This window comes from Mesocricetus auratus, unplaced genomic scaffold (genome assembly GCF_017639785.1).
Source record: "Mesocricetus auratus isolate SY011 unplaced genomic scaffold, BCM_Maur_2.0 Super-Scaffold_6730, whole genome shotgun sequence".
Classification (NCBI taxonomy): Eukaryota; Metazoa; Chordata; class Mammalia; order Rodentia; family Cricetidae; genus Mesocricetus; species Mesocricetus auratus.
Genome location: NW_024429184.1, coordinates 65,850,788 through 65,909,382, shown reverse-complemented (window position 1 = coordinate 65,909,382; position 58,595 = coordinate 65,850,788). Strand labels below are relative to the sequence as shown.

At 41.6% G+C, this 58,595-nt stretch overlaps 2 protein-coding genes across 3 annotated transcripts; both read right to left on the bottom strand.

Moving 5' to 3' along the window:
* Positions 1–7,165: 7,165 nt before the first annotated feature.
* Positions 7,166–14,423, bottom strand: Tcf24 (transcription factor 24). The gene is made up of 2 exons (XM_005066749.4): positions 14,012–14,423; positions 7,166–10,212 (listed from the first exon to the last, which is right to left on the bottom strand). The coding sequence occupies exons 1-2, from the start codon at positions 14,393–14,395 to the stop codon at positions 10,099–10,101; spliced, it is 498 nt and encodes a 165-aa protein (XP_005066806.1). The 5' UTR covers positions 14,396–14,423; the 3' UTR covers positions 7,166–10,098.
* Positions 14,424–15,479: 1,056 nt separating this feature from the next.
* On the bottom strand, positions 15,480–55,777 carry Ppp1r42 (protein phosphatase 1 regulatory subunit 42). 2 transcript variants are annotated; one of them, XM_005066750.4, is made up of 9 exons: positions 55,648–55,777; positions 48,656–48,868; positions 46,999–47,165; positions 45,301–45,439; positions 41,998–42,114; positions 34,117–34,234; positions 28,247–28,378; positions 24,150–24,309; positions 15,480–15,786 (listed from the first exon to the last, which is right to left on the bottom strand). In XM_005066750.4, the coding sequence occupies exons 2-9, from the start codon at positions 48,782–48,784 to the stop codon at positions 15,675–15,677; spliced, it is 1,074 nt and encodes a 357-aa protein (XP_005066807.1). In that variant the 5' UTR covers positions 48,785–48,868; positions 55,648–55,777; the 3' UTR covers positions 15,480–15,674. The 2 variants fall into 2 exon arrangements, 1 of the variants encoding a protein (XP_005066807.1); XR_005875643.1 differs by having other exon boundaries at positions 15,752–15,786; positions 24,150–24,262.
* Positions 55,778–58,595: the final 2,818 nt, after the last annotated feature.

Genomic DNA, 58,595 nt, shown 5'->3' with positions numbered 1-58,595 from the left:
CTGTTGGGGGTGTTGGAGATTGATTGTCCTCTATGTGTGGCTCTTCCTCAGAAACAGCTTGTTCAGTCTCAGGAAACTGAAACTGAGGCCTGGTCTCTGAGAGAAGACTGAGCAGCCTGTTATGGCGTCTTCCTGGTCCTTTCACTATAAAAACTTCTTGAACTGGTGCTATCATGAAACATGTAATTTGGGGTAACTGGGTAATAGGTTTTCTGTATAGTTGGTTTCTGTGCTGACACAGTAAACCAGATCAAGCCAAATTGAACAAGTAAAAGAACAGGTTTGTTTTGAGCAAAGCAATTCCTGGGTGAGTTCTCCAGTCTCGAGAGGCAGGAGAAGGGGCAGAAGTCATGAGCCTGAACTAAGCAGGGAGCTTAAATACCCTGTAGTCTAGGGATGATGACATGTCCTCCATAAGCTGGGTTTGTGCCCAAGTGTGGTATACTTTAGGTGGGACCTTGGGCTTCTGGAAACTTCAGGGAGCTACCAGAGCTACCAAGAAACTGGGCTTGTTGTGTTTTCTTTGTTGGAGATTTGCTGAGTGGGTGGGGTTTGGAGAGAGAGAAATGGGGCTTTCTGGATCAAGTAGGAGTGAGGTGGAGATTTCCAGCCAGACATCTCTACTTTGTTGGGTATATGGGCACCTGTTCAAATCTGACTGCTTCCTGTTGACATGGGACTCCGTGGTGAGGAGGAGTAGGGAGTCAGCAGGCTGGTACTGAGAGGGAGGTGTGGGTGAAGAGGTCCAGAGATTTCCAGAAAACACCTGGATCTCTATCTCTGAGCCATGGCCTCTCACATTTGCAACCAGACAAGACTGTCTCTTATTCTTTGTGAGGTGTGAGCTGTGTTCTTTGCAATGATATCTTATACTTTATTATGTGTTGTTCGGGAATCCCCAGCCCTGCAGTGGAAAACCATTGCCAAACAAGTCGCTTCCAGTGTTTGTCTCTATTAATTACACAGTGAATAAAAAAAAGAAACTGACAGGTTTGCTTTCCTCTCAGCTGGCTTTCTTTGAAGTGACCATTATATAATATTTAAGTTCGTTGAGATTTTCATAAACTCTGTTTTAATCTGTTGTGCCCAAATTCTGAACCCCCAAAATTACCAAGCGACCCGATCCAATGCAAAAGCAAAGAGTCTTATCTAGTTAGCAAGTTAACTGTATTAACTGGGGTTCTCTGTCCACCCAACACAGTGGGTGGAACAAGAAGGGCCCAGAGGGACCGTCGGACAGGAATTGGGGTAGAGCAAGGGGAGTGTCTGGGGTCCACCACAGTCAGGACTGGTGCACTTCTGGGCTTGGGCCACCTGTCCTGTCCTGTGTTGATTGGTCAACTACAGTTGTGGTCAGGTTGCTATGGCCTATAGGTCTTCCCAGGGTGGCTGCTATGCTCTGCACTCCTCTGTTACTGTAAAGCACATCCAGAGCCCTCTAGCTAACTTCTTTTTTTTTTATCATTTTTATTTTAATTTTAAATAGCTTGTTTTACATGTCAATCCCAGTTCCCTCTCCCTCCCCTCTTCCCGCACTCCCCTTCCCCCCTCCCTCCCACCCCCTCTAGCTAACTTCTGATTGGTTCCTTGCCACCAAGGTATCTGGCTTCCTAGTGACTGGAAGGTTGAGCAAGGCTGGGATCTCAGCACATGTTGCTGAGCCAGAGGCCTACATCTTTCTGGGTCTTTTCTGCAGCCTGTCATGGCTACCAAAGCAGGGGGCTGGGTGAGGGTCTGGTCCCTTCAGATCCTATTCTCCGTCCCTCCCCCAACTCTTTCCAGACCCACTTACCCTTCCTTACCCACCCAATTCTGTGTTCTCACTCCCACCCCCAAACAAAGACTGTTTGCACTACCCAAATATCCTAAGACTGCGGCATTCCAGGAGAGCTGGCTGGTTAGCCAGAGCTTCACTCTCAGAGAAAACTGACTCTCCCCCCTCCCAACAGTCACCAGCTGCCCATAGTTCCTCAGCTGTGGGTGAGACTCTGTCTCAGCTATCTTTCCATTTTCCCTTTCTCTTTATCCCCAGAGAGTTTTAGCATCCCAAGCAAGGACATCCAAGGGAGCACAGGCTCCTGTATGGTCTGTCTTGTGGGTCTGTTCTGGGCTTGGCCTCTGACCATGTGGTCCTAAGTTGTACCAGCACTAACTGTTGAGAGCCCATGTCCTGTTTAAAAACTCCTTGTGATGATTTGAAAGAAAATGGCCCTGAAAGGGGGTGGCACTATTAGGAGGTGTGGCTTTGCTGGAGTAGGTGTGGCCTTGTTGTAGGAAGTGTGTCACTGTGGTGGTGGGCTTTGAGGTCTCCTTTGCTCAAGCTTCATCCAGTATCACTGTTCACTTTCTATTGCCTGCGCATTAAGATGTAGAACTCTCAGCTCCTTCTCCAGCACCGTGTCTGCCTGCATGCCGCCATGTCCTGCCATGATATTAATGGACTAAACCTCTGAAACTGTAAGCACCCCAATTAAATGTTTTCCTTTGTAATGGTTAAGGTGTCTCTTCACAGCAATAGAAATCCTAAGATACTGTTCTTCTCAGAGCCTCGACTCTGCTGCCTACTAAGTTTTGGAACTCTGACCTGCAACAGTTTGTGCCTTCTACACAAGCCCCTCGGGTATGTTCTTCAGTACCTGCAACCTGGGGCCATTCTTTGCCTTCCATCGAATCTAGGGTTTCTAGGGTCTGGTCAGGCCTGCTCTGGTTCCCAATTCCTCCCCACCTCTCCCCTACTCTACAAAAGGCAAGGCCAGCATAGACTAGCATTCTGCTGCTGTCTCTTTCTCGTCCAATGCTTTGACCTGTTCCCTTCCCTATCACTCTTTAGGTAAACTCCTTGTAGAGACCATCAGTCTTGTCCTTCTTTCCTTCCCTCCCTCCCTCCCTTCCTCCCTCTTTCCTTCTGTGTGTATTGCATATGGGCACATAAATACATGTGTGTATGAGGGCAGGCATGTATGGGGGCATCAAAAGACAACCTTGGGTGTCAGTCCTGATAAGGGTCTCTGTTATGGTTGGTTTAATGTCAGTTTGCCACACAATAGAATTACTTGGGTAGGGCACCCCATCCAAGAACTGTCTTGAGTACATTAATTGACAAGGGCAAACCCACCCTGACTATCGGTGGTAGTTTCTAATTGTTCATCACCATGTATGCCCATCAGCTTCCAGAGATCCCCCTGTCTCAGCTTCCCCTCATGTGATTGCAGGCATGGCTTACTGTGCCTGGTTCTTATGTGAGTCTGGAGATTCAATCTCAGAACCTCACACTTGAGTGGTGCTTTGTCCCCTGAGTCATCTCTCCTGTCCATCTTGGCTCTTATACACAGAAGACAACTTTAGGGACTTACTGAAGTTTAAATTGGAAGTCTATTTTATTGCACATTCTGAAGTTTGCATTTTCTTTCTTTCTCCTCCCTCTCTCCCTCCCTCCTTACCTTCCTTTCTTTTGACAAGTTTTCTCTATCTAGCTCTGGGTCCTACTTGTTTCTAGGTGGATGTTTCCTTCCCACAGCTGCTCCCAAATAATCACTCAGAGTGTTAATATTTATTACAAATGCCCAGTTAACTCAATCAGTAGAGCATGAGACTCTTAATCTCAGGGTCATGGGTTTTTTTCCCACGTTGGGCGCCAGATGAAGCCTTAATTATTATTCTTTATCAATAAAAAAATCAGGAGTCAGGTATCAGGGTAAGAATCTGAAAGATTAGAGAAGCAGAGGAGTGGCTACCAGTCCCCCCTGCCTCTTCCATTTGCTCCTCCAAAAAGGCTGAGATCTTCTCTCAGCCCTGCCTCACTACTTCCTATTTCCTGTCTGTTTGCAGTCTTCCAAACCTCCATGTTCAATTTTGGTCAGCTAGCAGCTAGCACCGCCCTCTGACTCCAAGAAAGTTTTAATTGTCAGAACATAATCAAAATATCATACAGCAATTGTTTTGTAGACCAGGTAGACTATGAACTCAGAGGTTCACCTGCTTCTGCCTCCTAAGTGCTAAGATCAAATGCATGGGCATGGGCATACACAAACACCCAGTTTGAAGTTTCCACTTTCAAGGTAGGCATGGCTTTGTTCTAGGAGGAATCTGCCCTTAGAGGCCTTCAATTCAGATAATTATGTATTTAAAAATAAGCACTCCCCCTCACAGCAAACTGCTGTCTGCCTCAAAGGTATCCAGTCACTTAGAGATGTTCTTCAACTCACCTATGAAGTGGGGTCTAGGGCCTTTTCTAGAATCAACTTTGTCTTTCCTCTCTTTCCCTTCCTCAGGGATCCTGAGTGATGGCTCCAGACACTGAAGGGTACTGCCCATTGCTGCAGGAGGAAGCAAGGACCCTATCTAAGCCAGTGTACATCCCTCATGGCTACAGATCTGGGGAGGTTAAGGGAAGAGGAAAGACTATTGTTTACCGAGGCAAGTGTGTGTTGTGTTAAGGTATGCCCACCCCATCCTCACTTACTCTAGACTCTGGGTGGATGATGGAGAGGACCATGTGTCATTGGATGATGCCACTTTCTGTGTCTCTCAGGCCAGGCATGCGCTCCTCACGTGTCCATCTACCCCCCCCCCACACACACACACAATGCAGTCACACCTGAAGCTTGACTGGCCTCCTCTCTCTAAAAGGAGGATCTGCAAGAGCTCCCCACCTTTCACCTTCCCTTGACACTCCTGCCCCCGTTGCTGTCTGTTGATTTTTCACTTAGCCGTATCTGGTGACACATGACTCCAGTACATGGGTTTGCATCAGCTAAGTTACAGATGTGCAGACTGGAAACAAATCTTTACCAGTTTTAAAACTTTAACTTCATTAATTTTTTGTTCCACGTGATTTATCTACTCATCTACATAGAGAACTGAGATGGCATGTAGCAGAATATACTTTAAAAATTAAATCAAGTGACTTCAGCATTTATTTGAAAATTAAAATGTTTGGGATAAACTTTCATGGAGTTCTCATTGTTTGCAATGGCCCCTGTTTCCAATGGCCATACACATGGAGGGAAGAGGGTATGGTTCAGAACACAGTGGTCCCCAGAGGGCAGATGTGTGTGTCAGTCACATCCCTACGTACAGGAAATGACTATTGACATAATCTCTAAGCATAATACTCAAGGTTATTCTCTAGTTTATAAAATGTTATGGCATAATTTATTATGAAACATTTGAGTGACTGACATACATTTCAGTGAACTGGTTTCTCTGATGAGTTGAAACTAAGACTTGTGTAAACACAGGAAGGGAAACCCTTCCGGGTTTATGTGGTTAGACAAGAATATTCCCAACTGTCCTGCCTTGCCATCTGTGTGGTGTACTCAGCCTGCAGGAAGCAAATCTACTGGATTTGTGAATTTCATAGGATTTTTGATTAAAATAGTCATGGGTAAGGCCACCAGCTACCACTATACAAGTACACAATCATTTCTCTGAGATATACAATTTTATAATATTTCTTTTGAGTTATTTTAAGAACCTTAGTTTCTTGGTATTTTTTAAGTTACAGGAACAAAGAAAAAAAATTAAAACTCCAAAGTGTGCAGCTTGGAGAAAAGATAGCAACCGTACACTACTGTAACTGTTGTCTGGAAGGCTTGTTGGAAAACCTCCAGCAAAGATTTTAAGAAAACATGCATTATTACCAGATTGGAGCAGAATCTACTGTTTCAAATAAAGTCTATGATCAATGTAATAGAAAAGAATATTTTTGTGAAGCCATGTCCCCAAACAGCCAATATATAGCTTTGGATCAGAAGCAATCTGATTTATACTTTTGCCTGCTGAGACGAGAAACAAGACATTTTTACACACAGCTAATAAACAGCTTGTCTCATGATGACAAACGTGACCCACCAATTGGAGAGTGATTCATGCATCACTGCAGAACCATTTTACCTGGGACCTTTGCCTCAGAAAGGCACCGTGAGACAGAGACCTAAGGAAAAAAAAAGACTAACATTTGTACTGAATCGTCTGCTCTGCTCCCTAAAAAAAATGAACATCTCATGCCTGGATACCTTCTCTTTAAATGAAAACAAATGATTCCTTTCATGAATATAAAATGAGGCCCTTTGAGAAAAAGAAATTGAATAATTTAAACTAAGACAATTTCAATTAAAATAATTAGCTGTGTATTTCAATCAGAAGTTATTTTTCTTTTGCAGTTTTTTTTTATTTCTTTTTTGTTTTGTTTTGTTTTGTTTTTCTTTTGAGTCAGGGCTTCCCTGTGTAACAGTTCTGGCTGTCCTGGAACTCACTATGGAGACCAGACTGGCCTTGATCGATCTCCTAGATTCTTCTACCTCTGTCTCTTTGAGTGGCTGGGATTAAAGATGTGTGCCATCATACCCGGCTCTTTTACAATTTCTTTTAAGTTTTTTTTTTAAAAGTATCCATGAACCAATAAGGAAATTAGTGTTGAAGTTAACACTAGCGCCAGATTACTATGTTTAGGTTTTGTTTTGTTTTAATCATTGTAAAACTGCACAGTCGTTCTTTATTAGCAAGCACTGTGGACAAGAGACTAGCCCCTTCCTTCTCTCCTTGACACTCAGCTCCACAACTGGACTTTTCTACTTCAGTCCTTTCGGGCAATTTGAAAACAAGTGTGCACTATCCCACACGGGCCCTGTGTTTGAGCACCAGGTTCTTTCTCAGCAGGAGGGGCTGTTTGGGAGGTTGTGGATTCAGGACTTAGATGGCCCCTGACGTGGGTCCTGAAGGTTATAACCTAGCTGCCTCCAGCCCATTCTTCCTGCTTCTTCTTCACAGCCTGGATGTGACAGACCGCCTCCTCTTCCAGCCATGACGAGATCAGTCACGTGCATTCCCTATAACCACCAACCAAAAGAAATAAATGCTCTCTCTCTGTTTGTTTACTTATTTTTATTTTATGTACATTGGTGTTTTGCCTGCAGGTATGTCTGTGTCAGAGTGTCAGATCGTGGAGTTGCAGACGGCTGTGAGCTGTCAAGTGGGTGCTGGGAATTGAACCCGGGTCCACGGGAAGAACAGCCATTGCTCATGTTTTGTCTCCTAAGGTGCTCCTGTCAGACAGTGGGTCACAGAGATGAGCAAGTTAGTGGACACATATACTTTTTAATGTAGCTTTATTAGTGAGTAGGTCACACACAACAAACTCAAATGTACATATTTTCATGGTCAGAGAAATGCAATAAAACTAGCTCTCTTGTTAGAAAAAAAAACTAGTTTTCTTTCTAAAATGGCATTTTCCAGCCCCCAAATTATCATCATAAAGAAATTTTAAATAGGAAATTCCAGTGGGAAGCTGCACGAAGTGAAAGAAATTTAACTGAGGATTTCTTGTGCAGATTATGGGGTAACACTGTGACCCAAAGATACTGGCCCTTGTCTTAGGTACTCTGTTGAGGACATCATAGAAATGACACAAACACTGAATAACTGTCTATCCTCCATGTACCATGTTCAAGTCATACAGAGACAAGTGAAAATTTAAAAGACCAATTTTCAAATTTTATCTTAATATACCCATTATTCTGCATCAAGAATTAAAACAGCCTGCCCTTTTGAACTTCAATTTGAAAATATTCAACTCTGAGATTTTCTAATCTTCCTAAAGCTGTTAGTATGTTTAGCAATCCGATAAAATGTTTTGGAAAACACTTCTTGAACACGAAAACATTTATAAGTAGGTAAACGGAAATGAGTTACAACATCAAAGGCAAGGTTCTGTTTAATAGGACAATTTAGAAAAGTAATAATTCAACAAAATCCTATCTTCTCCCCTTTAAATTCTATAAAAATTATGGGCAAACTAACAGACTGGCATAATTAGCAAAAAAACAATCATTTGATGAATTTCCCGCTACAAAATGTGGTGTTTACGGCTCTATTTAAGGTAACTTTAAAGAAAGCTTGACAGTTTCACCTCTGGCCTGACCTTGTCTAGCTAGTAGAACTCTGGCAGGCATGGCCAGCATTCCTACAACTCTCCAGCCTTTCTTCCAATAAAGCAGCAAGCACCAGCCTCACCAGGTGGCGAGCAGGGCAAGGGTTCTCTGCGTGCCCAGGGAAAGAGGCATCATGACAGGAGGCAGAACGGCCACAGTGGGCCAGCAGCACCGATTTTCTGCTGCAAAGACTGCTGGGGCTTGAGTGGCCAAGTCCTACTGCGGACCAGGGAGATCCCTGGCACGGATGAGACGGAGTAATACGAACTGGGGGGTGATAAGAGAAAGGTCAAACGATCCAGTTTAATCTAAGCCACTTCTGTTACGAAGACAACAAACCACGAGGTTCTATTCACTTCAAACAAAAAGAAAAAGCGCGGCCACATGTTGGATCATCTGCACAGCAGGCCTGACTGTCACGTGATCTTTAACTTCCCTGCTGCAGGCTACAGGAAAACTGAGGCGGAAATAATTGAGGTTTTTGACTGTTATGTAAATGCAGCCAAGTCTGCTAAGATGTCTCTTCCCTTGCCAATCTTAAATTGAGTTCAGCAACTTTAAAACAGGGTTCTCGAGAGATGAATGATCTTCACAGCTGGAAGCGGGTATCGTAAAGCAAGAAGAGATGGGGAGGACAAGTCGGCAAAGTTCATCTCTGCTATATTCCACTCTTGGGGTTCAGTGTGTTCCCCAAAACACGTTGCACTACTCATGGCTCATACAGGACTTCTCTGAGATTTTCCAACTTCCTAAAAGCTGTTAGCATATCTAACAACGTAATTAATGTTCTTCAAATCTATAATGTAAGTTACACTTCTTAGGTTTTAGAACATTTGTAATGACAAGCAATAAAGACCAATATCATCGAGGGCAGAGCTGTGCTAACTTTTTCACAAGGGTAGTTTTATCTTATTACATTTGTTTGTTTGGTGTATTGTGCAGTGTGCACGCCATCATGTGGAGGTCAGAGGACATTGAGAGTCTGTTCTCTCCACTGGCTGGGCAGTGTGACTGAAGTTAGGATGTCAGGCTTGGTGACAAGCTCCTCTACCTGCTAAGCCAGTAGCTGATTTTCTGACAGTCTCTTGCTGAACACAGAAATCCTAGGTATAGTCGGGTGCTTTCTGGGCCTGTGGTGCAGAGAGAAGAATCTGCTGCTTCCTATGGGGACAGACTCAAGCCTCAGTCTATCTGTGTCCTTAGTCTCTCTCAAGGTACAGATCACTGGCAGAACTCCCCAAGCAGTGCTGAAAATGCCACTTCCAGGAAGGCTACATCTGAGCCCGCCTAACTATCCAGGATGGGAAAGGAGATGGGGTAGCTATGTCAGGAAAAGGATGGTAAATCCCACACCCAGGGACACCTGAGTCCCTGTTCATACTGGTATTACTAGTGCCTTCCACAACTTGGATTGGAAGTCAGATCTTAATACTGACCAACTTTTTGAAAGGTAGTCACACCGTATTTCATAGAGAATACCATTTCTCACATTCCATATACATTTTCTATTTGGAAAAAATAAGTACAGACAGAAGTACTGTAACAATCTTTGTATATACACACACAGCCCAGATGAATAATGATCTTATATCTCTTAACTGAAATGGCCAACTCAAAGCACACACTGGCTTTCACAAAAATACTAGTATAAACACATTTGATTTATTTTTTGAAACAAGGTCTCACTGTGTAACCTGGTCTCAAACTCTATGTAGAGAAGGCTGAGCTTGAACTCACGGAGATCCGCCTCAGTGTCTTGTAGTGCTGGAATTATAGACACACAGCATCACATATTTTATTTCTTAAAACTAGAAAGGCTGTATTCATATCAGCTTTTAAGTTTGTAATAGACTACAGAAAATGAGGAAGGAAATGTGTGCATTCTTTTGGTTCATATAACTATATGCCTTTGTATGTCTTTCGTTTCTTCTAATAGTTTCTCTTTACTATGTAGCAATGACACAATGGCTAAATTAGCTATATATTTGTATACAGGGCTGATTATTCCATTCCACATTTATTCAGACAGATACATTTTGACATTCAACTACAGGTTTCAATGTAAACTTCAGAAACAGTTTGTTACGTCCAATATAATAAATACACAATTATTTCACAGTCTTTAAAAACAGCAGCCACCACTCTGCCAGGCCCTCCAGGAGACAGCCTATGGCTGTGAGGCAGTAGGAGTGTTGCTATGATTTGCCTTTTCTCCAGAGACAGGGTGCTTCAGGAATTGACCCGTGGCGCCAATGTACAGTCTTGATCGCATGGGCCACTTCTGAAAAAAGAGTAAGTAAGAATCTGAAAGTTAGTCTCTATGCCATACAACATAGGTGTGTAATGTCTAGACTTTAAAACACATTAATGTTAGTGAGGTACTGTTTAGTGTCTAAGGATTCTAATTACAAAGTCCATGGGACAAGATGAAGACTCCTTAGCAGAGCGAACGATACAAGTGAAGATGGCTTTGATTATAACTGTAAAAATAGCCAGGTGGTGGTGGCACGTACCTTTATTCCCAGCACTTGGGAGGCAGAGGCAGGCAGATCTTTTGAGTTTGAGGCCAGCCTGGTCTACAGAGTGAATTTCAGGACAGCAGACTATACAGAGAAACCCTATCTCAAAAAACAAAACAAAACAAAACCCAACAACAACAAACAAGACCACAACAAAACCAATGTAATGTGTATTTGACAAGAACTGCAAGAAGTTAAAGAGAATGAATATTACTGAGATGTAGAAAGTCTACCACTATGTTTTAATTCCAAGTTAAAGCTAAAATTAAATTAAATTTAAAACATTAGTCTTAAAGAAGCTGTGCTCAGTTATAGACAAAGCAGACATTCAAGGACAGTAACATAGTATGGAAAGGACTAGGGCAGCAAGAGCAGGCAACTTCACAAAGCAGTCCATAGTCTTTAGTTTAGGTTTTCTGTCTCAGGGTGAGTGACTATAGATGGCAATAATGTACTTTTTAATTTTTGATACACCTGAAGAAATGATTTTGAATATTTATAGCACAAATGGGCAATGTCTACAGAGAGAGATTATTCTGATTGAACATCATATAATACACACAGCATTGTATCCCACAAATATGTAAAATTTTCACATCATTAGTGAATACAGTCCTGAATGTGTTCTCTCTACTGAGGTATACTCATTTTATTTTCAACTTGTTATAAATCACATGTATTATAAATTCCTAGGTTTGCATACAAAGTAATAAACATCATTATGGCATCTTCATATGCACACATATGTCATTATACTTTCTTCTCTATTCTAAAGTATATTTGAAATTATGCAGTTTTGCTTAAAGTTAGAAAAATCGAGCCATTAACCAGAACTGAGCCTGAAACTGAAGATCTTTTAAAAATGCGTTCTTATTTTAATTAAATGACCACAAACAACAGGACCTCACCGTTTTTCTTTTTGTTTTTTGTTTTTTTTAATTCTTGCTTATCATTACTATGGACAATGATTCTCAGGGGACCCAGCAATTAGCAGAGTCGGCTGTGCTTTTCTCTGAGTTAAAGGCCTGAAATACACTCCCATTCTCCTGGAGAATTGTCCCTCTGGGCCCCTAGTGCTGATTGAAACTGCCAATTTTCCAAGTGGATAAAAGTGGGTTTAGGCCATGCTGCAAAAGTCCAGGTCTTTCTTTTTTGATTTATTTACTTTTATTTTAAATGTATTGGTGTTGTGCCTGCAGGCACATCTGTGTGAGAATGTATTATTTTATATGTATTGGTGTTTTGCCTGCAGGTACATCTGTGTCAAAGTGTCAGATCTTGGAGTTACAAACACAGTTGAGTTGCATGTGGGTGCTGGGATTTGAACCTGGTTCAAAGCAGTCCGTGCTCTTAACCCCTGAGCCATCTCTCTAACCCCGGAACTCTAGTTTAGCACACAGAACCCAGGGCCTGGCAAACTCTAACCACGAGCTCCACCCCTGACTATACCTTCCTCTGTTATCTGCGATACTCTAAGGTCCCCAGTCATTTTAACATGCTCCTAATATTGGTAAAAAGGATTGATTATTCAAAGCGGCAGACTGGAATATTTGTTAAAATGTCTTTAGTAATTTGTGTAGTACTTAGCATTACAGGAATCAGTAATTTTACAACACTTACCAAGGGCTATCTATGATAGTTTATAATGAGATTTTACTTACCCAGAAAGTAAAAATGATCAGAATATTTTTATTCCCTTTGTATTAAGGATAGACTAAATATTTAAGCATTTCAACAGTGTCCATAAAATAGAGGCAGGCAATTTCAATTAAGTGTGCACAATTTCTGTCTTCTGAAACTCTACAGCTCATAGTTTATACTGTTTTTCTTAATACATGTAATATTCTTCTTTATAGTACTATACTACAATTTATATTTTTGCTTTTAGTTCTACTGTGTTCATTTAGGGCAGGGATTAAGTCTGTCTTACAGCTGTATTCCCTGTCCTAGAGCAGAGATTTCTTCACAGTATTAAATCAAATGTTTGACTTAAAAAACACACCAGTTCCTTGTTAGCTATCATCAATTTCATTTTTATGAGCTAGTCTTTGGCCCTCTATAATTATCTCTAGGTTTAGAAATCTAGATATTATGATCATGGTCTTTTAAAGTCAGACAACAAATTAGATTGATTTTTCTTAAAACAGTTATGACTACAAAAACATTTGTCATGTGAGTCAGGTACAATGTTGCTAGTTCGCTCTGCCCCTTTGTAATACTGGTGTCTCTAGCATTTCTCATTCAAGAAATCTGTGTGTGACACTGAGGTGAAATACTTGACCTCATTCTAAATTTTATGAACTGTGAGGGAGACATTTAATCTTAATGTTTAAATAAGCTTTCTTGGAATATATGGCAAATATCAAGTCAAAGAAGTATCTACTAGTGGGATATTTGAATAGCATTCATCTAATGCTACTGTAATACAAAATTCTTAATTGTAATGAGTGACTATTGAGTTATTATATTATAAAACTCAGGGATAGAATGTGTTCTCTCATTATATAAATAACATTTCATGTTTTCACATTTAACAATTGAACTGCTTTAAGTCTATCGCCACATTGAGTTAAGTGAATTTTGTTAAGATGTGTTCCATAATTTTAGTACAAATAATATTAGAGGATGTGTTTTATTATGTTTCAACAAAATGTAATTCCTCATTTTTGTTACTCAATAATCCTTGAACACTTAGATACTTAAGAATAAATTCTAATTGTGTTCAAATATTTCAAAATAGTGAGACAAAAATGTGAACATTTAAATTTAGCAAATTCAGAAATTCTTCATTTTGAAGAGAAAAAACAGATCAATGGAAGGTTTCAAAAGAAACCCAGAAAAAGGTGATGCAGAAGTTACTTTACAGGTGAAAAGTCTAATTTTACACCACACTCATGACTGCTTCACGAATACGTAAAGAAATCATGTAAAGATGGTTTCTCTCGGTTAATTTGAATACAGACCAATTCACTCAACACAAATGCCAATCTAATCTGACAGTTACATGAAACGTTTGGGGTTTTTCTAACATTGTTGGTAGCTATGTAGTCCACAATATTTAACTGTGATTGAAATTTTACTCTACGGGGACCAGAATGGTCTCGTTTGTTTTTACTGATTTAGGCAAGGTTTTTTTCCCCCCTTCCTTTTTTTACAATTACTGTAGGGGCGAAGGATTAATTCCACTATCCGGTTTAATTTATGAAGCCTTCGGAATAGCTCAAGAGAAAGATAATAGGAATGTAGTTATGTAAATTAAGACACTTGACTCTTGAAGGGCATAAACATAATTTAGATGTTACCACCGAAAAACAGCTTCACCATTTTTCATGCTAAAAGAGCAAAAGTACTCGAGCCCATTTAGGATTAAATGCCCAGCTTCCTGGTTGCACACTGTTAAGAAGCAGCCTCTTGTATTGAGGACCTTGTCACCATCGCCCGCGGGCCCAGGTGGCTCTCTAAAGGCGTTTCTGCCTAACGGGGAGGAGTGCCAGCTCCGTGGCATCGGCTCCATAGGGGCCAGGGTGGCTCCCAGGGTCCCAGCCCGGAAGTGTCGCCTACCTTAACTGGGTGCAGATAGCCGTCGCCTCTCAAGGCGCCCAGACCGGGGTCTCCCGGCGCCTCGGTGTCGTCCTGCAGGCTGCGGGTGAGGTGGGCGATGTAGGTGGTGGCCAGCAGCAGCACGTCCAGCTTGGACAGCTTGGTGTCGGGCGGCACCGACGGCAGTGTGCGCTGCAGCTCCAGGAAGGCGTGCCGCAGGGTCTGCACGCGGCTGCGCTCCCGTGCGGCGTTCGCGGCGGCAGGACGGCCACCCCCGGAGCGCGCCGCCACCCCGCAGGAGCCCGTCTGCCCGGCCCCGGTTCGTGCCGGGCTCGACTCGCGGGCGGCGGTGGACGGGGCGGGCTCGGTGCTGCGAGGGCTGCCGGCTGGACCGCCGCGCTCCATAGCGGCTCCGGCTCCGGTTCCCGCGGCGAGCACTGCAAGGGAGCGGGGCGGCCGTGAGAGCGGGCACCGCGGGCTTGCCCTCGAGTCCCCAGTGCTGGGCGGCTGCTGAAGGCGCACAGGGCTCCCCCGGGCCCCGCAGAGCCGTCCCTCCCGCCCTCCCGGGGAGATGGTGCCGCGGGGCTCCCGCCGCACCTCGGACTTGCCTCCTCACCTTTCCCGCAGCCGCCGTGCGTGCGGCGCTCGGGTGAGCAGTGAGAGGCGATCAGGGGCGTCGAGCAGGTCACTCCATCCGCGTCCAGCCTCTGCTGTCGCCTTTTATGCGGGTGCCCAGACCCAGCAAGTGGGAGGCCCGCACAGGCACGTTGGGCGAGATGGGCGCCCACCCGAGCCCCCTAGGCGAGGGGCAACGGCGTCGCGGAGCCGCCCCCTCGGCGGACAGACTCATCAATCAAACCGCTCGGGGGCGGGACGGACACCTGGCCCCGCCCCCGAGCCGCTCAGGACCCCGCCCCCATGTCGCTCCGGGGCCCAGCGACTGGATACAGCTTGACTTTCACCTCCCGGTGCGTCCCTGCCCGCTGTTTATGCAGTAGAACCCCTTCCTCGGTACACCGCGATCTAGAGACCCCCATCGACCCCTCCCAGCCTTTGCACCAGCGCGCCCAGGCTTAGACCGGATCAGACCCACCCCGGAGAACCCGCCGGTCTGGTCCCCGCATCTGCGGGACCCAGCTCTGCAGCCCGCACCGGCCTTTGCGGGGAAGCCACCCCGGACACGGTCCTCGCCGCAGCCCAGCCAGACACGCTCCAGACCGGAGGCTCAGAGCATCAGATGTGAACTGTCACAGAGGACACTGCTCGCTTACAGATTCTTGAACATTTCCCAGCAGATTTGTGACTTTCCACGTCGGGATTACCAAACCACAGATAGTAGCTCAGCACTACTTACACCGCGATGAACTAACTAGACATGTTGAATGTTAGTGAACCAGGGTGATCCCTAGCTGCAATGGACTATAGGTTTAGAAAGCACGCCCAGATTCCATAAATTCAAGGACTCGTATGCAATAAATAAGAAACCACATTTTATTTCCTGGTAAATTTTATTCAACAACTAATAGTAAACAGATCCCGGAATTCACACACGAAAGTAAAGTCTCAGATTCTAAAAGAAACAAATCAAACAAGAACTTACACGCCGAGATAATCGAAGCCTACAAACCATCATAACACGCCGTTGCTTAGCTCTATGAAGAAATCAAATCAAGCAAGGCTGAATTTATTCCTTTTCCTCATACAAATTTTCCTTTACTTTTGAGTTTTGGAGAAGGTGAGGTTCATGGATATTATTTTTTGTTAGCAAGCTTTCAGATTCCTTCAAAGACAGATTCCTGTATTTACAAACAAAAACAACATGCCAGCATTTAATTAACTTGATATGCAAAAATAAATAAACAAATAAATAAAGGCAGACATAGAACCCAGGACACACTAACTGTGGTAAAGTCACAAAGCTAGTCGGGCTTTTAAACAAAGAGAAACAAAACATTTCCTGCTTTGGGAGGTACACGGAAATGAGGAGGTCAGACCACGCAGGGGTGCTGGAGTCTTTAACTTTTGCCCCAATCTCAAAGGTTTCAATCCAGCCTGGTGTGCACCCTGGACAGCAGGGACTGGTGTTCACAGATCAGACCGCCCAGCCTCTCTTTTTGTTCCCTATTTGCTACTGTAGACAGACTGATTCTAAGTCCAAATTGCTGAGACTAGTATTTTCAGTGACTTTAAATATAGGTAATCCTAAAACTCTATTATTATGTAACTAATAAGTAAAAAGTGCCATATGGCGCTTTTCATGTGCTGATTACTTAGTGGGTATTTTCTCATTTCGCCTTTACAAAAACCGAGGGTTTTACATTTTACAGGTGGGAGGTAGGGTTCTCCGGGATTGGGCAACGTGTCCAGTGTAGCACATCTAGTAAATGGCTAAGGTGGGGTCAAGCAGAGTAGATTGTCCCTAACATTTATGATCTTTACAGTACTATTGAGTGTTTGCATTTTGCAAAAGTTTTTGTGTCTATTAAGATACATATTTTAGATTGATTGACACCTTATTAGCAGACCAAATATATGTTCATAGTGTATCTCTCTTTGAAGTTCTTAGTTATCTAGTTTTCCAAAAGTATGATTTTAGAATGCCATAGATTTTATTCATTGAGTGTGGTGTAAATCTTTTAAATATGTTACATTGTAATGATAGGATTGTCTTTATAATAAAAGCTAAAAAGCAAATATCACATAGCAGAGAATAAAATATTTAAAAATTTTATATTATACATATATTTTGTATATATTAAACCATAAACTGGTTTCAACTATTTCCCTCATTGTTTAAAATAAAGAATAACTTTTAGCCTGGTACAGTGGTTTAATCCCAGCACCCAGGAGGCAGGCAGGCAGATCTGTGAGTCTGAGACCAGCCTGATCTACATTTCAAGTCCCAGGACATCCAGAGCTATACAGAGAGCTCAAAATAAATAGATAACTTTTTACAGTTAAATTTATCATTTGAGTATATAGTTTAGCAAGTTTGGGAAATGTATACAGTACTATGGCTTCCATCAGGATAAGGACACAGACACCTCCATCATCTGCAACAATTCCCTTTTCATGGTCATCCCTTTCTCCCACCCCGAGTTCCTGGCAAGTCCTGATCCGTTTTCTGTCACCATGGATTCCCCTTTGCCAGAATATCGCACAAATAGAAGCACATAGTAGGTTTCTTTTAGAGTCTCAGTTCTTTCACGTAACAAGGTTTTTGAGACTCATTCATGTTGAGTATATCGATGGTTCATTTTCTCCCATTGCTGAGTAGCATTCTTAATGTGTGTGTGTATGCACATATATACATACACATATGTATTACAGATTATTTATTCATATCCCACTTGAGATATATTTGATTGTCTTAAACATTTAATGATTTAAAATAGACCATTCTAAACACCCAGGTAGAGTTTCTCTTGAGTATAGATTTTCATTTAACTTAGGAAAATTTCTTGAACTATATATTTAACTTTACAATATATCAAATTATTGTGCTAAGGGCCGCCTGATTCTGCATTCCCATTTTTAGTGCATGGGTTCTAGCAGCTCCATCTCTGATCAGTATTTAGAGACTTATTTTTATTTCTTATCCATTCTAATATGCTGGTCTTCTTTGTGTGTATGAGGCAGGGTGTGTGTGTTTGCACATGTTAACAGGTATATGCTGGTGTTTGATCCTCACCAGTTCGGCTGGGCTGGCTAACCAGTGAGCATCCAGGCTCCACCCATCCCCAATAGTGCAATAGTGCTGTCTGCAGGCCTGTGCTGCGGTGCTGGACTTTAGGGGGTGCTGGAGATCTGAACTCAGGTCCTCTAGTTTGTGCAATATGCACTTTACTGACTGAGCGAGCCATCTCTCCATGGTTCTAATGTATTATTGTTAAAGACAAAGACTGAGTCAATGTTTACTTAAATCAAATGATTTTTACAACCTAGAGTCCTTTCATGCCAGACACTCTCATGTCACAAGTCCACATACACTGCTCTCAACCCGAATGGCTGCAGGTGCCTCCAGCCGCACAGGGATGAGACTGTCCATTCACCCCAGTCACTTCCTCACCTGCTTGCCTTCCTGGACCTGGGACTATACTTAGCAGAGTCGATCAGAGCTTGACTGATTAAGTCAGAATATTCTTTTATTAAGAGTTCTAGTATTTAAAATTGTTTGTGTAATAAAGACTTACCTTTCAAAATATAAACCTTTTAGAATGGAAAGTAAGAGTTATGCTAAATTAGGCTTATATAACTAGTTTATAGAGTAAGCTATTGACAGCACCGAAGGCAGACTTTCCAAACACTTGCTTAGTCTTTTAGAATGGAAAATCTTTATGATGCTTCCCGTCATTGCTCTTGGGTGGGGTATCCTACTCTCAAGAGAATTCTTGGAGAACTGCAGATCAAAATGTTAACATTTTATCTACATTGATACACACAATGTTTATTTGGTACATGAAATTAAATATACTTTAGGAAAGAGTAGCAAAGCAAAACTAAGGGCATTTTGACTTTGCAAGTGCTTCTATGTAAAAGCATCCTAGAATTTTAGGACTAAAAATATTATCACAGTTCTTAAAATTCTTTTTGAAGCACAGAGATCTGTTATTACAACTGTTTAAACATACCCTTACCAGTCATGAAAGCCAGGTATTTTAACCATTGAAATTCACTGTTAATTCAAAGACACTTTTTCCCACAGTTTAGCAAATAACCTTAGCTAGGGATTTCATAAATAGTTAACCAAAACAGAGGGGCATGGATATTCCTGAGAATTACGAGTTCCAGGGTTTCATGTTCCTTAAAGATGTCTGAAACCCAGCATAGCCTAACCCGTCTGAAAAGGTATTTTTACATTAGCAAAATACATGGGTCTGTGGTTATCAGCATTGCTTGCACTGGAGAGATAGTTAAGTAACTGATTGCCTTCTTCACAGTATAGTGTCCTACAGTGCTCTGGGTGGATCTTAGGAACAGCATACATGGATTTAATGTCTATTTTTAAATCACTAAGGTTCAAGCACTCCCTAGCATATTTGAAAAGGGAGGAAACATCTGTCAGAATTACTTATGGTGACAACTACAGAGGAAAGCAATAATATGTACTGCTCTTGCTTACTTAATACCATACATTGTTTTTAATTGAACAAGGAAAGCATTTGTTCACAATCAGCCTTTAAATAAAAAATAGGTTAGAGCCAATCTTTAATTAAAGTGTACTTTGATAGTATCAAGTTCAGTTTGAGGGTCACAAACAACGTCAATAAGTCTGACTTTTTTCTCCCTGCAGGGAAAGCAGGCTTGTGTAAATATACACGTGTAGACTACATGCATTTATAGGAGACGGGGAAAACATTCCCCTGTCTTCAGACAGATGTTGCTTTGCAGCGCTCCATTTTGCATACGGGCACAACTTGCAATGTGCAGAGCCCTCAAGGAGCGTGCGTCAGTTTGTTGCTTTTGGAAAGCATACTGTTTCCTACCTCTCTGCAGGCTCCTCACCTTGCACGTTAAAATAGTCTGTAAAAGTATATTATGGATGCCAGCCCATTCTCACCTTTAAAATAGTTAAGGGAAAGGGTTGCTTTAACAGATTTTCTTAGAAACTAAAAATCTAATGTTTGTGTTTGTATTCAGATGGGTTTGATGTGTGTGTGTGTGTGTGTGTGTGTGTGTGTGCTCACACTGGGTAAACACATCCTATTAGGCAAATATGCTCTACCACTGAACCAACACTCTAGGTCAAATTATTATTTTGGGGGAAGATATTTTATTTAATTTTTTTAAATTTTACAGACTAACTCCAGTTCCCCCTCCCTCCCCTTCTCCCACCCCACCTCATCCTCTTCCCAAACCCCCCATCCAATGGGAGATGCTTTCAGAAAAAATTCGTTTTTGCTTTCTTTCTCTTATTTTCTTTGTAATGATTTTTTTTTATTTTTATTTTATGTGCATTGGTGTTTTGCCTACATGTACGTCTGTGCAAAGGTGTCAGATACCCTGGAACCGGAGTCTCAGACAGTTGTAAGCAGCTATGTGGATGCTGGGAATTGAACCTGGGTCCTGTGGAAGGAGACAATCCTCTTAACCGCTGAGCCATCTCTCTGGCCCCTCAGGTCAAATTATAACACTTTGTTGTTAGTGCTTTACCGGTCTTCCACCTTGAGTCCCACTCTCTTTTAGGGGTTTTTGACATTAACTTAGTAAAGTTTTCATGGCTGCATTCACAGATGAGAGTGCTGAGACATATGTTTGCCTTCTGCCTTATATGTGTGGTATATCTCAATTAAAAGCGGAAATTCCACACATGAATCATGATTCAGAAACAAAAGTGGGAACTAGTTCATGTGAACAAATAAAAAGGTTCCCTCTCCAAATTACTAAAATTTGAGCACAGGAACATATAAAAAACAAAACAACAACAACAACAAAAAACTTCTGTGAAGCACTTGGGGAAGTTTCATGATATATTTTGCCACTTTTTTTTTTTTTTTTTTTTTTTGGTTTTTCGAGACAGGGTTTCTCTGTGGCTTTGGAGGCTGTCCTGTAACTCGCTCTGTAGACCAGGCTGGCCTCGAACTCACAGAGATCCGCCTGCCTCTGCCTCCCGAGTGCTGGGATTAAAGGCGTGCGCCACCACTGCCCGGCGTATTTTGCCACTTCTATTAAAGAGAGACATAACTAATATCACCATCTAGTCAGACTAAAATCTTTGGAGTCACCAAATGTTCTTGTTTACTGTAAAGATTGGTCACTCATATTGGTTTAATAAAATGCTGACTGGCCAGTAGCCAGGCAGAAAGTATAGGCAGAGCTACCAGACGAGGAGAATTCTGGGAAGAGGAAGGCAGAGCCAGAGTCACCAGCCAGACCCAGAGGAGGCAAGATGAGAATATCTTACTGAGAAAATGTACCAAGCTACATGGTCAAACATAGATAAGAATTCAGGGTTAATTTAAGTTGTAAGAGTTTGTTAGTAATAAGCCTGAGTCATAGGCCAAACAGTTTATAATTAATATAAGCCTCTGTGTGTTTACTTGGGACTAAAGGCTGAGGGACCAGACAGGGCAAGAACTTCTGTCTACAATTTGGTATGCTTTCAGGGAAAAGGTTACCTGAGGAGAAAATAAACATTTAAAAGGGAACATTTGCATAACATTTTCCCCCACAGGATAAAAATGAAAACTCAATCAAACATGCTCCATTTCCCACAGTGGCAGGAGCTCATCAAAGGGCCCGTCCTCTGCTGCTGCTTAGGGCAGTTGATCTTTGCAGCAAAGAGGGAGTTTTCACTTTAAAAAACACTGTTAGCTATGAGGTCCTAGTCAGGTTAACGAGAGGGGAGTGATCATTCGCTGCTTCGTTAGTGTGCTCCTAATGAATTGGACTTTGCACATGGATGCAGAACATGTGTGTACCACAGCTCACTACGGATCCAGTTACTATGTGGTAATGTATAAAGTTCACCAATTTTGTGTCTTGAGGCTGTGTATATTATCCTGGTTTATTGTCTAATCCACCTTGTGACATACCAACGGTTGTGGAATATTTGTACACTGTGAGAAGATATATTGCTGTGATTGGATTAACGAAGAGCTGAATGGCCAATAGCCAGGCAGGAGATATATGTGGGATTCCCAAGCAGGAGATGAGTCAAGGTGCAAAAGAGTTGCCTACCAGTGTGGAAAAAGCAGGATGGGCAGTATAGAGAGATGAGATATCAAGTCATACAATTGAACATAAAAATATGGGCGTGGATGGGCATTGGTGGTGCATGAACGTCTTTAATCCCAGCATTCGGGAGGCAGAGGCAGGCGGATCTCTGTCAGTTTGAGGCCAACCTGGTCTACAGAGCAAGTGCCAGGACAGACTCCAAAGCTACACAGAGAAACCCTGTCTGGAAAAACCAAAAAGAAAAAAGAAAAAAAAAGGGTCTCAAATAAAAAAATTTAATAAAAAATTAGAAAAAAATATGTATCTTGAAAACCCAAAAATAAATGAATAAAATGGGTTACTTTAAGATATAAGAACTAGTTAGGAACAAAACTAAGCTAAGGCAGGGCTTTCATAATTAATAAGACGTCTCTGTGTCATTATTTGGGAGCTGACTGGAGGGACAGAAAAAAGACCTGTTACAACCAACAGTTCTTACAGAAGCTTTCGGCAAGGAAACAGAATCTCAAAACTGAGCTGTGGAGTTTACACAGGTGTTGTCTGTCTTTAAGAGACTAAAGGGTGCTGTGGGAATGCTGGTTTTGGAGGTCATGCTTGAGGAACAAACATGCTCTCGCACAGCTCCCAGGTAAATGAAAAAGAGGCAAAACTAGGACTGCTTTGGCAGTGTTTCTCTTCTCTCTCCATGAACCATTTTCAGATTTACAGACCCACACCTAAGTCTGCACCACAGCAGAGACTGTCAAGTCACCAATAACGGACAAGACCATAAAAGGAGAATCCCATGGCAGACCCATCTGCCCTTCAGCAGGCAGTTCTGGAAAGAGGAATACAATTCCACAGCACGCCCATTGGCTCTGATTACTTTCTCAGTGAAATATGTATTGCCTTCATTATAGTGTTGATGAAGACTACTGTATGAATGCAGGACCAGCAGAGCCATCATTGGGTTGGTTATAAATGCAAAGGAAGGACTGGGCTGTAGCTCAGTGGTAGAAATGCTCTTGTTGCATGACTGAGGCCCTAGGTTCGATCCTAGTACTGCTTGGGAGAGGAGAGAGAGTGAACAAATGGGGGGGGGGGGACTGAGAATAAATAGGAAAAAGTTGAAATAAAATGTGTTAGCATCTATATGGCTAACATTGTCCACACCACTGCCAACATATACAGCAATTGTGACAGATCTGGCTCCTCCACCTGGCTTGCAAAATATTTGAGATCAGGATTGCCTAAAGAGTTTTTTTTTTTTTAAGACAGGATCACTTTTAGCTCAGCCTGGCCTTGAAGTTGTGTAACTGATAACAATCTATTGTAGAGTATTATTTTAAGGTGTGTTACTTTTGTTTTTGCTGTGGAGCATTTGTTTAACGATGTGAAGACGCGTTGCTTTTGCTTATGTTGAATCTGTTTAACTGTGAAGCTGTGATTCTTTGCCTGTCTAAAGCACCTGGTGGTCTAGTGAAGCGCTGACTGGCCAATAGTGAGGTAGGAGCAAGGATAGGCGGGGCTAGAAGGCAGAGAGTAAATAGGAGGAGAAATCGGAGACATAAAGGAGCAAGAAAACAAGGAGAGGAGGCGGCTAGGGACAGCCACCCCGTCACCCAGCCACCCAGTCAGCCACGGAGTAAGAGTGAAGAAAGTAAGTTACACAGAAGTAAGAAAAGGAAAAGGCCGAGGCAAAAGGTAATTGGGATAATTTAAATTTAGAAAATATGGCTAGAAAAAAATCCAAGCTAAGAACGGGCATTCAGAACTAAGAATAAGCCTCAGTGTATTGATTTGGGAGCTGAGAGCCCTAAAGAGTAAAGAAAAACAAACAAAAAACAACCACCTCGAACACCTAGTCATCCTGCTTCAGCCTCTGGAGTTCTGGGATTATAGTCAAGTCTTATTGTACCTTGCTTCTTGTTTGAATTTTTATGTTGCGCTACTTAATGTATGGGAAGTGTATATCTTAGAACAAATTAGGTTATTTCCTGGAATGGTGTAACTTTGTATAAAAACAATGTCATTTTTTAAAAACCAAAACAACTGTCCTCGTTAGGAGGACCATAGCAGATTTATATAGACCTAAACAGTATAGAATCAAAGCTTAGAATGGAGAATCAACTTTTTTTTTCATAAACCCTTTAGGAGCAAGTGCAACTTCTAACGTCTTCAGAGAGAGGAGGCTCAGAGCTTGTGACTTGGAGCCATCTGTCACAACCTCTCTGTTCTGCCGACCCTCATCCACTGGAGACATCTTTATCCACATCTTCAGGGACTTTCCTGCCCCTACCTTTACTTCACTGAGTGCATCAAATCAAACTCACAACTTCTCCAGAGCCATCCCCACCTCCGCAGTTTGATGACTGTGTGATGACCAACACTGAGGTTGTGACTGAGAACAGATGTCTAGGAGGACCCCTCTGCATGTGTTAACACTAAGGGTACCCCATTCCCTTAAAAGACAAAACCCATGCAAACAGTTGAAAGAACCTACCCCACGACTTCAGAAATTTGAGTTTTATCTTCTTGGGAACATTCTGAAGATGGATTTCCATTTGTAAAGTATCTCTTTGCATCAGAAAAAAAGACTACTTTTGGCTTACCCACCTGTGGGTAACAAACAGGAACTATGTGACGGATTGTTTCAAAGTTACCTGTAGTATACAAAGAATTAAAAGTATCCTGCTTTGAAACTAATTACTAGATTATCAAAGGACATTTTTAGAATCTTAAATTATATGTTATAGAATGGAATTAAACAAAGACAAATAAACCCATAATAAAAATCAATAATAAAATTAATATCCAAAATAAAACATCACTGACTTTGATACAAGAAAATTCATAGTTAATTCTTAAAAAGAAAATGACAAGCTAGCATTAATATAAACATTAGCTGACTTACATTTTGCTTTTCTAAATTTATTTTCAAACCAACCTCTAGGGCATGGATCAATTGTGTTGTTGGAATTTGTTCATACCTTTACTTGAGCAATTATCATTCCATATCATGTATAGTTTCCAGCATGATGTCCCTTCTAGTTGGTACTGCCTTGTTTACCTTTAATCCCAACTGCCTTCAATAGCCCAATATCCAACATGGGTAACCATTTTCCTTAGTGTTAAGAGATTAAACTCAGGGTCTCATCCTGAACTGCCTCTAAAAATCTTTATTAAATCAATATATTAATCTTCCATGTGTTATGAAAGCAAATACTTTTTAAAAGTTCAATCATTTTGGATCTTATTGAAGTATTTGATTATATTTCCAACTTTGATTTACATGGCTATATTTAAGATTATTTTTTAATTGTAAGATTCTTGAAGTCAGGAACAATGATCTATGTAATTTTACTTTAATTTCTAGTATAGAGCTACACATTTAGAAGACTTCCAAATATATAATTTATTAAAACATGTAAGGAAATGAGGATGTATGAAGATTGCATCTCTTTTTGATGGCTGACTTTGATTGTTTGGTGGGCAGGGGTGACAGGGAGATGTCTTAGTGGGTAAGAATGCTTGCTCCTTGATAATGAAGACTAGAGTTTGAATCCCAGGATCTACACTGGGCAGCTCACAAATGCCTGTGACCTACACTCCAGCTGCCAGGGACCTACACTCTTCTGGCCTCTGTGGGCACCCGCACACATGTGCACGCACACACCAAACATTAAAACAGAAATGGTAGGGGACTGGAGGGTCACACATCTGTGACATGCGTACAGGGACGACTAGATGCTGAGGCCTCTGGATAATCCTCTGTAATCTGGTAGCATTTGGGGAGCGGGTTAAAAAGTAGGAAGCAAGGTTTCACTGAAGGAAGTGGGTCTTGGGGACATGTCTTTAGTGGCTCTTACTTGTCCTGGCTCCTTTCTCTGTTTCCTTTTCTCTGCTTCCTGTCTACCAAGAAGTGAAGCATTGCCTTCGTGAAATGCTCTGCTGACACAGTGCTTTGCCGAGCACACGGGTGGGGCGACCATGGGCTCAAACAACCCTCTGACATTATGAGCTAAAATACATTCCTCTTTATTCGAAGTCACCCACACGTCCTCCATCATCACTGACATCTGCTGCTTTTGTTTCGTTTGAGACAAGGTTTCATGCAGCCCTAGGCTGGTCCTGAACTTCTGGTACTCTTCCAAGTGCTGTAATTACCATGTCTGTGTCCTCAGTGTTACAACCATGGAGTCATTGTCAAGATTAATTCCATGGAGCTTACGTAACCACTATGTTTCCTTCCAGGAGTTTAATAGTTTTCTGTCTTTACATTTTTAGTCCACTTTAAATTGATTTTGAGTATGAGGGTACAGATTCCTTCCTTTTGAATGTGGCTATGTAATGTTCCCAAGCCTGTTGAAGAAGCTACTGCCCGAATTTTCATTGTGTATTTTTGCCACATTTATCAGAATCAGCTCTGTGCATTTGCGGCTTCGTTTGTGGGATCTGTGCTGCCCACTGCTCTCGGTTTGTCTTCCACTAGTCCCATACTGTTTTCATTACTGCACTTTGTAATGTGTTTGAAATCAGAAGCTATGATGCCTCTAGCTTTCGCTTTCTTCAAGATTGATTTGGTTATTTGTGATCTTTGTGATTCCATATTTAATTTAGAATACTTTTCTTATTTTTGTAAAAGCTGCCATTGTGATCTTGACAGGAATTGTATTGAATCTATAATCACATTGGGTCGGATGGCTATTGTAACCTTTAAGTCTTTCACTTTACAAACATGGGGTGGCTTTTCATTTGTGACCTGTTTAATTTATTTTATTGTTGCTTTGCAATTTTCAGAATACATGTATTTCACCTTCCCAGGTGGGTTTATCTCTGCATTCCTGACCTTTGGGTGCTGTGTGGAACGGGGCAGTTTTCCAACCTCCTTTCAGATATTTTATAATGGGTGTTTTCATATAACTTTAAAGATTGCATTTGCTAATTCATTTTGGCCACATTAATTATAAAGAGATCAATTAGGGTTCCTTTGAAAAATTAAATGATTAATTTCAATGATTATAGGCTTTAAGGTACATTATAATTTTATTACTTCACCAAATTTCATTGAAGTTAAAATTCACTTAGCTGTTTGTGGATTGTAAAAAATCATTTGAAACCTATGAAGAAGTTGATATTATTTTAGCATAGGCTTAGTTTTGGGGTGAAGCCTGACATTTAGATCTATGGGTACTTCAGTATTAATAAGGTGCTTTGATATGATATTGAAAGCCATAAAACCCTTGTGTATATGTGTGTGAAACAGAGAGAGAGAGAGAGACAGACAGAGAGACAGAGAGAGAGGAGACTGAAGCTAGAGCTCTACACACAGTGTTCTGCCACTGAACTAACATGCCCAGCCCTTCCTTATTTTGAGACAGGATATAAGTTGCCTAGGCTGGCCTCAAACTTGAAATCTTCCTGCCATAGCCCTAAATATCTAGTACAAGTGTGCACACTACTATGCAGCCAGGAGGAAAAACAGAAGATGTCTCCTGTGTGTTGTACAAGTTTCAGACCATGAAAAGTGTGCATTGCCAGCACAGTATCCATCACTGACATACTGTCAGCTAGCAAAGTCCCAGTTCTAAATGATTTCAACAGTCAGTATTCGGTGACACGACATAGCAAGATCACCAGACCTCCATGCCTTTCTATCCCCCAACCCTGTCCTAGAGCGGCAGGCCTCCATGCTCTCCATGTAACTGTTGTGCTCCAGTGTCCATTCCCTTGGCCTAACAACCTCTCTGGAATGCTTCCATCCCTTGCATCCAAAGTGCCCAGCAGAGTGAGTTGTGGAGCCAATGCTGGGATTCAGACAGTTGTGTGCAGAAGAGGCCTATTCCGTTTCAGACTCTGCGGGGTTGATGCTGGAGTGCTTTCTAATCCAACAAGATAACTGTTGCATTACCCCTATTTATATTTAGTTGCATTAATTAGGCGAAGGTTAGTGTGTCCTTTTCAACACCATTGCATATTATAATCTAAGCATTTAGACTTTAAGCGTGTGTTCATAATAAGTAGACCAGCCAGAGTATAGGTCAGAAATGGTTAACTTACATTTAATTTTATTATTTATTTGTTTATCATTTTGCTTTTTTTGACAGGGTCTCACTCTGTTGCCTAGACTGTCTTGGAATTCACCCTGTAACTCAGGCTGGCCTTATTGTGATCCTCCTGTCTCAGCTTCCTGAGTAATGGGATTATGGGTGTGAGCAGCTACGTGTGAGACATTTTAATTTTTTATCCTAATGACAAAAATAATTTTTGCACTAATGTTAACTATATGGTGACTTAGGTTTCCCAATTTATACCTTGACTGTTTTATCACTTATGCAACTGATATTGTACACCTTTGCTGGAATACAACCTCACAGCTTCCCCACTCATGACATAACTGCTTACGTGGCTGGTGCAGGGGTTTTCTTACTGGTTACCATCTTTATTGCTGGCAGAAGTTCCTAATAGCTCTGTGTACCCTTATTGACAGCTACATAGCTGTATGCACTTCTACCACAGACCCTGAGCACCACTTCCCCCTTGTTTCTAGGAGTTTTTAGACTGTCCCATCTGCTGAGGGTGGTGGTGACAGGCACTCACTTATGTAGGAGTTGCTGAGGTCCTCACTTTTACTGCTCTTCTTCTTGCTGGTTTTCTTGGCATCCTTGCATGCTTTCCAATTCAGTAGGAACTGCCTCTCCAGGTTTTTTATTTCTTTTCCATCAAGAAATTCTGGAGAAGATATGTATGTTAAAAATGCAGTACAGCCAGTCAGTGGTGGCATGCACCTTTAATCAGGAGCAGAGGCAGACAGATCTCTGTGAGTTCAAGGACAACTTGGTCTATAGAGTGAGCTCTAAGACAACCAGGGCTACACAGAGAAACCCTTCCACCCCCCCCCAAAAAACCGAATAAAAAACCAAAATACAATGTGTGTATATATACATATATATAAATATAATATTATACGTATAATAAAATGATATATACTTCTGGATTGTAACTTAAGTTACATCCTAAGCTAAAATAAAGTTCTTCTTTAAAATACCTTAGATGTGTTAGCTAATCCTACCATTCAGGCAGTTGAGGCTGGACAATTAGCATGAGTTTCAGAATAGGCTGGCTACTATAATGAATGCTAGGCTAGCTTGGGCTACACAGTGAGATTTGTTCCAAACAACAACAAAAATAGCAGTGCCAGGAATGGGTTACATCTTCCTGATTTGTTGCCTAAGAGGCACCATGGAGATTGCTCTCCACAGACTGATGGTAGGACCCCTTGCTGAGGACAACACTTAGCTGTGTCATCAAACACGGAGCAGTGGAGCTGGCGCCCAGTTAGAGGCCTCACCTCTACTGACCACCATTCATGGTACTGAAAGGCACTCTGCATGCTGCCAGAGTAGATAGAGAATCGTATCCCAGCTACGAACCCTGTGACCTACAGCAGTGACCTGCCTTCAAGATATGCTGGTGCAACAGCTGCACAAACATTGCGGAAATAACCAACCACTCTCTGATGACTCTGTGCATGGCCAAGATCCAAAAATGGATAGACGTTAAGCCCAGGGGTAAACTAAACAGTGTTGCTCTACTAAAGGAGCACAGCAATAAAATGACTCCTAACGGGATTCTGCTCTACTCACAGATCAGTGCCTTGTTCAGCCATCATCAGAGAGGCTTCTTGCAGTGTATGGGAACTGACACAAAGGCCCACTAGTGGACAGTAGACAAAGTGTAAAAGCCTTCCCCATCAGGACTCAAGGGACACAAACTGAAGAGGCGGCAGAAGGACTGTAGGACCCAGAGGTGATGGATGGGTCTAAAGAAACTGGCTTCCACTCCCAAGAATGGTGCACACATGACCTCACAGAGACCATGGTGGCATGCACAGGGTCTGGATAGATTCAAGGCAAACCGGGTCCCATCACTTAGATGCAGCTGTGGACAGGGGCTCCCACCACTGTCAAGAAGCTATCTGCAGTGAATACCTGCTGGAGAATGAAACTCAGTTTCCTCTCATCTCTCTAAGGATATTAACTATACACTTCAGGGTAGGCGCCATGCACAGGGCTAGTGAACACAAAACAAACTCAGTGGTATTTTCGTTTATTTTGCTTTGTTTGGGCTTTTTTTTTGTCCAGTTGTTCTTTTGCTTGTTTATTTTCCTTTTTGTGTGTGTGTTTTTGTTGTTTTTTTGTTTTTAAGAGAGAGAAGGCATGGAATTGGATGTGTGAGGAGGTGAGGAAGATCTGGGAGGTGTTGGGGAAGGGGAAAACCTGATCAGAATATATATTGTCTGAAAAAAAATGAGTAAAAAACAAAGAATGGAGAAGAAAAATCCTTATTCATACACTTATTTATTTTTCATTTATACTCGTATTGATTTTATTTTTGTGGTGTGTATGTGTTGATGTGTACGTGTGTGTGTGTGTGTGTAAGAGAGAGAGAGAGAGAGTGTGTGTGTGTGTGAGAGAGAGAGAGTGTGTGTGTGTGAGAGAGAGTGAGAGAGAGAGAGAGAGAGAGAGAGTGTGTGTGTGTGTGTGTGTGTGTGTGTGTGTGTGTGTGTGTGTGTGTGTAGAATGCAGACATTGCTGTCAAGCTTTATCAATCTTCGCCTCAGTCTTTGAGACAGGGCCTCTCATTGAGACTGAGCTTACCAGATTGGAAGGACTAACTACTAGTGAGTTCCAGAGGACCTGTGGACTTTTTCCCGAGCTGGAATCACAGGCATGTGCCACCATTCCTGGCTTTTCACATGGACTCTAGGAATCCAAACTTAGATCCTCATTTATAACAAGCACCTTATTAACTGCATCTCTTACATTTGTTGAATTTTCATTTTTTTGATTTGAGAAAAGAATATGCCACTTATTACAAACAACTGGAACATGAAGAAAGAACAGAAAAGGATCTTTTATTATACACACCCTGTCTTCCTAAGGCTAGTCTACATAGAGAGTTCCAAGACAGCTAGGGCTACACAGAAAAACATTGTCTCAAAAAAGAAAAAGAAAAGAAAAATTATATAAAAATTTAAGCACCTCTTATTTTTATAACATGGTATAAAGTATGTACAGCCTTAATAACACTTATTATAGCTGACCTGTGGGCTGTAATAGGACCAGCTTTCAGAGCTGGCCTATTAGTTAGAACTATCATTCAGCTATCATTATTACATTTTGCTCCTTTAAAAGAGGTTTTAAATTTCAGGTTCTTCAATTACACAAGTCATTTTTATATAGTGTAAGATATTTGGAAAAATATAAAATACCAAAAAAATTAAAATTTATTCTGTAATGATAAATAATCATTTGTACACACTGGTAGATGTTACTTTAAAGTATTTATTGGCAATATTTTGTTTCCATGTGTGTTCATGTATTTATTATATATTTATTTCTATATTTATGTGTGTAGATGAGTACCTTCTTTTTTTTTTTTTTTTTTTTTTGGTTTTTACGAGACAGGGTTTCTTTGTATTGTTTCGGAGGCTATCGGTCCAGCCCGGCCTCGAACTCACAGAGATCCGCCTGCCTCTGTCTCCCAAGTGCTGGGATTAAAGGCGTGCGCCACTACCACCCGGCAGATGAGTACCTTCTATAAAATGGAGGTCTCTATAGATAAAAGCTTCATATACTACTTTAAAAATATTTTATTGTAACCAGGAGGGGTTGTGCAAACCTTTAATCTCAGCACTCTGGAGGCCTAGCCAGGTGTATCTCTGTGAGTTTGAGGCCAGCCTGATCCAGGATAGCCAGTCAGGGCTACCCAGAAAGACCCTGCCTCAAACATATACATTAAGCATATTAGTATGTCTTTCTTTAAACATTCTGATGGGTGACAATTAGTTATATATAAATATTATGTAGGATACTGAATAAGTCCTTTACTTTGTTTGACCTATACTACACTTTGTATCACATAAATAAAGTGGTTTATGTAGCCTTTATTAATAAACAGTCTTTTCTAACAATGGATCTGTATAGTTTTTAGACTACCTTTCACCATCTGTGTGATGTCTCCCACTGAGTTCAGAATGTCATAGGAAGCAGCAAGCTTTATGCAGTCATGTTCTTTCAGGGAACCTGAGAATACGCTAATAAGATGTCAATCCTACCGCTGAACGTATAAATGTTGCTACTTAAATACTGTGACACTGGGTTGTATTAAAAGTATAAAATAATTGACAGAACTGAGAATATGGTAGTCTGTTCGTCATCCATAGGTGATAGACTCCGACACCTCAGGAGGTTCCAGGAGTAGAGAGAGTCCTAGCCCCAGAAGCGCCACATCCATCCTGTACAGGCGCACCTCTGATAATGTCTAACTTAAGCAGAGATAGATGGCTAACTACCAACAGGACAACTGTAACCCTGCCATGTCACATAAGTGATGTAAACATGTTCTCTCTCCAAATATCTTACTGCAATGTAATGGTATTTTCTAACTGCGGCCATAGTCTCTGAAGGTATAACCAATTCATGTTTTCTACACCTTTCTTAGCTGAATGACAACACTTTACAAATGGTAGGTTAAGAAGTTGGCAAGATGTTTTGCCACCATAAAGATCATTCTTTTATGCTCAGTTTTCTCAACTGCTTGTCTTTACTGATGCCTTTACATGTTTGCTCTTGTGATAATTTTATATAGTGTGCTAGTGTATTTGGGGTGCATATATACATTGTCTTGATATATATATATGTATATATATATATATATATATATATATATAGTCTTGAGTAATCTGATTCCATGCCACTTTTAGCCATAATGTTACATAAGGCTTTTATGTATAGAAGTGATTTTGGACAGAAAAAGCAGGTAACTGACATTGGCTAGTGAGATTTATTTCATTTTGACCATATGTAAAACATATGTAGCGTTTGTTGAGTTAGTTTAGGACTGGGTAAATTGTAGAACATGAAATGGTCAATATTCTTTTAACTTTTATTGTTGTTGTTATTTTGTTTTGAACTTGGTGAAAAGAGGAAAAATGAGAATAGCAAAGACAAAAATCAAATGATTTGCTGTGTGTGTCTATGTGCATAGACTTGGAAGACATACACTAAAGTTTTAACACAAAAGCTGAGGTGAGATCAGGAGTGGTTTTTTTCTTCTATTTTTTCCTCTGTAGTGTTGGGATAGAACATAGGGCTTGTGCATACTGGGCAAGTCCTCTACCACTGACCTCCGTCAGCCCTGTGCTTATAAAGTATTAATCTTGTAGTCACAAAGTGTTATACTAATAAAGCTTACCTGAGACAAACGTGGAATAATATTTGCTTTCAGAAATCAATAGATTTATCTCTATGCCTTTTACAATCTTGCATAAGGAGAAATGTTTTCTGATTTCTCTGTGTAGCCCTGGCTGTCCTGTAACTCTCTCTGTAGACCAGGCTAGCCTGAAACTCAGAGATCCACCTGCCTCTGCCTCCTGAGTGCTGGGATTAAAGGTGTGGGTCACCACTGCCTGGCAAGAAGTGGTTTTAAAACAAAAATTTTTATCTTTTCTTCTCCATCCTCTTCTTTCTCTTTGCCTACTTTTCTCCCTCCCTCCCTCCTTCCTGTCTGTCTGTCTGTCTGTCTGTCTGATAAAACTGAGAATTAAACCTAGGGCCTAGTGAGTACTAGGCATATACTCTATCATCGAATCACACTGTAACCCATATTGGACTTTTTTTCTTTCACTCCAGGTCTCACAATATAGCTCCGGCTGTCTTGAAACTTGGTATGCAGATTAAGCTGTCCTTGAACTCACGACTCTTCTTGCCTCTGCCCCCCCCACAGTTGTACGTTATTTGACCTGCTAGAGAATCACTGCACCAGCACCGTGATTAACTAGCTATGAGTTTTGAAGTAGTTTTGTCATATTTTAGGGTTCTTATATTCAAGTATGGCATGCCCAGACTCTGCTCCTGGAAACTCTCCCACAAGGCTCCTTTGTGGCATGGCACTGCCTGTTGTCCTGATGCTATGTAACTTTGGCTCCACCAACCAAGGGTTTTGGCCCACTTTCCCCAGTGCAGGGCAGACTTAGGAAGCTATTGTTTGTAAGAATTTTATAAAGCAACTCACCTTTACCTTTCCAATGAAGGGTACTATCTGGCAAATGACACATGAGCAAACTTTGACCAGTTTATCTGTAGGACCAAGAGCTAAGGAGTTTAAGTACCTGACAGGGACTTGTTCAAAGGAAAGTTTAACACATTTGTGGCTAACCAGTTTTGTAGATAGTGGCCACATTTTCTCCTGAAAGTGTGCCTGGTGTATATTTATGAAGAGAAAGGTTTTCAAGGATTACTTCCTGTTTTTACCTTTGCTATTATCCAAACATATAGATTTAAGTTGGGCAATTTCTAGAACCAGATGTTATATACATATTTCTGAAAGCTTGATGATAAATTAACCTAAAAGTTAAACAAGTGCTTTTCTCTAAGAAAGTTGGATACATGCACAATACTGCTCACCCAGTGACTTGGACATCAGTATCAGTTTGTCCCTGTATTTCGGTTTAAGACAAATAGGGTTTCCACTTAGATCCATTTTCCACAGCTTCATCAGTTTTTTCAGTAAAAGCTCCAAATCCTATAATCAGGGAAGAAAAAGGACGGCATGGGATTTCCTAATTATCAGCACTTCCCATGCCAACTGCTGTTTGAAGGCAGTAACTGCTTTTTATGGAGTTCTAGCTTTTCAAGCAGAACATGTACAACCACCAGCTTTGTCTGCACCAGTAGTGGGGTAGCTAAAGAGGAGGCAAAATGTGATGTCTTAAGTTGGGGATCACAGCACTGCTCTTGATCATGTTGCCCTTAAATCGACCCAATCTTACAGCTAAGAAGACAGTTTTCTCCAGAAGATACCCCAATTCTCAGTGGGATTCCTAAGAGTTTACACATGGAGGCAATGAAAAGTATCAAGCGAACACTCCGTTAGCAGTGTCTGGGAGAGGCAGGGAGCAACAGAGATGCCTAGAAGGGGCCCAGACCCTCTCCAGCCTGTTGATGCCTGCGGGCTATGTCATGTGCTCCAGGCTTCCAGATTTCAGGAGTGTCGCACACGTGCAGGAGAGGATCTTTGGTGGTGCAGTTGCTTCTGAGTCATTTCTGCTTCTGTAAATAACCCCTCCATCTTCCTGTAAGTCCCCCAGTAAAACTCATTGACTCATCAAATCAATAAACAGCGCAGAGTATGTCAGCAAGATAGGCAATATACATTGTTGCCTTTTTTTTTAAATGAAGAATTTGGGAAAATCCTGTCAAACTGTGAAACAGAAAAATGTAATTACTTGCCTGTTTACTGCCCAAAGATCACATTGGACACATTGTTACATGCCCTTCCTTCCAATCTTTGGGAGGCATGGGGACTTCTTTTGAAATTATGATCTTACTGTGGTTATAATTTTCATTATTTATTTTGTTGTTGCTGCTTTTTTGATAGGTTCTCATTATTTAGCCCTTGCTAACCTGGCTCTCACGCTGTAGACCAGGCTGGCCTAGAACTCACAGACATCCACCTGCCTCTGCCTCCTGAGAGCTGGGATAAAAAGTGTGTGTCACCGTGTGCAGCTTTGCTGTACCTTTTGTGATAGCCATTTGCATGCTTTTATAGCTTTCCAGAAAATGACTTGTTGATATTTAAAAAAAACTAACTTGGTGGTGTGCGGGTCACATGACGGTGAGGGGGTCAGAAGCGGCTTTCTGGTGACTCTCCCTACCTCCTCTTTCTCACTATTGCTTTTCCCAGCATGAGTCAAGCCCTGCACCAACCCTTTATCTTTCTGCATTCCTTTTCTTGCTTTCTCTCCTTCCTTTTTTTTTTTGTTTTTTGTTTTTTGTTTTACGAGACAGGGTTTCTCTGTATTGTTTTGGAGGCTGTCGGTCCAGCCCGGCCTCGAACTCACAGAGATCCACCTGCCTCTGCCTCCCGAGTGCTGGGATTAAAGGCGTGCGCCACCAACGCCCGGCTTCTCCCCTTCCTTTTTAGAAATAAATTTGAACTACTATTTAATGAAGAGGCCATATGCTTTGAATGTTTCTTACAAATGCCCCCAAAGACTTGTTTTTTTTTATGATAAAGGATTAATAATAATTGCTCCAAGAAAAGTAATGCTCTTTGGTTGTCTTTACATCTTTTTTTTTTTAATGGTACAACAAACATACAAATTTTATTTTGCACTTGAGACAGGGTTTATCTGTGTTGTCCTGGAACTTGCTCTATAGACCAGGCTAGCCTCAAACTCACAGAGATCTGCCAGCCTCTGCCTCCCGAGTGCTGGGATTAAAGGTGTGTGCTACTATGCCTGGCTTCTTGTCTTTATTTATAATGTGGCTACAATTAGAATTAACTGCCATAGCATAGAAAGTGCCCAGAACAAAATAGGTAAGCTCGTTCATTTTCTGCATTTTGCCTGTCCTACTGTTCTTCAGCTAGGTCCCTTTCTCTTAATTTTGACTAACAGTGAAATTTAAAGACTAAACTTCTGACCCATTGACCAGCAAGCAAGTCATTATCTTCATGTAAGAAAGTGGTCTCCAAAATTATAACCTCAGCCCTCATTTTTGGACCTTAGATCCTGCTCTTTCTGAAACATGTGTTTCACGTTTAACATAGACATGATTATTTTATGCAAGAGTTCCATGTTTCCCTTACTCTAAAAGCCACACGGAAGGGAACTGTGCGCTGTATGTTTCATATGATGTCCATAACAAGAGAACCTTAGACCGATACAGATAAAACAATACTTGGAGTTTTGATGATTATTCCTCACTTGATAAATGACCCTGGACACACTCCCTCCAGTGTATGTTTACTTAAGGCTAAACTAATCCTGCTCTGAAACACGATTACCCTTTGGATACGCTCTGGTTGTTCATTGCCTTCCTGTCCTTCATAAAATGCTTTCACTCTCCTGCCCTTCAATAAATTACTCAAGGAACCAGACACTTCTCTGGACAGTCTCTGTTTGATAAATGATCATGTCATGCTATCGCTTAGAGGAGTGCTGCAAAACTCTGAGGAGCCAATTCCCTTTCCCCTGCAGGCTGGTACCCTGGCCCTGCATGGGTGTCTGGAGCAGGGCATGTTCTCTGCTTTAATGATGATGGTGATGAACCTGTATTTGACCAGCACGCTCCAATCTTTATCGGAAACGTCTGGCCCAACTGTCCTTACTAAGTCTAAAGACAGCCATTTGTCATCCCTCTGACTGCCTGTCATCATCTGCCTGAGAAAATCTATAATTTTTGGCTTGTTCCTGACTAAAGTGTGGAATGAATAAATTTATCTTTGGGCCATGCTTGCTTGCCAGGATCAATATTGAGCAGAGGTTGAATAAATTAGAAACTAAGAAAACATGACAGGCTGTGGTGGTTTGTTCATTGGTGTATTATAAATCAAACATTTAGTTTATAGAAGGGGCAAATATGACAAGTTTTTTATTTTTCCCATTCATTCTGAAGGTTCTGTACCTCATGATAAATGGTCATCAGAAAACCAATGAAGTAAATCACTAATGAATCTAACTGTGGGATAAACTCAGGTCGTTTTATTGATTTGGCAAACTTTGCAGACAAAAACTGTAGCAAAGATTAAGGATTTTTGTTGTTTTTCTTCCAAGTTTTGTTTTGTCTGCATCTTTGGACATGCATTTGACTTTGTATAGCATTAGCAACTTGGATAATGTTGGCGTAGTGAAACTCATAACTCAACCTGTACCCATAGGCCACTTGTATGCTGAACTATAAATCATTTAATTTTTGGTGTTTTTATGCATTGGTACATGCCAGTTTAAGGAGGTTACAGGAAAGAAATGCAAAACAAAAAGTCATGAAATGTCATTTAAAGGAGAGCCCCACCCGAGTTAAGATTCATCATCATCATCATCAGGCTTGAAACTTCTCTTTCCTCTCCTCCTCAGTAGCTGACCTTGGTCCGTACTTTACCGGGGGAGGCAGGTCAAGTCTCACTAATGTTCTCTCAGTTACCTGCCTGTGACTCCTTTCTCCTTCACTTTTCTCAACAACGTAAGAGTGCCCTTCCTTTCCCCCCTAATCAGCCTTTTGATCCTGGCTGCCTCCTCTGGCGTCTTCTCTGTTACATCTTCATATCCAGTCTTCCTTCTCTGGCTCTTAGCCGTTCTTTTATCTACCATCCCCAGGCCCGTTGACTAGTGTCTCTCAAAGTTCTTTGTGCATATGAATCACCAAGGGGGGCTGTGGGATGGCTCAGCAAGTAAAGGGATTGTCATCAAGCCTGACTACCTGAGTTCAACTTTGGGGTCCCACGTGGCTGAAGGAGAAAACTCTGCACAACATACATGCTACACACACATGCGCATACACATGCACATGCACAGGCACACACACACACATACACAAAGAATAAATGTAATTAAAAAATTTTTTTTGATTTTTCGAGGCAGAGTTTCTCTGTATTGTTTTGGAGCCTGTCCTGGAACTTGCTCGGTAGACCAGGCTTGGTCTCGAACTCACAGAGATCCACCTGCCTCTGCCTCCCGAGTGCTGGGATTAAAGGCGTGCGCCACCACCGCCCGGCTTGTAATTTTAAATTTTAAAAAAGAATCACAAGGGACCTTATTTGAGTGCATGTCCTGAGCATCGTGTCTGGTGAAGAAGTCATGACGTTGCTGATGCTCTGAGCTCAAACTCTGTGTGAGGCTCTAAGAGTTTAGACCAATTCCTTCTTTTCTCAACCATTGGGCACTCCCACAGGCTGAAAGGGCCCTGAGAACCTTATCAGGGAATCACATGTTACCAAGCATGGAATTGTAAGTCTCAGTTCTTTGGGGCATCATAATCTGTGGGCCATTCACTTATCCCGTGTGGTTCTCCATTTCAGAAGGCTACACAGAACCTCCAGGAACCTGTGGCTTTTCTGTACTTGACATCTGCTCCTTCAAAGACAACGTTTGTTTTCCTTCCCTGACTCACAGAAGAGGCTACATTGACAGAAACAAGTTTTCCTCCTGTAGTCCACCACTATGCCCATTTACTTAAACCTTCATAGAAAATAATTCCTGCTGTGATGTTTGCATCCATGACGGTATTTGCATTGACAGCGAGTGTGCTGAAGAGTCCTACTTCTGGCCTCTGTGCTGTGTGTAGCCTTATACATACAACTGTTTGTTTTTTTCTGGAATGTCTCAAAGACGCTCCAACTCTGCATGATCAACATTCACAGTCTCTTTATTCTGAAGCTAGGCTTTTCCATATCTCGTTTACTCTGCTCAATGTTCCCTACATCCAACTCAGAACCAAGCCTTACCCACTTTATTCTCCAAACATTTCTCTGGTTTGTTCACTCCCTTTCCACCCCAGTGTCAAGGTTTCTACTTCCCATTTCTTAGGTGGCCTGGATTCTTCCAATCTGTTCTTCACACCCTACTTAAGCAGAATCTTTTCAGAATGCTAACATCTAATTACTTCACACCTCCAGTGGCTCCCGGTGCTCTTAGAATAAACACGAAACTCTATTGTAGCCAAGGCAGCTGGTCTGTCCACAGCATCTCTTTGGACTGTGTTCCGTCTTCAGTAGGCTCTTGGGCCATCAGTAAACGAGGAAATGGTCATGGTCTGTGAGTGTCTGTGTTTCTTAGCAACTCAAATTTTTCTTGTTTTCTGCCCCCCCCCATGGAGCACAAAGATTTCAGATTTCAGTAGTCTGGCAGGCTTTGTAGTATCTTTTTCCCTACATGTGTTTTAAGGAAAATTCTCCTTGATAGCTAATCTTCTTTTTCATTGTTCAAGTTGCAATCTGGATTGGAAGACTTAGTAACAATCATTCTAAGAGACCATTATTTTTCTATTTAAAAAAAAATGATTTTTCCTCTTGGATCCCAGACTGATGGCTGAGAGGCCAGCATGGGACTGATCCAGACCCCCTGAATGTGGGTGTCAGTCAGGAGGCATAGGCAATCTATGGGGCCTTGGGTAGTATATCAGTAATTAGCTCTGGCATACAAATGGACTTTGGGTGTTCATCCCACATTGAGGGAGGCTCTCTCAGCCTGGACCTTGGGGAATGAAATGACAGACTGTGGACACCCCCAGGGAGGGTCTTACCCTCCCTGGGGAAGGGAGTGAGGATGGGGGGGCTGGAGGGACTGGTGGAGGACAGGGGAGAAGGGGAGGGAGAGGGAGCTGGGATTGACATGTGAAGCAAGCTTGCTTCTAATTTAAATAAAAAATGATTTTTCCATGCCAAAATATACTGTAAATGCTATTATTTTCTACTTTATGATACTACATAAAATCCATGAAGATTAACAGGATTTCTTATTATAATATAATAATTATTTATTATTAGAATCTATTATGATTATTTAATAAGATGAATGACTATAGAGTTCATTTATACTTATATATTTGAATTTAAATTCTGAATTTTTATTTTTAGAGACGCCCTAAATTCTCAGCAGAAGCAATCATTGTCACATCCTGCTTCCCTGGGAGGTAACCACACTCAGTTGTTTCTGTGTGTAACTCGTTTGTGGGCCTTTCGGTGTCCGTCCAGAGGCAGCTGTTCTGGAAGTGCTGAGCACTTCAGGTAATTATCGTGGTGCCTCGCTTTCTCTAATGATGGCTGCCTTTTCCCCACGGCACAAAGCTGTCTGTTGCTGACAACCTTTTGGATGAAGTCAGTGACCTTATTCATGGCATGAGAGACTTCTTCCCCAAGGCATAGTGTTTACCAGTAGGTTAGGGCAAAAATAATGACAAACTTGAAGCCACAACATAGAGAATACATACAAAGAAGTTAATATTCAGATGCCAGGATCCAAGACCATCTTTGACTAAGCCCTCAGGAGAAGATTTAAAGCACAAAAACTTGTTCAGGTATGTCTTGGGCAGGGTCTATATTGATTCAAATAATTGAGTCTAGGCATTTTTGCACATTTTTCTAGTAGGTTCATACTTTGAAAGCAACTTGGCATTTCTTTTGCAGATTTCAATTTCCTTCTTTGTTCTATACTTTTGGCATTTTAACTTACTACAATGTGAGTCATTTTTCTTGTCTTGTCTTTCTGGATGTGCATTTCTTTCCCTAGATTTGGGGAAACTTCTGCTACAATGTCATTGAATACGTTTTTCTATGTCTTTAGTTTTTTAAGCAAGGATAGAGTGCTTAGCATTTTATTTTTGCATCCTGAAAATTCTATGGGTTCTACCTAAAAATATATACCAACACACCCTCTCCTCTTCATCTCCAAGCAACCATCATCTCCTTTTCTCAAACACATTATCTTACTTATTGCCTTTAATATCTTCCCAACTCCTATCTTTGCTTTTACTCTTGAAACTCATTCCTTTTGAAAATCCTTTTGAAAAATACATTCCTTCCAATGACTGATGTCTCTGCACTTTGAATTGGGTCATAAATATGTTCTGTGAGGACCCTGTGATCTGGTTCCTATGCCTTTTCTTTTGACACTTGATCTTAGCCAAAATGCCAAAAAGTAATATGCCCTTACTTCTGATCTCATATTGTAGTGTGGCTTTTGTGTTACTGAACTTTTTGGGCACCTGTAATGTATCAGAAATAAGGGCTAGCCCTGGGATCCTACCATAGTGAACTGACCTCTTTTTTGTTTTTTGAACATCCCAGATTGTCTCAGAGAAACACATCTGTTATCCCTTATGCCTGGCATGCTCACCATCTAGTTTTCTTTTCTTTTTGAGGCAGTCTTGCTATGTAGACCAGGCTGGCTTTGAACTTGTATCAGTCATACTGTCTCTGTCTTCCAAGTGTTGGGATTACAGGTATGTGCCACTATGTCCAGCTGGTACATTCTTGAGGCCTGAAACTGAATCCTTCCTTCCTCTGTAGTACAATGCCAGACAAACATAGAAGTGTTCAACACATAGTTGAATGATCAGTGTTATGACATGGTATGGTACAATATAATAAGATGTGTACTTAGCTAGTGCAAATTAGAATAAGTTGCTATCTCTTTACTTTTTCACATAGCATCAGGGCATGGCTAGGAGCGGTAATAGTTCTTAGTAACTCATCTGTTAGGAGCACAGAGATAAAGAAGAAGAAACTTTGTCTCTAAAAGAAAAAGCTTGATGGACAAATAATGTAGATAGAAAAAGTCATGTAGCTCCTCAGAGAAATTTACATTTGGTTGGCAAAATATGGAGATGCTGGGTATGCAGGAGAAAACAGGGAAGAGGACACAAATAGTTATATGTAAGTAGAGATTGAGAAGATACGTTTAGAATAAACACAGAATAGTTCTTTAAAAGGTAGTATTTTATAGTACGTCTAAGTATATCTTAAAAGCAGAATGCCAAGTCAGCTTGAGGCTGACTTCCGGGCCTTACCTTCACATGCATCAGCTGGTTGTCAACTGCGATCAGGTGGTTAAGATTCACCAGCATCTCTAAGTCTTTTATGTCATCAATGTTATTGTTGCTGATATTCAAAATAGAGAGGGATTTCTGGAAGGAAAGCGATGACGTTAGCATTAGTAAGTAACCTTAGTGCTACAGATAGAAGCAGAGGCCTCAGGCCCTTTACGGCTTCAAGGGTGTTGGTTCAGGGTGCTTTGTAGGCAAGAAACAGAGGCACAGATTCTGTTCCAATGTTTTCTTTCAGTCTGAACTTTTGCAACCCTAGTGTGTGATGTAACTGACTCTCGCCTCTAGTTCCCTCCACAAGCTCTGTGTTCCTCCTCCAGAATACAGTATAAAGTAACAAAGCTACAAATTAAAAAAAAATCACCAGTGAAAATGACAGCTCAGTGTAGACAAAACTGTTCACTGCAGCTTATGCACATGACTGTTCTGTGCTAAATATCATTCAGGGAAGAAGACCGGTGGCCTGCTGTGAAAGGATGCCGGGTTTTTATCTTTCCCTCTTCAGTTTTCTCTTGATAATTCACTTGTTCAGAAGGCACTGAGATAATAATGTCAGTGTTAGCTAATAAAATGAGAACATAAATATACTATGTGGCAATGCTAAATAAGCAATCTTAAAATCTGAGGCTTGGGAATCTCTGTCAAATCTATCCACCAAGACAGCCCTATATAGTCAACCTTCAGAAAAAAATTCCTGACATTTAGAAGTTATGATTAGTCTCTATTACTTGTACAAAGTAATATAACTCATTATGACATTTTTGTACATGCTCTAATGGACTTTGGTTGTATTCCTGCCTGGCCCCCACACGGGCCTTTTCTGACCCTGCCACTAATACATTTAAGGTGAGATAACTGGGAAAAATGATGCTTTAGTATTTAGAGTTTCAGAATCTGCTTGAATCTGTGCAAAAACTAAACAAGCAAAAAGGTTTTTAATGGTGTTCTGAGATAAAACTGAAAGAAAGACATTATGCCTCTTGGAGGTGCTGGAGTCTGACATGGTCACTGTTAGTGTTAACAAGGTCTTACAGGTTCTGCCACAAGCACTCCTTCTGGTGGTCATTTTCTGTAAATAAGCAGAAGACATTGAGGGATGCTACAATTTGACTCCTAACTGGAGCTGTTGGACTCTTTCTTACCTGACAACCTTTAGCAAGAGGGTGCCGACCAACTACCTAGCCAGATTACACATACACCAACTAGCATCAGCTACTTTTAACACTCATGGATACCTTGAGAAAATGACACAATGATTACTGCTAATTGCCCTACTCCTAAAGGTGCAGGACTGTTTCAAAGTTTTGCTGGCACAAACCTCTGTGAACTGCAGATGACCTTGCAACAATTTCCATAAAGGTAAGAGAGGAAACAATTTCTCCTCCTGGCCCAGCAGAGGGACCACTGCCACTGGTGATAAACGCGCCAAGCAATGATGGATGCCAACCCAAATCTTCATCCATTTATATGCAAAGTGTGCCAACACAAACCTTCATTTGCATGCAAGATGTGCTGTGACTGGTCTAATCATCCCTTTTGTGGCTATGTAAACCAGTTCGCAGCTGGGAGCCCGGGTCTGTGTTCCTCGATGCAGTTGAAACACTAGGTTCCCTTTTCTTGCCTATCTGTAGTATCAAGAACTGAAATGGCAATGCAAGAAGGAAGCTGCAGAAACAGCAAAGCAGCACCTCCAATAGCTGAGCAATTGACAGGTCGAGCTGCATGCTGGCAGCTGCAGAGGGGCAAGGCAGCTGCATGCTGGCAGCTGCAGAGGCAGCTGGGTAGTTTGAGAGTGTGGCCAGTGCAAGAACAAAGGGAAGAGAGAGAGTTGTGGCAGATGAAGAGGGTGGGAAGCTAAGCTGAATGATATGAAAGAGCTACAGAGGAGACTGAAGGATCTGGGCATTGGAAGACTTGTCAAGAACTGCCAAGCCTTTAGGGACAAGGATCTCAGATGTCCAGACCCAAGAGTTTTACCGCTGGCTGCATTCAAGGGCTGAGGAACCCTGATACCCAGACCTTCCCAGAAGCTGCCGCGTCAGTGGTTTCAAGGGTTACAGAACCACAATTTCATAGGCCTCTGTGAGAGCAGTAACACTTAAAGAGCTAAGGGTCCCCAAATTCAAAGCTCACCACTGTCCAACATGGAGCTACCAAGAGCCTATAATCTTCATCACTCAGGAGATGGAGGCAGAAGGATCACAAGTTCAAGGCCTACCTGGGCTAGACTCAGGTCAAGACCAGCCTGGGTAAATTAGTGAGACCTTGTCTCAAAAACAAAAAGTAAAAAGAGAGCTATGGATACGGGAACATTTCCAGGGCACCTACTTAGTATGTACCAGGTCCCGAGGCCCAATTCCTACTGCTGGGATTCACTTCACAAAGCAAATGCCTGCCTAAGACCACACTTGCAGAGCTTCTCCTTGCTCCTATGTTTTCTACCCAGGAAGAACAGAAGCTCCAGGGAACTAATTGGTAACATGCCTGGTTGTCCCTTCGGTGGGACTGGTCTTGTAGCAGTTGAGGTTGAGCTATGGCTGCTGACATCACAGTAGAGTCCATGGGGAGTAGGCGGCATAGTAGCTGGGCCACTTCTTTCTTTCCTAACTTAAGGCCACTTGTCAGTTGTCTAAGAAGTCCCTTTTCTGGGACTTCCAAATCAAAACTGGGAAAATCCATACAATTCTGTCCCACTTATAAATCTCCTAGCCCAGAACTGAAGGTGGTATGACAAAGACCCATGTGGATATTAGGACTACCAGAGAATCTCAGGGTGAGTCCTGCATCTCACCTCACAGCAGCACCTCCTTGAAGACTGGCTACCCAGAAACTCAGCCGGCTCCACAAACCTGAGTTTGTGTACACACCCACAAATCCAGGCTTTGGGAGGCTGATGAGATACAGCCTGAGCTTGTATCTCAAAAGAACCTAAAAACAAAGCTTGCCAAATAATTGTCCACTCCCTTTCCTTAAAGCTTTCCCCAAAATTTAAAAACATGAGCCATGATAGTCCACCTTATCGACCTGTATTAGAACTTGAGTTCACAAACCTGCTCACACACTTCTGTCAGTCCTTCTAGCTTAAGGGTAGGCGCACCGCCCTGCTTTAAAGTACTGTCTGTCATACTGAGAGGCTGCCTGAGAAAATCAATGTCAACCCTCAAGTTTTCAGTGGGCAGATAAACAGGAAGATTATGCACACACTCCAGTACACCACGGTGACCTATCCATCACTGCATTCTGTCCAAACTTTCAATATGGCCTTACTGCCAGAGAACGGAGAGTCCTCGGGTCAAACAGAAGCTTTTCTCCCAGGGGAAGCCTCTGACTTTCAACATGAAGCTCTCTCAGTTCTTCCAACCCTTCCAGACCTTCAATGACTGCAATGTAATTGCCTCCCAGATACCTGCAAAACACAGACATGGCTTCAATAGATTTTCTGAGAATGCTGTGGACTTTAAGCCTGACAAAACTATAAGAAGGGCAGTGGAGGTGGTCACTGGGTAAACCACTTGCTTTGCAAGCATGAGGACCTTAGTTCCAACCCTCAGAACCCACATAAAGTGGTCTTGTTAGTGCACATCTGTAATCCTAGAGCTCCTCGGGTGGGCTGGGAGATGGAGACAGAAGAATTCTCAGAAGCTAACAGGTCAGCCAGCCTGGAACATGAAGCAGACCCTGCCTCAAGCAAGGTGGGAGGTGAGAACCAGCCCTGGAACTTGTTCTCTGAGCTCCACATGCTCATACCTGCTTTCACACACAAGACTGTGTGCACATGTGCGTGCGTGCGCGCACACACACACACACACACACACACACACACACACACACACACGCACACAGAGCGTCAGAGACAGAGAGAGCATGCACATGCACATACACCCATATACATAAATTGAAACTAAAATCTTTTTTTTAATTTATCATTACTAGGCAATGAAGACTGACACATCCAAGTTCCCAGATTGGATAGCTAGCATGCTTTTCTAAAAGTGGGCTGTCGTCTTCAGAGGGAATAGAATGGTGTGCTCTCAGAGGCCAAAACGGTGCCAGATCCCCTGGTGCTGGCGTTATGTACAACTGTGAGTAATCCGGTGTGGGTGCCAGGAACTGAACTCAGGTTCTCTGTGAGAGCAGTGGGTCAATTAACCACTGAGCAATCTCTCTAACCTCCCTAGTAGTAATTATCAGCAATTATTTTAAATAATCAAATCTGTGGGGATCGGAGTGGAGATTGGGCGGGGGACTGGGGGTGCCTGGTGGGGAGGGATGGGGAGGAGAGGAGGGAGAGGAAGCTGGGATTGACACGTGAAACAAACTTTTTTCTAACTTAAATTTTAAAAAGGGAAAAAAAAGAACAAAATGTGCAAAAAAAATCACATCTGTATTGGTTTATAACCTTAGCTTTTTGAAATCAAAGCCCCTTTGAGAGTGTGAAGAGCACAGAACCTACCTGAGCTCCATGAAAATGAGCCAACTGAACTTAAGTGAGAATGCATTATCTCTAGTAGCTCATTAGACAACTTATTCTACCCACCAATATACAGGCAGAGCAAGATGTTTTGATTTTCAAGACAGGACTTCATTATGTAGCCCACGCTAGCTTTGAACATCTAGAAATCCTCTTGCCCCAGACTTCTGAGAGCTGGGATTACAAATATGAGCCACTATGCCCACCTTATCAGGTTTAATAAATTATCATATTATATATGGATATATTACATGTAAGAGTGTAAAATTAAAAGTGAGACCTGTTCCATGAAACTTGTGAGACTCAGACTTAATCATACATTCACTTTAGCTTTGCAACCTAATGTTAACATTGTAAATACTTGCCTGTGTAGAGTATGCACAAGAAAGACAGACAGACAGACAGAAAGAAAGAAAGAAAGAAAGAAAGAAAGAAAGAAAGAAGGAAAGAGAAGAAGACAGCAGTTAAGAGGATTCACAAATAAAAGCACTTACAGTTTTTCCAGTTTCTTTAGTGACCTGAGGTTCTCGATGCAGGAAATGCAATTATTCTGCAGGTACAAGTGGGTCAGATTTGTGGAATAATTCAGGTTAGTGATGTTACTAATGCGGTTATCATATAAATATAAAACACTCAGGTTTTTGCAAAGAGAGAGGTCGTCCTGAAAAGAAAACAAAATAGGTCCTATTTATTTTCTCTTGAAAGCTCAAGAAGTTGGGTTTTAAGAAAAATGTTCACTTTGGCATTCTGCAAATCTTCCTAAGGCTCTTCTAAAGTAACTAACATCTCTCTGCATTTAGCACAAAATAAGGCTGTAATTGATCACAAAGGAATTTGGGGTTTTGGAATTCTGTAACTTTTCCATTAAATTTCATTTCTTAAGAACTTTTTAAGCAATTTTCCTTGGAAGCAATGAGACTCTCCTAAAAGTTGAAACAATGAACAAATTATTGTCCAAACATTATAAAGCAGGGCTTAATCTTTCTGTCAGAGTGGAATGAAAATGTTACAGCTTGTAACACTGAAAACTAAAAGCATCCAAGAGTAATGGATTAAAGTCAGGTATGGTGACACACAGCTTTGAAGTTAGCACTAAAGAGGATGAAGTAGGTGGATCTCTATAAGTTCAAGACCACCTAGTCTACATAGTAAGCCCCAAGCCAGCTAGAGCAAGAGAGTGAGACCCTGTCTCAAATAAAAGGGGAAGGATTAAAAAAAAACTATGATAATACTATTGAAATTTCATTTCTTTGTAATATCTTGCGGACTTCATAAAAGTGAAAACAGTGGTTCATTATGACCACTATTGTAATTATATGAGTAGCCTGACAGAGTTTCAAATCATCCTTAACCCCAGCACTGGGGAGACAAAGGCAGGTGGATATCTGTGAGTTCAAGGACAGCCTGGTGTACAAATGGAGTTTCTGGACAGTCAAGACTACATAGAGAGACCCTGTCTCAAAAAAAGAACAAAGCAAGCCAGGCTGTGGTGTCCCACACCTTTTCTTCCAGCCCTGGGGAGGCAGAGGCAGGAGTGCAGGAGTGCAGGACAACCAGGACCACACAGGGAAACCAGAATAACGTATATTAACGGAATTAAATTGTATGCAAAACTTCACTTTTAAACTCTAATTGGAGAGAAGGGGTGACTGGGCATTGAACACAGGGCCTTGGATACACTGTTGAGTTTTTGAATTCTTAATACCCCACCCAGCCACAAGACAGGTCTCACTGTATATCTCAGTCTGGTTTTGAACTTGAAATCCTGCTGCCTCAGGAGTGCTGGGGTTCCAGGCAAGTGCCTAGCTTAGTCCTTAACATTTTGATCTTTAAAAAGTATTCCAAGGCTCTGGAGCGGCACAAAAACAATAGTTTCCCAAATCCTGCTTACTGTGCAAATGCACGCATGTTCCAGGGAAACAGCAACATGTCTTAACAGATTTTTGTAAAACACAATGCTATATTTTACAGAAACTTAATATGCTAAGTACCCAGAGAAGGGAATTAAAATAAGAACATAATATAAAGCTTCCCAGTAGAAATATAGTTAACAAGTTTAATTAAAATAGAATTATTATCTTGGGTATGCCTTCAAATCAATCAAGTTTATATTGCTAACTGTGCCAAAACAAAATAATTTAAAGTTCTTACAATTGAATCTATATTTCTTTCTGAAAAATTTATGTGCGTTATTTTCTTCAGGCACTGTCCGATGGTTTCTTCTTTTCGGGGTTTAAGATTGTTGTTTTTGGCAATTAAATCCAGAGTCAGTCGAACCATGGTTTCTGTACTACTCAAACTCACAGCAAAAACTGCATTTTCACACCATGTCCAGAAGCACGTTTAGGTATTACTTCCAACTTTCTAAAAATTAAAGGAAACAAAGAAGCATTGTGATATAGAAACATCTAGGAGAGGTTGAGGTTGAGTTGCTTTAACTTTCTCGTGCACAACTGTTTGGTAAATTAGGCTGTTGCATTTATGCTTTCTGGTATATTCTATCTTTGTAGACAACTCTTTTCATTACAGCTTTTAAAACCTAGGCCAGGTGTGGTGGCATGTGCCTTTAATCCCAGCACTTGAGAGGCAGAGGCAGAGGCAGGATCTCTTTAAATTCAAGATCAGCCTGGTCTACAAAGAGAGTTCAAGGCTATATAGTTAGACATCCCTATTTTAACAAAACAAAACAAAACCCACAACTGGGTGGTGTTGGTGGTGGAAACGGTGGTGGCATATGCCTTTAATTTCAGAGTTTGGGCTAGCCTGGTCTACAGAGCAAGTTTCAGGACAGGCTCCAAAGCTACCCAGAGAAACTCTGTCTAAAAAACAAAACAAAACAAAACAACCACAAACAACAAAAACAAAAAAATGAGCCAACAAAACATTTAAAACATGAAAATGAATTAAATGCACATTACTTATTTGCCTTTTATTGTTTATTGTTTGGAATAGGATCTGGCTGTGTAGCCCTAGCTGGCCTGGACCTTGTTGCCTCCTCTTGCTGAGCTCTGGGATTACAGACCTGTGCCAACACACGAAGTCATGGCAGTCTTGGCCTTATCCTCCTCTTTGTTTTTGGAGGGTTCCACCTGTGCTACCCAGGCTAGCCTCCAATTTGGGGGTCTTTCTGCCTAGCTCCCAGTTCTGGGATCAAAGGCTTAGCCACTATGCATGACTTCCATTTGTATGTAAAGTTTTCCTCCGCCAGAGTGGTAATGAATTGTTGTGGGCTCCTCTTTTTCCTCCTCCCTCTCCTTTTATTTATTTATTTATTTATTTATTTATTTATTTATTTATTTATTTATTCCAACTTCTGGGATAGAATCCAGGGCTCACTGCATGGAAGGCAATCACTTTACCACAAAGTTACATGCCCTGCCCTGAGGTAAACATCTTTTTTAAAAGATTATCCTCTCTGAGTTAAAAAAAAAAAAAAAAAAGGACCTCCTCCAAGAAAACTGTCCAGTGGTCTTATTTCATAGGTGGAGAAATGAAGTTCAGGAAGTTAATCCAGGCTGTTCAGATTGTACTATCTCCAAATCAGAAGACGTGCTGTGATCACCCTGGCCGGGCCCAGATATTGAATGTCATGCCAGAAAAAACGGCAACGTAACGCAGCGCTTTCCAAAGCAGATCGCCCAGTTCAAACATTAGCTTCACTGCTTCCTGCCAAAGCAGTCTTGAAATCTTTTGTATCATAAATTTAAGGCAAGGTGCATTCATGAGAACCGATACTTGATCCCTAGCGCTACAAAACTAAATCATGAATAAAAACAAAGTCAGACCTGTGTGGTGGGTGCGTGAGCACGTGGCACAAGTGTGCGAGTGTGTGTGTGTGTACACACGCGTGCCTGCATGCGCACAGGCTTGCACACCTGCGTGTTAGGGTGCCTGTGTGTCTCCCCAGGCCATCTCCCTTGAGGGTGGATAGGCAGTTAACAGTAGCTGGGGAGAGGGGCTCATTGGGCTCCATCTCTCCTTAGGATCTACAGGGAGTTAATGGTGTCCTGAGGAGGGAGAGGCTTCTTTTTCAGTGGCGTGGCCCCTGCTAAGGTTGTCCATGCTCCTTTAAATAATCCCTGTAATCAACTGGAATGAAACACATTGAGAATAGACAAAAGGGGGCAAGGAAGTAGAAGGGGGAAACGATCAAACTACCTTATGTGCATTTATGAAAATATAATGAAACACATCAGTATGTAAAATATATGATGCATGCTAAAAAAAACTCAAATTACTTTCATTGGTGATACTACCTGTACTCTAGCCACTTGGAAGGCTGAGGCAGGAGGATTGCTTGAATTCTTGTGTTTGACAGGTGAATATGAAAACCTGTTATAAAATAACTATATAAGGCCAGGTGGTTGGTGGTGCATGCCTTTAATTCCAGCACTCTGGAGGCAGAGACAGGCAATATCTGTAAGTTCAAGGCCAGGCTGATCTACACAGTGAGTTCCAGGACAGCTAGGTCTACACAGAGAAACCCTGTCTCAAAACAGCAAAAATAGGGACTGGAGAGATGGCTTAGTGATTAAGAGCACTGGCTGCTTTTCCAGAGGTCTTGAGCTCAATTCCCAGCAACCAGATGTGTTAAAAAAAAACACCAAAAAGAAACAAACAAATATATACAATAAGGATAGTGCTACTAGGGCAAATAACTGTGTGGAAATGCACGCAGGCTGTCCACCTGTGGCATGCATGCTGGATGCACCCCAGGGCACCTATGAACGTAAGCAACACAAAATGGCAAACTTTTTAAAACAGAGTCTTTGTATTTCTTTTTTTTTTTGTAATTTGAGTGTGTGGTTCACAACTGGGAACTTTGTAGATGACAATAGCTGTTGCTATATCAAAGGTTGGTCATGTCTGTGATTGTTCTGTGCAGCGTCTGACAGAACTCAAAGGTATTTGTCATCATTATGATTCTATTGCTCTTTTGTTGACAGTGGAGTTAATTTTATTCTTCAATCTTGAAAGCATGAGGACTATGAAATGAGGGCATGTTATCAAATAGAATATTACTTTATATAAGACCCATAGATAAGCTTAAAATAGAAAACACTAAAAATAAATATAAGTTTAACATGATGGTTCATAAACCTAGTATTTGTGAGGTGGGTGCAGGAGAAATCGGGCCAGCCACAGCTACATATGAATTTTAGGCCAGTCTGGAATACATGAGACCCTGCTTCAAAAACCCCAAAAAAGAAAAGAAACATAGGGCTGTGAGTGTGTGTGTGTGTGTGTGTGTGTGCGTGTGTGTGTGTGTGTGCATGTGTGTGTGTGTGCATGTGTGTGTATTGTAGCTAAGAGGTGTCTAACATTCACAAGGGCCTGAATTCATCCCAGTACTCAAGCAAGCAAACAAACAAACCCTTCCATTCTCTCCAATTTGGATACTGTTATTGTACTGCTTTTGTTTTAAATGTCCATATACCTAAAAAGTACAGGGTTTCCACAACCCCTCCCCAATTTTGCATGTCATCAGTATCAGTATTCTATTTCTAGTTTTTTTCCTGTTTAACCTTTTGTTTTGGAGAGCCATCTGGTTTACCATACATGGCTTTGGAGTACTGTACTGCTGTAGTTTATTTTTCGTAAGTGTGACTCTGTGTCTTTCTGTGTTTTGCTTTTACAATGCTGCTTTTATGGTTCTTGTCTATGTTGTCTTTAGCACAAGGCTTAATCCAGGAGCAACTACTCCTAGGCTGCATGTTTTAATGTTACTGTATGCTCCCAAATTGTTCTGCAGTGGGGCTTTGACATTGGCTGCTGGTGGTAGTGTCCCCCTAGGTACAGCTGTAGCTTTGATGTCAATAGTTTTAAACCTGGGTTTTAACTGGACACTCTTGACACAATAGAGAGAAGTATTTTCTTGTAAGCCTTCCAGAATTCCTCTTTCTGCTAATTGCTATTTCTGGGTCTCCTTTATTTTTCTTACTGGGTTGTATTCTATATTTTTCCTTTAGGCCACCCACCAGCTCCCAAATCATGACACAGGGGCTTCTTATTAGTGATGAAAGATCCCACTAGCTAAGACTCATTTCTGGCTAGTTCTTTTAACTTAAATTAACCCCTTTCTCTTTATATTCCTTTGCCTCAGGACTTCTTACTTCTCTGTCCTTCTGTATGTCTTACTTTCATTGTTTCTCATGTCAGGCTGGCTGCTTGGCTTCCTGTCCCTGTAACATCCCTCTCTTTCTTCCTCAGTCTCTTCTTCTTCCTCCTGTCATTCTCTTCTCTCTCAAGCCTAAATTTCTCCTCCTATTTATCCTCTCTGCCCACCAGCCATGCCTATCCTTTCTACTGCCTAGCTATTGGCTGTTCAGCTTTTTATTAGACCAATCAGGTGCCTTATGCAGGCAAGGTGAAACAGATGCAACATATCTTTACATAACTAAAAAATGCAGCACAAATGTACTATATCTTTACACAATTAAAATAATATTCCTCAGCATAAGCCAAAGCAACACATCTTTACATAGTTACAGTGTTCTAGCGCTTTGATAGGTAAATTTAGAGTGCATGGCCTCTCTATTGGATAATACTCTTCTAATAACTCTTCTGTCACTGAATAATCTTGTTCTATCTTTCCCCAGACTCTGGGTTGTCTTTGCTTCTTTGTTTCACTTGTTTTTAATAGTCTCCTGAAAACTCACGACTTTTTTTCTTTAGAAATTAAAAAAATTATTATTCTCACATATATTACATTCTGACCCTAGTTTCCCCTCCCTCAGTCCCTCCTAGTTCCCCCCTCCCCCTCCCTCATCCATTCCTCTGTTTCTCTTCAGAATAGGTAAGGCATTCCAGGGATATCAGCCAAACATGGCCTATCAATTTACAGTAAGACTAGGCAATACTCCTCTTGTTAAGGCTGGACCAGGTTACCCAGTGGTAGGGAAAGCATCCCAAAAGCAGGCAAAAGAATCAGAGACAGCCCCCACTCTGACTGCTAGGAGCCCCACAAGAAGACCAAGGTACACAACCATAGCACATATTGCAGAGGGCCTAGGTCAGACGCATGCAGGCTCCCTTTCAAGACAGGGTTTTTCTGTGTGGCCCTGGCTGTCCTGGAACTCCCTGTAGATCAGACTGGCCTCAAACTCACCGAGATTCACCTGCCTCTGCTTCCCAAGCCCCGGGATTAAAGGTGTGTGTCACCATCACCTCACATAGCATTTTTATCTGAAAGCAGTCTAATGTATTATATTCTTCTTGGCATATGTTTTATGCTTTTTATGACTTATCAATTCCTTTCCTACCCCAAATTTATAACAACAATCTATAATATTTTAAAGTTGTTCACATTTTGCTAGACACATTTTGTTCTTTTTATCTGGAACTGCTTAACAAGTATGAGTTAAGAGAGACTTGAATGTATATTTTTCCTAGTGGGAACTAGTTACCCAGTGCACTATGCAAAATTATTTTCTCTTCCCTTTGTTTATGCTTCTGTTGGCATGGCAACACTGTTTTCTAAATCCAGACCAATAACATCTCTTTACTTGGTCATTAACTCTTTTATATAAATATTTAATATTTTTATGTTTCATAAAAAAACCCTTTCAGGATTTTGTTAGGAATTGCACTAGATTTTTAATGAGTTGTTGAGTCTTTATAAGGAAGATTCAAGACACTTATATCCTGGTCTGGAAAAGGACTAGTGTGTTGTGAAACTGTGAAAGGTATCAGGGCTTGGGCTAAAGGAGTTGACTACAAGTGAAGATAAGGGTTAGTTTAAAAATGGTGGGGTGGGAAAAAATGGTGGGATGGTTGTTTTGTTTTTATAGATTGCCCTGTCCTTCATGATAAGATGATCTCTTTCCTTCTTTTTTTTTTTTTTTTTTTTTTTTTTTTTGGTTTTTCGAGACAGGGTTTCTCTGTGGCTTTGGAGGCTGTCCTGGAACTCGCTTGGTAGTCCAGGCTGGTCTCGAACTCACAGAGATCTGCCTGCCTCTGCCTCCCGAGTGCTGGGATTAAAGGCATGCGCCACCAACGCCCAGAAATCCCTTTCCTTCTTAAATGGGCAGTAGGCATGCAGGTAGGCAGCCACTGATCTTATACTTGCCCTGATTTCAAGTGGCTTTAACATACAGTGGCCAGGATGCCAGAGCAGTGTATTCCAGAGTGGCATATTCTTAATTCTTTCTCAAGTGAATTCGGAGCCTAAAACTTGGTGCTTCTGAAAACTAATCATATTTGAAGAGAGGCTCCAGAGTTGGTGGGACACACTTAAAATCCCAGAATTTAGGAGGTAGAAGAAGAAAGTTCCTGGGCAGCTCTGGCTACGAATGAATACTAGGGTAGCCTGGGCTACATAAGACTGTTTGTAAAAGAAGGTGCAAACTAAAGTATTTTTGAATCAAGAGAAGGTCAATGAATGTAATCAATAAGCTATAGGAAGAATTTCCAGGGGTTCGAATATGGAAAGGGTGATAATCACATCAACCCAAAACATAAAATAAAAATAAACTGCTTGCATGGTAGCAGTTCATGAAAATTGTTTTGTCAAAACACCACCATTTGTTTTATTAAGAAAATACCAGCTCAAACTTTACTGGTATTGTAGTTTCATTGTTTTAGAGAAATAATAAGCCCCAGGGGTTTAAACTGCACTCAGTAGTTGAATTTGTACACATTTTAGAACATTTTAATGAAAACAATAATGTCAACACTCATGGGGTATCCTTGATTTCTCTGAAAAGAAATCATTAGCCATTATATCCCCTACTAGATACCTATTATTTCAACTAAATTGCTAGAACTCATCTTCCCAGCAGTCAGAGGGAATTGCTTAGAGCTGCTTCAGGGCGCTCTCAGCTGGTTTTCATCCTCAGGCTCCTGAAAGCCAGGTAGGATGGACAGTTTTGGAGTTTGGTTTCTACCTACACTCCCTTCTATGGAGCCGCTGGGCTCATTGCCTTCCAGATGCTCTAAATGGCGAGCTTCCGCCCTCAAAACTTTCCAAAGCCTGGGTCCTGCTCCCTTGCCCCCTCTCCACCCCTCCTAGGGTCTCTAGAATGCTTCCAGCCTTGTCTGGGGTTCTAGATGTCCAGGGACAGGGTCCAGAAACCTGCACTGTAACCCGTATTAAGGTCAATATGTAACAACTCTACTGGGTAGGGTTTCCCGGGACGTCTCACCGCTCCCGGGTCCAGTCCGGTCTGCAACTGGTTTGGTCAGTGTCCTTGTGCCAGTCTCCTTCAAGGCCAGCAGACGGTTGCCAGGCGACCAGATGCTCCGAATCGCGCACACCTCCTCCCCCGCCCCCTGCAGGGGAAGTCTCGCGACGTTCTGGAAGTGGGCAGCGCCCGCCAGGTGGCCAGCACGGGTCTGGCTCTTTGTGACATGGGACAGAAGAGTTGATATTGGGCACTAATGGTCTTGAGACATGGCCAGTTAGCTTGGACAGAACAAGATTTGCGGGCCATCATTTCCTTCTCCATCATCTTTGATTATTTCAGTGTCCAGTAACCACACCTGTCCCGGAATAGACCCAAAAGGAATTGCTTGGAGGTACAGCCAGTATGCCACCTTTCTAAGATAAAACCCAAGCTTAGGGTAATATTCAAGGCCACTTATCATGACTCTTCTCACGGCTGGCCGCTTACCGTCCTCAGCTTAGGGTATGCACTGTTTAACAATTTTACCGTTGAGTCAGCCGGTAGTGGCGCACGCCTTTTACGCCAGCCCTCGGGAGGCAGAGGCAGGCGACCTCTGTGTACAAAGCGAGTTCCAGGTCAGCCAGGCCTACACAAAGAAACCTCGTTTCGAAAAAAACAAACAAAAAAATGTAAAAATTCCTCTATGTAGGTACGGTAGCACATGCCTTTAATCCTAGCATTCCTGAATTCCAGGTCAGCTTGAGAGTTCCTCCTAGCTGTCACAAAGCAAAACAAAAAACAAAAACAAACAAACAAACAAAAAAACAATTTTCCTTTCAGTCTCCAGCCTTTCAGATAGAAATATAACATTTTCTTTCCTCCTACATTCTCACTCCCCTAATTCCCTCTTTATCTCAACTTAGGTCAATGCATCCTTTCAGAAAACATGAATAATGTATTTTGTTTTTGTTTTTCAACAGCTAGTATGAAGTTCTTTAGCGTAACAAGAAACTGCCTGTGTTAAAGCATGTCTCAAAGAAAAGGATAAACTGAGGACAAGCATTCTTTGACCTCACTATTGTCAATGGGTATGAGAGTGCTGTGTATACTAGTACCCACTTGACAAATGTTTGTAAAGCGGATAAGGTGAATGAAAGACAAGAAGAAGGAAGACAATGCAGGAGCCAGCATTCACAGTGCACACTGGGAAACGGGCCAGCACCAGCTGTGGCCCTTGGCTGGAGGGAAGATTGTCATTGCCCTTGTTTTTAAACAGGAAGATAAAAGCCTGTAGGACAGTTCAGTCATCATTTTTCCAGATAAGAAGTCTGTTGTAGCAAGAGGAAAGAAGCCAGTGGAGCTGTATTAAGAGTAGCAGGCACCTGGAGCTTACTCTTGGGATCCCGACTTCAAGGGAGCTCGTGCATCGTGTCCCATGACTCTTACCATCAGAGCAGCCTCGGGAGAGGTGGATGGGGGCAGGGAAACCCCAACTGCATTCACCATATTGTTGTTTTATTCAAGTCCATTTGCTTAGGCCATCTTGGCCCAGTTCAGTTGAAGATAAATTAAGTGGAAATGCATGAACTTGGGAGACATCTTTAAACAATATTTTTTCTATTCACTTATTTTGTGTGTATGCATGGAGGCCAGAGGACAACTTGAGGAAGTTGGTTCTTTCCACTGTGTGGATTAGGGGGATCAAACTCAGGTCGTAAGGTTTGGTGGCAAGTTCCTGTGCCCATTGAGTCATTTAATAGAGGTCATTTAGCATAAAGGGAGGGGAGTAGAGGCTGAAGATAATCCCCAAGTGTTAGGATAAAGGTATAACTGGAGAAAGAGGTGAGGAGGAATGTGAGGGGAACTGGGAATGTTTGGTTTGTACCCTAAGTGTCAAGTGAGAGATGTTTCAATAAAATTCCCCATATAAAAATATAATTGAAACCAGTTGTGGTGAGGGTAGAAGGAAAGAGGAATGGTAAGAGAGAGCAGATTTAGATTTATCAACAATAAAAGAAAGAGAATAACCACTCAATGTTGAAAGTGTGACTTTCAGCCACACTGGAGAAAGTTCGTCTGAGTGTTATTGTAAGAAAAAGACTAAGGAAGGACAAGAAGTAAAAGAATAATTAGAACACCAGGGCTCACAGACAACAGCTTTAACAAGTAACCGGGCTGACTTCTTGCTCCGTAGAGCGTTTAGCCTACCGCTAACCCTGCTAGAGGCCTTGGTTAGCTATTCACCGAGCTTAGTAAGTCATAGAGACTCACTTGCTCTGGATGCCTTGGTTTTAGAAGATTTTCATAAATCATGAAAAGGAATATGATCTCATTATGGTAAAGCTATATATGCTTTTGTTTATTTTTCCTTTTTGAGATAATTTCTCACTATGCAGCCCAGACTGTTCTCAAACCTCACAGGCTCCCATGATCCTCCTCTGACTAGATATTTGGGATTGTTCAGGCCACACACTTGGCTACATACACTCTAAATATGCAATATGATATGTACATATAGACATGGACATATCTAATATTGGCCTTTTTTGGGTGGCAAGAAATTTGATGAGGGTTTTCCCTCTATTTTTAGTAACCAGGTTTATAAAAAAATGATAAAATTACATTTTGAAACTTCAGTTTGGGTTCTTTTTATGAGGTTGAAGATCACATTGTGATTACTTATGCTTAAGATGTTGAATAACTAATTAATATGAGTATATGGGGGTGTTTGAGTATGTATGTGTTCATGTGGCTATGGATGTATGTGCATACATGTAGGTACACATGAATATGTATGTGTGTGAGTGTAGCCAGCAAAGATCAACATTGGGTATCTTCTATTGTTTTAAATCTTAAAACATATTTACGTGTGTGTGTGTGTGTGTGTGTGTGTGTGTGTGTGTGTGTGTGTGTGTATGTACCTGAGGAAGCCTGAAGAGGGCAGTTACAGTTGGAATTGGAGCTCAGATCTCTGGAAGAGCAGGAAG

What these genes read in the sequence shown, in the direction of transcription:
- Tcf24 (XM_005066749.4), bottom strand. Translation starts at nt 14,395, where the DNA reads ATGGAGCGCGGCGGTCCAGCCGGCAGCCCTCGCAGCACCGAGCCCGCC. An exon ending in GCTATCTGCACCCAGTTAAG is followed by an intron (nt 10,213 to 14,011) that starts GTAGGCGACACT and finishes CTCTTTTTTCAG; the next exon opens with AAGTGGCCCATGCGATCAAG.
- Ppp1r42 (XM_005066750.4), bottom strand. Translation starts at nt 48,784, where the DNA reads ATGGTTCGACTGACTCTGGATTTAATTGCCAAAAACAACAATCTTAAA. An exon ending in ACCAGCTGATGCATGTGAAG is followed by an intron (nt 34,235 to 41,997) that starts GTAAGGCCCGGA and finishes CCCTGATTATAG; the next exon opens with GATTTGGAGCTTTTACTGAA. An exon ending in CAAATTTCTGAAGTCGTGGG is followed by an intron (nt 15,787 to 24,149) that starts GTAGGTTCTTTC and finishes TTGTAAATACAG; the next exon opens with GAATCTGTCTTTGAAGGAAT.